The following is a 72,089-nucleotide window of genomic DNA, read 5'->3' as shown; positions in this document are numbered from 1 at the left end:
AGAATTAATCGTTACAAAATTTCGTTTGATTTAGTTTTATCGTTAATTAGTTTATATTAATGATAAAACTAAATCATGATCGATAATTAACTAATCAACTAATAACGATAAAACTAAACTGGCCGATAACTAGTTAATTAACGGCAAAATCCGTTGGATTTCGTTTTATCGTTAATTAGTTAATCAACTTAATTAGTTAATTAACGAATTAACGCTAAAATGAAATCCAACGGTATTTTGATTAATTAACGATATCGTTTTTATTACGTCAACTAATTAACGATTAGTATTAACAATAATTAGGCGTCATAAAAACTCCGTTGGATTTAGTATGATCATTAATGATTCTTAATTAATTAACGATTTCGCTTATTATGTCATAACTAATTAATGATTAGTATTAGCAACAATTATCCGTCACAAAAACTCCGTTGGATTCAGTATAATCGTTAATTAACCTTAATTAATGATTAATCACCGATATCACTTTTAGTGTCATATCTAGTTAACGATTAGTATTAACAATAATTATTCGTCATAAAAACTCCGTTAGATTCAGTATTACCATTGATGATCCTTAATTAATAACCGATTTCGCTTATATTATGCCATAACTAGTTAACGATTGGTATTGACAATAATTAATTCTCACAATAGGATTCACTATAATTGTTAATTTTCCTTAATTACTTGATGATTAACGATTTTGCTTTTATTATGTCATAATTAATCAACGATTAGTCAATCAACTCCGTCGATTTACTATTCCACTATAAAACGAACACTTACAGGAAAGTATCCGTTTTAAAGTGCAAGCGGTGAGCCGGTCAAGCGAGAAAAAGAAATAACAATTCATTCCGGTTAAAGCAGGTAAAAGCAGTTTCAGCCGGTAAAAGCAGGTAGGCGGGCGCACTATGGCCGCCCCAATGAGTGTTCACGATCTTTTTTCAGCCGCGATGAAGCGAGTAGCGAGAAGCGGTTCACTATGGACGTACCCTTACGTTGGTTAGAGGATACCCTTCCCTATATTTTTTTAGTTCGCGGTCTCTAACCCCGCAACGTTTGCGTAAAGATTCGATAGACATCCTCCGATGACGACGCAGCGTTTGCACGCACATCCAATAGAGTCGCGTTAGCGCTCGAGTCCCGCAGGTCATTTTTTCCCACATTTTTTTGCCCGCGTTCGCCTGCCCTCTCGTATTCGCATTGGCTCGTGTCGTCTCTCATCCGTTCGTGTTCGCACGTCGTCTCCGCCGTCCTCGCCTTTTGCCCGCGGGGTCGATGTCGCCCCGCTCGTATTCGCATACCCTCGCTCTGACGAAAAGAAATTCAGTGGTGAAAATTCTCGGTCCGACGAAAGAAATTCAATGACGACGCTGTGACATTCAGTGGTGACGCGCTAACGAAAAGAAATTCGGTGATGAAAATTCTCAGTTGTCACCAGTCATTCTTCCTCTTTTTTCGAGGCTTAGTTCATCCTGGACTGGAGGAGAGCATACATACTTGTGGGGGGGGGGGGGGTGAGCTACGAATGTCCTTATTGGCACACGGGTTATGTAAACATGCCCCGCTCTTTGGGATATAAGCAGGTTAGGCCATGCTGGGGAAAGCCCCCCCACGCAAAGTACTAACACCAGCTGGGTGGAAGAAATTCTCTCGATGTCCCCCCCCCCCCGGGATCATCACTGTCCCCTGTTTCATAGGGGCGTCTGTGGTGGCCATAGTGACGGACTCGCATCGCAAGGATCCAGGTTTGAACCCCACCACAGTGGTAGTCGGCTGAAGTTGAATTTCTGTGGTTCCTAACTTCAAGGCGCGAATCCGAGCCAATCTTCCCGAGTCTCGCCATAGAGAGCAACAGGCCTACAACGTTACAAATATTCAATCATTACACTTCACTCACAATTTGAAATATAGATGGCAGCACTGAAAAAATATCAGACACGACACCAGCTACACACTCAGAGGTGCACCACTCACTGTGTTCCAGACTCTGCCACGAAGCTGGGCTGGAAGAGATCTGGACAACGGGATAAGTCCGGAGACCCTGACGTTCATTCATTCATTCACGTTTCTTCTTTTTGGTTGTAAGACCAAGTTTCGTAGATGCTTGCAGCCCGATCACGATTTTTTAATATCCGTATTTTGTTATGGGCATCTCGGCCACCTCGTTGTATGGCTTTTTTGTTTTTTTTCTTTTTGTGATGTCAAAGTATCTGCGAGGCAAGATTGTGCAGCGGAGCGCTTTGACATCTCCCATCGTCGTGCATGTTGTCCCTATACGCAATAAAAATGATGGCGTGGTCCTATGGAATCTGGAGGTTGGTTTCCGAGTTGCTTGGAGTCGTTTCCAACATCACCGCATGCTATCGCTCTGTGGGTGCGGCCGGGCCATGCTGGAAAATTCTCTCGATGCCCCGTGCGCGAATATGACTTCAATTTTTTTTGTGAATGGACATCGCCAATGCGAGTGAATTTTTCTCTAATAGGGTTATCGATAAATGGAATAGCTTACCTTCCCCCCCCCCGGAGGTTGTAACACGTTTAAAAAAAAAAAAGAAATATGATGGGGGGGGGGGGGTTAAATTGAGAAGCTGTCCATTCTTAGGATAATATTCTTTACGGGCATTTTTATCATGCGTTTATAATTTTTTTTCTTTTGAATTGGGTTTTTGACATTGTTATGGGGCATCATCTTTTCGGTTGTCTTGTGATACCACAAAGTATCTGCGAAGCGAGCGCTTTCAGCAGATGACGTGTGCGTCGCTCCAGACTCCACCAAACATGGCCCCTTTGCGAGATATAAGCGGTTCGGCTGAGGCCATGCTGGAAAAAAAAATCCTACCGGCATCCCGCCCACGCCATCCCGTACAAACGCCGCCATCCGCCGCTTCACACGCAAAGGAAGCCACAGACGGAAATGAATGGAGCATGACGTTGATAAGTCGCTCATTTTAGTTCAAACATTCTCTTACGAGTGTTCCCCTCGAGTGATCTGGAAATGTCCTTCGGCACGGGCCAAAATATTCATGCCCGAAGATGTAATGGTGTGATGGGGGGGGGGGCCTACAGGTATAACTGAGTGCAAAATCGGCCATCGGAATAGGAGGGAGTGATCGTGTGACGACCCACACGCATACAGACGCATTTCCTCTTCCCGGCAGTGAGGAATATAGTCCAAGAGTTGTGTATTAAAAAATTAAAGACATATTACTCATCGAGAGTCCCCAAAGGGCTTTTACTAAACGTCTTCCAGGTATTTTTGGAAGATTGTACCAAGAGAGACTCGGAATACTTGGCTTGTAGTGGAGGAGGGCTCGATCTGACGTAATTATGAAATAATAATGCCACATTTTAATGAAATATATTATATTATTATAAAAAAAATTTAATATAAAACTCTTGGAATAAATCACATTGATCCGTTTACGGCGTACGACAGTTCTGGAACTTTGGCAAGATCGTGCAGCGGAGCGCTTTGACATCTCCTATCGTCGCGTCGTGGATATATTAATTGAGTATTCTTCAGGGAAATGTGGCATCGCGTAAAATATATCAATCGAATGAGTACTCTGCACCACGAGTGTAAATATACTTCAGGGATACTTGAATGACGCGTCGTGGATTCTGCGCAGCGAGTGTGATCTGTAAATATCACTTACTTCGGGAAAACGTGGTACCACCGCGTCGTGGATTATGCGCTGCGAGTGTGATCTGTAAATGTACTTCGGGGAAATGTGGCACCGCGTCGTTAGATATATCTATCAATTGAGTACTTCCTCCCGCCGGTAGAATTATTATGCACATATCGATCGATGGGATTACTAGCAGATGACGTGTGGGAGTAATTAAAGCGTCGCTACACCAAACATGGCCCCCTCGCGAGATATGAGCGGTTCGGCTGAGGCCATGCTGGAAAAAATCCTACCGGCCCAAACGCGCCGCCGCTTCGCACGCAAAGGAAGCCACAGACAGAAAAACGAATGGAGCATGACGTCACCTTGAACTGCCACAGTCCTTGTCTGGTCGTAAAGGCCGTCTTTTCTCGATCGTCCGGGTGTATTTCCACTTGTCAATATCCACTCTTCAGGTCCAGGGTAGAGAACCAATGATGTCCGGAAAGCGTGTCAAGAGTGTCGTCTATCCTTGGCAGCGGATAAATGTCTTTCTTGGTGACTTCGTTCAGTCTTCTATAGGCGACGAAAAATCAAGTGGAACCGTCCTTCTTTCTCACCAGCACGATCGGCCCATGGACTCGTTGATGTTGTTGACTTGCATTTCCTGTAGTAGTTTACCAACTTCTTCTTGCTTGACAAACGGAAGTCTTCTAAGATGTTGTTTAATTGGTGAATGTTCCCCGGTGTCGATGTGATGCTGCGTTAAGCTGGTTCGGCCAACATCGGCTGATGACGAGGAGAAGACATTTTGGAATTTTTCGATAGCAGACTTTGCGCGTCTTCTCTGATCCGGATCCAGACGTGCATCTCCAATCAGACTCTCGAACTGACATCCGGAATCTTCTGGTTGGCTTACGGCCGAGTCCCGAACCACACACGTGACGGGGACACACTTAGCGATCTCTTCGCCCTTCCGAATCTCCTTCGGCTTGTCGCTAATATTGACTAGTCTGACAGGGACGACGTCCTTCGATGAATCCACCAGAGCAGCGGCAATCAGCAGGCCATTCTTGCTTTCGCTAGGGAAGTCCACTAGTCCGAGCTGAAAGTCCCTGGCTGTCCCGGCTGTGCCATGGATGATGCTCTCCATTCTTGGTAGAATCGTGAAATCTCGAACAGCCAATATTTTTCGGGGACGTATCTCTTCGCTGCCGTACCCGAAGATGGCGAAATGCTCTTTTGGCGTGTGCAGCTGATTATTCTTCAAGTCAAGGGAGATCCCATATTTTCTGAGAAAGTCCAATCCGATAATGCATGGGTTTTGAATGCCAGCCACGAAGACGGTGTGATGATAGGGGACCGCAGTGAATTTCACCGAGACTTGCATCTTCCCGAGTACGACCATCTTGTCTCCGGTAACAGTTTGTAGCGTTAGTGAAGGTGCCACGTACAGAAGTCGCTGTCGGAGTTTCTAAGCCAAATCGGTCCGGATGATGCTCACGTTGGCTCCGGTATCGATGACCATCCGGCAAGAAAATACGCCAATTTCACCTTCGACGTACATTCCGTGGTCTCCTCCTCGCAGCTGTGAGATATGGTAGATACTTGGTGGGGCGTCTTCTACTTGCAGCGACCTCCGCCCCGCGAAATGGCCACTTTTTAGTTTAACGGCTTGGAGCTTCGACAGGTGCCCCCCCCCCCTTCTTGGGAACTGTCATCGGACATGATCTTCGTAGGTGTCCCCCCTTTCTTGGGAACTGTCATCGGACATGATCTTCATAGGTGGCCCTCCTCATGGCACCTCCAGCAGACCAAGGGCTTGTCTCTCCGATTTTCCCGGTCGTTCCTTGCACTCTTCAGAAGTTCTTTCAACTCTGCCGTAGCGTCCTTCGCAACAGCGCCACGGACTACTCATCGCTCTCGTCTCGAAGCTTGATGGGCTGCTTCAAACTTCATGGCATAGACGAGGGCACTTTTTACATCTTGTGAAAAGTCCAGGCGCAGCGCCAACTGGATGTCGGGGTCATTGACGGAATCGACGAAGGCTTGTAGTTTCAATTCGTCCCTGACGTCCGGCGGGCAATCGGGATATGCCAGCCGCGAGAGTCTTTCGATGTCCATGGCCAGTTCTTGTAATGTCTCTACCGCTTTCTGCTGCCGGGTCTTCAGTCTTCAGCCTGTGGACGTCCTTAAGGTAATTTTCTCCGAACCTCAGGTCGAGTGCGTTCGTCAGAGCTTCATAGCTGGATCAGTCCTCGGCAGCGAGCGTCTGAAGAACTTCGGCAGCTTCACCTCGGAGAGCGGCAGCTAGGTGGAAGGCTTTGAGTACACAGTCCCATGCGTTCGCTGAGGCGATCAACTCGAACTGGGTCCTGAAGATCGACCAGGATGTCCTGCCGTCATACGTCGAGGGCTTGATGTTCGGCCGATTGACGTCATCTATGGCTGGCAGGACCTGGTGACCATACGGGAAAAACGTAGCTGGCTCCTGAATTTTTTTCATTCATTCATTCATTGCATTCATTTCTTGGGAGAGTTCCTTCTTCACGGCGTCGACCATTCCGTCTACTCTAATTTCAACGGCGGCGATGTCTCTCTCCACTCAGGCGATGGCTTTTTTCACCTCTGTGACGGCAGCGTTTATGTCTTTCTTCACCCCAGATATGGCAGTGGCGACGTTGTCCGTCACACCGGCGATGGAGGTGTTTACGGCGGTAACATCCTCTCTGACGGCAGCGATGGACGTGTTGACATCTTCTTTCACGTCAGTGATGGAGAGATTGACAGCGGCAATGGAGTTGGTGGCATCGTCTTTGACGGCAGCAATGGAAATGGAGACATTATCTTTCATGGCTGAGCTCGTTGACTGAATCTTCTCTTCGATGCCTGATTTCATCTGGACCATAACAGACATCAGTTGATTCAGCTGTTCTCGCATTTCATTCATGTCCATTCTCCTCGTTTTCATGCAAGTCTTGAATTATCCCATCTCTGACACCAAATTGTTCCGGATAATTTCCCACAAGACTTCGAGTTTGCAAAACAAGAAGCGGTTCGACGGACAAAACACAGATTTATTTACAGAACAGCAATTTACACATATTCACAAGCTAATCAGAGAGCTAACAACTTTCTCTCAACGTTCAATCACAAATGACTTTTCATCGAGTCTCTCTCTATTCTGGCATCTCTCCTACTATTTATATATCCGGTCCAAACTTCGAGAAAAAGAACATTCCACAAATTTCTATTTCATAGTACCAGGTTTGTGGCGCTACTGTCTGGATGGGCGTAACTAACTGTCTGCAGGGGCGGGACCTTCCAGAATGTTCCCACCAATAGCATCTCCTTGAGCTTAGCCGAAACCGGTATCAACTCTCGTTGCCAACAGAAGATTGCGATAAAGACTTGCGCCATCTATCGTTTATAGTTCGTAATAGTATGATGAATAGGGATTGAGATGACTATATATCACGTAGTTCCCAAGGATAGTTCCAGTTTTTTATTTCTCTGGCCATCCAGACCTTTTCCGCAAAAATTTCCCGGTTTTCCCATATTTCCCGGAACAGTAATCAAAAATCCTCAATGTGTGTGTGTGAGACTTTTTGAATAGATGTCATAATCAGCATCACTTTCAGGGACAGGCACAGGATGACCCTCATAGAAATCAATGTTAAAATTGCCGATTTTACTGTAGCAATGCGAAAATTTATTGGGGATTTAAGCCGCATCAATAATTTTAAAAATCGAATACTCGATTTTTGAAATATTCAGTTCGCTTAGAGATACGAAGCTCAGAAAATTAAACAATTAGCCGGACCTACTTTTGAGTTGGATGTCCATGCAATAACATTGATTTCAACATTTTATTTATATCTTCTCAAGCACGAAAATGAAAATTAATGAATCAGTATTGTCTTATAATATCCAACTACATCAATCCATATAGTTTAGAATTTTTTTAAAAATTTGCCAATGTAATTATGGGCTCATATAAATTATACAAATACAACGCCACAACAGGCAAAATGCCCAACGAGGTGGCTGAGAAAAAGATGCCCATAAAAATATGGATGTCATATATTTCAAAAATACAGCAACCCAATTAAAAATGCAATTACAAACAATATATATACATGATGAAATATTATACAATGCCCATAAAGAATACTTACGGTTGTCTTATTCTAAATATGGACAGAGCTGCTCGATTTACCCCAACATGTTTATCGTATTTCTTTTTAAACGTGTCAATTGTGTTACAATTTATTACCTCCGGGGGTAAGCTATTCCATTTATTAACAACCCTATTAGAGAAAAATTCCCTGCGACACCATAGCCTTGCATTGTCCCTCACCAATCGATACTGGTGTCCCCTTGTAAAAGCAGTCGATTGGCGGTGTACTGAAAGTTCATGGTCCATCCTATCCATCCCATTGAAAATTTTGAACACTTCGATCATATCTCCTCGACACCTGCGTTCATCCAATGAAAACATATTCAAAAAATGAAGTCTCTCTTAATAACTCAAGCCCCGTGTGCCAATAAGGACAGGCGTAGCTCTTCTCTGCACCCCTTCAACCAAGTCTATGTCCCTCTGTAGGTATAGTCTCCAAAACCTTGCAGCATACTCCAGTCCAGGACGAACTAAGCCTCGAAAAAGCGGAAGAATGACTTTAGGAGAACGTGAAGAGACCTTTTTGAAAATGGGACCGAGCATTTTACTCGATTTTTTGACCACCGCTGAACAATGTTCGGAAAACCTAAGCCGCTCGTCAAAGAGAATTCTCAAATCGGTCACCGTAGTTGCATCCGGGATAGTGACATCATTCAACTCGTAAGAGATCGGAGAATTGTTCGAACCAAAATGAGCGACCATGCACTTATCAACGCTAAACGTCATGCTCCATTCATTTCCCCATGCTTCAATCCTTTTTAAGTTGGTCTGGAGCAACTCCCTATCACTTTGATTCCCGATTACCCCCATTAGCTTCACATCATCTGCGAATTTGCTAGTAATCCCATCGATACCCTGATCGAGTTTATCGATAAAAAGTGAAAAAAGATTTGGGGTCAAGGACACTTCCCTGAGGAACTCCACTTGTGACGTCTGTCCAACCAGAGAATTCCCCGTTCACCATAACTCGTTGCGACATATCTCTTAACCACGATTCTATCCAATTCAGCAAGTTGCCCCCAATTCCAATCTTGTGTAAACGATTCAAGAGTTTACAATGTTGGACTCGATCGCATGCCTTCTGGAAATCAAGGTGAACAACGTCGACATTTACATTACATACCCAAAGCCTTAGTCACGTGATCATAGACGCAAAGGAGGTTAGAGGTTAGTTACACATGACTTCCCCTTCCTGAACCCATGCTGATTATCCGACGATACATTATTCTCGCCTATCCACTTCACAAACTGCCTTTTGATGATCATTTCCAAAACTTTCGAGAGGGAGCTCGTCAAACTCACTGGACGATAATTTGACACCGCTTCTCTACTACCCTTGTTAAATATCGGAACAACGTTAGCAAGTTTCCAAACTCTTGGGACGATCCCCTCAGCAACACTACTCCTGTATATCTGTGCGACTGGCCCCAACAATTGATTAGCACATTCCCTGAGGACCCTGGGATAGATATCATCTGGTCCTGGTGCTTTGCTTGCACATACATTTCTTAGAAGATTTCCGACCTCCACGTCTTCCACTTGAATATCGTTGAGGATTTTATTACCGCATGCAACACCTGTATATTGAATATCATTATCTCCCATAAAAACCGACGCGAAAAAGTCATTGAAAGCACTACACATGTCTACATTGCTCTCTAACGTAGACCCTCCTATCGAGAGGGGGACAACTGTCCTCTTACATCCATTATTGACGTATCGAAAAAATGATTTTGGGTCAGAGCCAATGTTATCTGCCAACCTAGATTCAACTTGCTTTTTACTATCCCTTATCGCTTTCTTCAACAGTCTTCTTTTATCAGTAAACAATGAAAGGTCACCTCGTCCACTTTTATACTCTCTGAATGCTCTTTCTTTTCAAGATAAAGGTTACGCAAGCTATCCGTGAACCATAGAGGGTGCGATGTACAAACAAACTTTTTTCCTAACAAAGAGTATGACGTCGTGAAAAACAGAGGACAGCTTCGTACTAAATTTTTCCCATTGACTTACCACCCCTACTGATTCCAACCGGTCTTTGAAAACTTCCGCTAAGCTTCCTCTCAAAACATCAAAGTCAGTTCTCCGAAAACAAAGAACCAGTCTTTTGTTATCAACCTTACCCGAGGAAAAGTTACAGTGAAATCTAACGATACGATGATCACTGGAAGAAAACTCTTCTCCCACCGAAACATGTTCAACAAGATCCTCAGAACTAGTAAGAACTAAATCCAAAATAGCATTACCCCTAGTGGCTTCTGATACATGCCGATACAAAAAATGTTTGAGCACCAACTTAAGAAAGTCTCTTTCATACTGATTTTCAGATGAAAGGTTCTCCCAATGATTAAATACCTGGGTAATTGAAATCCCCTAGTATGAGAACCCTCTTTCGCTTACTCATGTAGGAAATTTCATCATGCAATTTGGCGGTAAAGTTTTCATCCCTATTCGGTGGATTGTAACAAACCCCAACAATAAGTTTATGACGTCTTTTGTTCTCAAGATCAACCCATATGGTTTCAATATCACTTCTCTGCACGTTACACTCTCTAGCCTTCAAACAGGATTTCACGTATATCAACACTCCACCCCCTTTCCTATCAGATCTATTTCTCAAAAAAATATCGTATCCTGAGATGTGTAAGAAAGATTCATCCCCATCGTTTGCCCAAGATTCTGTAATGGCTATAAGATCCAAGCCCTCCACAACTATAATAGTTTCTAAAAAAATCTTTCTTATTACCCAAGCTCCTGTCATTTATTAACACACATTTTAATTTGCCCATTAAATGATTCCAATATTATAATTCCAAATAAATAATTTAATCTTTTTTCGTCTTTAGATGAGTTCACCATCTTTTTTTCAATCTTCAAAACGCAGTATTTAGAGGCCGAACTGCACATTTCTATGGCAAACGAACTTTGTTTCCACCGAGTCACGTGGTTTCCTTGCATTTGATGTCTACGCCGTCGAGGCGGCTGGATGCTCCCTCCAGTAATATAAGCTCGATGGGATTTCTCCCTCTACTTATATTTTTCCTCGATGAGATCATCCTATGCTTGTTCCTCAAAATGATGCTGGTGATGTCGGGTTCGTTTTCAATGACTGATTGCCACAATCATAAGCACTACCACTTTTATATATATATCTTGGTTTAATCATAATTTTCAACAATAAACATTATACTATTAACACGTCCTCCTCGCTTACAACGAGCCTTTGAAACTACCTCCTGAGCCCACAGGAGCCATTCTCTAACTAACCCAAAACACACCAAACTTCTTTCCTCTTCGTTGAGGGTCTTTCTCCCCCACCCACGCTTTCTAATCCCGTCACGCTCCTTCCCGATGGGGGAAACCCATGGCCCCCACAAGGGGTGGGCTGACAAGGCTCCAGCCATGGGGCCCGGAATGATTTTCACAATTTTTTTTCTTTTTCACGCTATCAATTCATCATAAAAGGGCTCGTGAAAGTCTGGACGGGGGCCCGCAAAAGATCCCAGCCTAGGGGCCCTGCTCCAGGATGTGGGGGGCCATGGGGAAACCTTACAGATTATGACCGTCTATTCGAAAAGTCTCATAAGGAAAGTGGAGTGAAGACTTCGCGAGCCGTCTCTACGTGACCGTATCACACCCTTTTGGAGCGAAGCGGGCAGAACATTCCCTGAACGTGTTAAGGCAATGGGGCAATGCCAAATACGAGACATGTGCATTACGTTTTTTTCACTTTTCGGCCAATAATTATGCATTATTCATCTGAAATTTTTTTAAATAAAAATAAATACTTACTTCGGTACAAGAAAAATACCCTTTTTTAAAAGCTAAAGAAGATCTATTTTTTTTATAAAAAAAAAACAACAACAACATACATTTCTAATAGTATGTTTTTCATTTTGGTGAAGGCTTCCAGTTCGAAAGTTCGTAGCAGTGAATATTTTCGCGAATTAACTGCTCAAAAGAACTTTCAATGCAAGAAATGAAACAAAAATTAGAGAGAAAAAAAAAGTTTTTAATATTTTTCTCCAACATTATATATACAACAATGTACATGTAGTGAATATTTCCAACTGAAAAAGTGACTGACAGATGGCAGCACGGGCTTCATCTCCAGGAGGAATATTTGTGTATTACAAGATAGTCAGTCGATATCGGAAAAACGTTCTTGTACTTACGGTACACTGCCACATGAATTAATGAAAACGGTGCTCCCGACTCGACGTCCATGGTGATTTCTTTCCCTTCGATATAGCAACACACCCGTAACGGTGGTGGAGCCTGTCTCACAGGATCGAGATGAAGCAAACTGTAATTTCTGATGACCTCAGTAGGAGAACACAGTCCCTCTCTCGATGACTCCGCTTGCAACTTGTTAACTTCCGGGGCATTATTTTTTGATTCCGATCGACATACCCGTGCGAGATGCCCGATTTTCTTGCAACCAAAGCAAGTTGAACTTTTGAACCGGCAGACGTTAGACAAATGGCGTGGATTCTCACAACGCTCTCCGGTGAAACACGTTTCGATGCGGAAACTCAGGATACTTCGCTCGTTGGATTCTTTACACGAGTCGAGGCGATGACGAAACCTCGGATCCATAGTCCGGTTTCTTCCAGGGAGGTCTTCGCGTCTGAATTTTGTGAACATTTTACATTGTTTGTTTACGCAAGTCCACCGCATCCCTCTCCCCACAGATTCCATCGAAACTGCTATTTCCGTTGCGCGAGCGTTAAATTAACCTCGGATAGCAACCTCTGCTGTATAGACCAGGGTTTTCCAACTGGTGTTCAGCGGAACTCTAGGGTTCAAAAGTGACGTAACCCCAAAACTCCCGGAACCCTGATAGCTTCGAAAATTTTCTTATGATTGAGAGCCAGATGATATCTATCCCAGGGTCCCCAAGGAATGTGCTAATGAATTGTTGGGGCCAGTCGCACAGATGTATAGGAGTAGTGTTGCTGAGGGTATCGTCCCAAGGGATTGCAAACTTGCTAATGTTGTTCTGATATTTAAGAAGGGTAGTAGAGAAGCTGTGTCCAATTATCGTGCAGTGAGTTTGACGAGCTCCCTCTCTAAAATTTTGGAAGTTATCATCAAAAGGCAGTTTGTGAAGTGGATAGACGAGACTAATGTATTTTCGGAAAATCAGCATGGGTTCAGGAAGGGGAAGTCATGTGTAACTGAATTCCTTTGCTTCTATGATCACGTGACTAAGGCTTTGGGAAAGGGCAAAATGTAGATGTTGTTTACCTTGATTTTCAGAAGGCATGCGATCGAGTCCAACATGGTGAACTCTTGAAGCGTTTACATAAGATTGGTACTGGTGGCAACTTGCTGAATTTGATAGAATCGTGGTTAAGAGATAGGTCTCAACGAGTAATGGTGAACGGGGAATTCTCTGGTTAAGACAGGCGTCCCTAGTGGAGTTCCTCAAGGAAGTGTACTTGCCCCATACTTTTTTGATCGATACCCTGAACTCGATCAGGGTATCGATGGGATTACTAGCAAATTCGCAGATGACGTGAAACAAATGGGGGTAATCGGGAATCAAAGTGATAGGGAGTTGCTCCAGAGCAACTTAAACAGGATTGAAGCATGGGGAAATGAATGGAGCATGACGTTTAGCGTTGATAAGTGCATGGTCGCTCATTTTGGTTCGAACAATTCTCCGATCTCTTACGAGTTGAATGATGTCACTATCCCGGATGCAACTACGGTGACCGATTTGAGAATTCTCTTTGACGAGCGGCTTAGGTTTTCCGAACATTGTTCAGTGGTGGTCACAAAAAGGGAATAGAATGCTCGGTCTAATTTTCAAAAAGGTCTCTCCGCGTTCTCCTAAAGTCATTCTTCCGCTTTTTCGAGGCTTAGTTCGTCCTGGACTGGAGTATGCTGCAAGGTTTTGGAGACTATACCTACAGAGGGACATAGACTTGGTTGAAGGGGTGCAGAGAAGAGCTACGCGTGTCCTTATTGGCACACGGGACTTGAGTTATGAAGACTTCATTTCTTGAATATGTTTACATTGGATGAACGCAGGTGTAGAGGAGATATGATCGAAGTGTTCAAAATTTTCAACGGGAAGATGGACCATGAACTTTTAGTACACCGCCAATCAACTGCTTTTACAAGGGGACACCAGTATCGATTGGTAAGGGACAATGCGAGGTTATAGTGTCGCAAGGAATTTTTCTCTAATAGGCTTGTTAATAAATGGAATAGCTTACCCCCGGAGGTAGTTAATTGTATCACAATTGACACGTTTAAAAAGAAATACGATAAACATGTTGGGGTAAATCGAGAAGCTATCTATACTTAGAATAAGACAACCATGAATACATTATGGGCATTGTATAATATTTTATCATGTGTATATATTATTTATAATTTTAGTTTTTAATTGGGTTGCTGTTTTTTTTAAATATATAACATTCATATTTGTTATGGGCATCTTTTCCTCAGCCACCACGTTGGGCATTTTGCCTGTTGTGGCGTTGTATTTGCTAATAATTTATATCAAAGAAGCGGAGAAAACACAAACCTGGCTAAAGTACAATGAAAATGAAATGAGAGCGAGAAAAGAAAAATTAAGTCGATCGAAAATACACAACGAAAATTGAAAGCAATAAAAAAAAACTTATTTTGCAAATCCAACGATGTGCAGTCCCAAAAATACGGTGAGAAAATCAAGCTAGAGAGTAAATTAAACACACAATCTAGAAAAATAAAGAAAACACAGCAAAATATGACCCACAAATAAAAAACACGCTAAGTAAAACTCACGAGAAGGAAGAAGAAAAACAAACTCGCAGCTTTGATGAGCTTGTAGTGATTAACGATGATAAAATCTATTCAATTTATTTATTAAACTAAAACAAATCACAAAAATCACTACATACGCATGGAACGGACATACACATACGCGACAACATGTGACACCTCAACCAAAACACCGAGTGTCATCTCCAGACGGCTTTAACCGATTCCCCACAGGTAGTCCCCCACCAGCGATAGCGAGAGAACTACCTGCAAGGCAACCTGAATCTGACCCGTCTACCTGAGCGGGTGGTCATGAAAGTTTGGTCCTCGTCACTGGAAGTCTGTTGATCTTTTGAAGTTATTGTTGCTTGCTGATGCTTTGAAGTTATTGTTGCTTGCTGATGCTTTGAACTTGTTGTTGCTTGCCGTGAAGTTGTTGCTTGCCGTGAAGTTGTTGCTTGCCGTGAAGTTGTTGCTTGCTGTGAAGTTGTTGTTGCTTGCCGTGAAGTTGTTGCTTGCTGTGAAGTTGTTGTTACTTGCCGTGAAGTTGTTGCTTGCTGTGAAGTTGTTGTTGCTTGCTGATCGTTAGAAGTTGTCTGCTGATGCTTTGAAGTTGTTGTTTCTTGTTGATCGTTGGAAGGCTTGTGGGCATTGAGGGGCAGGTCATCACCGCAGATGTAAGCCGGTTTGACTCTGTCTATGCTTACAGATACTGGTCGACCTTTTATTAGTATTTGGAACACCTTTTCTGATCTTGACAGTACTTGGTAAGGTCCCTCGTACGGAGGTTCTAGGCCTTTCTTCACTCTGTCCGTGCGGAGGAAAACATATGAGCAAGACAGCAGGTCCTTGCTGACAAAAACAGAATGTTTTCCGTGGCGAACAGTCTGTCTTGGGCTTAAATTTTCCATGGTGGTCTTCAACTGATCAACGAAGCTTGATGGATCTGGGTGATGACGACTAGGTACGAAAAACTCTCCTGGCAGCCGTATAGGTGCACCATACACCATTTCCGCAGTTGTAGCTTGCAAGTCCTCCTTCCAGGCGGCTCGAAAACCCAACAGAATCGTAGGAAGTACTGTTACCCAGCGGTTAGTTGCGTGAGCCTTGATAGCAGACTTAAGGTCTCGATGGAAGCGTTCTACTTGACCATTTGCTTGTGGATGGTATGATGTGGTCCTCTGGCGATTGGTTCCCAAGAACTTGGTTAGAGCCTTGAACAAAAAGGACTCAAACTGGACACCTTGATCTGAGGTGATTCTGTTAGGTGAACCGAACCGAGCAACCCATCCAGAATAGAAAACCTTGGCCACGGTGTCAGCAGAGCTATCCGGCATAGGGAAGGCTTCAGGCCATTTAGAGAAGCGATCCACACAGGTGAGGCAATATGTGTAGCCTTCTGATGGAGGCAAAGGGCCTACAATATCAATGTGGACATGTTCAAACCTGGCATCAGGTGGTGAAAATTCCCCATGTGGGCTCTTCGTATGCCGACTCACTTTAGACTTCTGACAGTTAATGCATGTACGTGACCAAGTGGCCACGTCAGCCTTCAGTGCGGGCCACACGAAACGCTCTTGAACTAGTTTCACAGAGGCCTTCACGCCAGGATGTGACAGTCCATGCAAGGCAGTGAAGATGTCCCTACGCATCGAGGATGGAACCAGTGGTCGAATGCGTCCTGTAGAGACGTCACAGTACAGCTGAAGCTTTGATTCATCAACAGGAAGAGAGTGGATTTTCAAGGAAGTAGATAAAGGATTGGTGAGTAGTTGCTGAATACCCTCATCTTTGAGTTGTTCCTCTGCCATTCGTTTGAAGTCGGTGGGAGACGGTGTGTCTATGGAAGATATGGATATCCGAGACAATGCATCTGCCACAACATTTTCTGCACCCTTGATGTGTCGGATGTCTGTGGTAAACTGGCCAATGAAATCCAAGTGTCGAAGCTGACGAGGTGAGCATTTGTCAGTAGTCTGTCTGAAGGCATATGTGAGAGGCTTCTGATCCGTATACAGGACGAATGAATGGCCTTCAACCATGTGCCTGAAATATTTGATAGCAGAGTAAGCTGCCAACAACTCTCGATCATAGGCACTGTAATTCTTTTGTGCAGGAGATAACTTCTTGGAGTAGAACCCAAGTGGCTGCCAAGATCCTGACACACGTTGTTGCAAAGTTGCGCCCATGGCAATATCGGAAGCATCTACCACAATAGCCAAAGATGCTGCTGCCACTGGAAATGCCAAAGCTGTTGCATCTGCCAGATCCCGCTTAGACTTCAGGAATGCTTCATCGGCTTCTTTGGTCCAAACGATCTTCCTCTTATCGTTTCGCTTGGAACCCGCTAGAAATTTATGCAGGAGTACCTGCGTCTCTGCTGCTTTTTGGAACGAAGCGACGATAAAAATTGAGGAGGGCCAAAAATCGTCGGAGCTCTTTGACTGTGTCTGGCTTTGGGTATTGAGCGATGACCGACACTTTCTCAGGAAGAGGTGCAACGCCAGTTGCAGAGATCATATGACCCAAAAATCGAACTGATGGTTGCCCCAGAACACATTTAGCAGCGTTGAGGCGAACTCCGAATTCGGAAAAACGTTTGAATACTTGTCGCAAATGTTCCTTGTGCTCTTCAGCGTTTGTAGATGCCACGAGAACATCGTCGAAATACGGTACACAAAAGGTGAAACCCTGCAACACCATATGTATGAACCTCTGGAATGTTGCAGCTGCATTCGATAGTCCGAAAGGCATGAAGAGAAATTCGAACAGCCCGAATGGTGTTGTTACGGCTGTTTTCGGAATATCCTCTTGTCTCACAGGGATTTGATGAAAAGCTTTTGCGAGATCTAGGGTGGAGAATATTTGTTTCCCCTCTAGCACCTGGAGACAGTCCTGGATGTGCGGAACGGGATATCTGTCAGGGATAGTTGCAGCATTCAGTTTCCTGTAGTCGCCGCATGGTCTCCAATCGCCGTTGCACTGGGGTACCATGTGCAGTGGGCTTGCCCAGCAACTTTGAGATGGTCGGCAAACGCCTTGGGCAACTAGATGATCGAATTCCCACTTGGCTGCACGCAGCTTGTCCGGTGGTAGCCTGCGAGGTTTTGATGCAACTGGCGGGCCTTTGGTCTCAATGCAGTGTTGGACGTCATGTTTAACAGCATTAAACGTTGCTACAGTCTCTGTCAGTTCAGGGAACTCGGTGAGAATTCGATGAAATTCACTATTGTCCCGGATGCATTTCACTGCTGGGGATGGTACGTCCACACCAGCAATCTTGCAATGTGAACGAAGCTGAGTGAGTGGATCGATTAATTGACCGCGCCGAACATCTATAAGCAGTCCGAAATGCCGCAGAAAGTCAGATCCGATGACTGGACGTGAAACGGCAGCAACGATGAATGACCAATGAAATGCACGACGAAGTCCTAGGTCTAGTTTTAACAGTCGTTGACCGAAGGTGTGTATGGCAGTTCCGTTTGCAGCAAACAACTGAAGCTTGTCTGGCTGACGTCGGGAATCTTCTTTGCGTAGTGGCAGTACAGATACATCAGCGCCAGTGTCTATGAGGAACTGCACGGAAGATGACTGGTCAGACAGATATAGCCGGAAGCACTCGAGTTTGCCGTCACTCTGAGTATCAAGTGACGGCCCAACTAGTTTCCCTGCTGGTTGAAACTGCAAGGCTGGACACATTTGGTTGCTTTTTCTTTGAAACGCCAGTGGTACCAGCAGTGCTGGTAATTTCTGTCACGACTGCTGGAACGCTGACGAGATCCTTGGCGATTTCTTGATTGGGATCGAGCACGCGTTTCGAGACGCTGCAAACGGGAAGAAATGTCCATTAGAATGGTCTGCATTTGCGAAGCTTCAGCTGAAACCGCATGAATTGCAGTGGAGCTTTCCGCGGCGGCAAGTATGGCATCAGCCATTTCTGCCAATTTATCCAGGCTATCATTGGATATCGCTAGTATTTGCTGAACATTTGTAGGCAGCCGCTGGAGGAAAAGAGACTTCAAAATATCATCATTCACCCGTTGCCCAGCTTTACTTCGCATTTCCAGGAGAAGGCGTGATGGTTTCCGATCACCCAGTTGCAATCCAGAAATTAGGTCGCGCAACCGCTATTCCTCCGAGTCCGCATACTGCGTGCACAAACGGTGTTTTAGCGTAGCGTAAGATGTTGCGGTGGGTGGGCTGGTGATAATGTCCCCGACAACAGACAGCTCCTCTGGTTGCAAGGCAGATACGATGTGATGATACTTGGTCACCTCGGCTGTCACTCCTGCCAGAAGAAACTGACTTTCCATCTGCCTAAACCAGATCTCCGGATTTGCTCGCCAAAACGGTGGAGCTTTTACGGAAATATGGGCGATCTCTGCCGAACCAGTTGCGTTTTCATCTGCCATTTTGTTTTGCTAAAATCCTTTGGTTGCCTGTCCTCTTCACAATATAGGTCACCAGTTGTAGTGATTAACGATGATAAAATCTATTCAATTTATTTATTAAACTAAAACAAATCACAAAAATCACTACATACGCATGGAACGGACATACACATACGCGACAACATGTGACACCTCAACCAAAACACCGAGTGTCATCTCCAGACGGCTTTAACCGATTCCCCACAAGCTTGTTGTATTGGGCTCTCTTGTGACGAAAGGCGGTTCTTGTTGCGGCCTTGTGTTCTCTTTCGCGGAGCCTTTTTCCCACCTTCATTTGAGCGCTCTCAGGTGTTTTCTTGCATAAGAGTGTCGGTCCTTCACCAGGTAGGGGCCTGTGGGAATCAATCTTATCGAAACCGCTGATGTGATGATTTGCATCGAGCGAGCAGCCCTGCTCCATCTCGTCTTTCGTTGTAGTGGCATTTGTGTCCATCGATATATATGTACTTGATATCCGTCTCTCGAGTGTTCTGGTGAAGTTTTTTAGTCGTCTGGTGGTTGTCCGGTATTTAGGCCGCCTCCGTCTGGTCACTCGTTTTTTTATATTAATGTGAATACATGAGTGGCTGCAGTGAGATTCCTCAGTTCCCACTGACCATTCACTGGACTGCAGCATCGCTAGAGTGTTACTCAGTGTGAGGTAGGGCCATCTTCGTCCCCATACGGTGGGTGTATGTCGGCGTTCTGTTGTTCCCATTTAGTAAGTGGAGATTTTTTTTTTTTTGCCCAATACAAATTCCATAATGATGAATTCCCTCTCATTGTCATCTGGGTAACCCCACGCTGTTTCTGCCGTTCCAGTCGATCCGTCCACCATCGATCGCAACGCAATGGCTTAAATTCATGGTCCCCACAAGGGGTGGGCTGACAAGGCTCCAGCCCTGGGGCCCGGAATGATTTTCATCATTTTTTTTGTTTTTCACGCTATAAATTTATCATAAAGGGGCCCGTGAAAGCAGGGCCTACGGGCCCTGCTTCAGGATGTGGGGGTGCCATGCTTAAATTCATTACCAGCGGGAATTCTAAACAAATTCGAATGGATTAATCAGGTAGCTCCATTCCGCAAGAGTCCAATCACGACACAGCATTACTATCACACGCAGGCTCCGTTTCATTCTGACCACGACGTTTGAAGTGAACGAAAGTATACTTTTTTTCCGCTGAGCAACCGGATTTGGTATTCAACCCAAGGGGATACTCGGCCAGCATGTGATTAGTGGTTAAATATTTTTTCTGAAGATGACACCAATTATGTGCCGAAATGCATTGGACTTTTTGTATTTTCCGTGTATTTGCCTTACTTGTTGGTAACTTCTTAGTAGTTAAAATAAAACTTTAAAAAAAAAAGAAATTTACCAAAAATTTGAAGTGTTATTTTTCTGTTCCTCATAAAAAGAAAATACCTGTCTTTTTACCACATTTCTCCCTAAAATTTTGGAGAGAAGTGAAATTACTCTTCAAAATTAACAGGACATCTCTCCATAAATGATGCCAAAGGTGAGAAAAGTTATACATTATTGATAAAATCACCTAAAATTGGCAATAATGGATAATGAACTACTGTAAATGTCAATGGATTAAAATAAATTCTGCAAAACAAAACATTTAATATGGCAAATTTGTGAGAGATGAATATTTATATTCATAATTACAGTATCATAATATAATTTATAAGTTAGGAAACTAATTACATTCCTTCATTTTAATAAAGAACAAAAATTGAAGTTGGTTTTGTTGAAATAATGAAACATTTTTTCACCGAGTCAGGATGACTAAAATTACATGAAAATACGGGACATATGATCACACAACTAATTCATAGATGCATAGCTGTAGTCAATTTATAATTTGGGCGAAAACTGAGGGATAAATGAAATGCAATGACATACAATAATTATAAACCAGAACAATCGTGATTTGAAAATTATGACATCCATTTTATTTTTTTCTTTGAATAACAGAATTATTCTCAATACACAAAGTACAAGACAAGTATGTTACTTCTAGTCACAAAGCTCATTGGCAGTATAGTTCACGAATTTCTGTTGCTTCTCTGTCATTGTTATCGTGCCCTCTTATATGACATGACTGTGATAACTAGAGCCCAAATAATATGCACTTAAAAAACTGAAATATACACTACAAATAAAGATAAACATGCTTTCAAAAATGCCAAGACATGACATGAAATCAAAAATATGTGCAAAAAATTAAAACAAATACATCCAATAATAATGAAGTATGGTACTAAAAATTGAAAATATACACAAAATTGAAAAATTTAACACATTTGAATGTGTTGAAAAAAAAAAACCTTAAAAATTGAGAAAATATGCATTTGAAATCGAAAATATTCCAAAATATGTTTAAATAAAAAATGTGCTTTAAAAATTCTTCGATATGTCCCATGGGAATATTGAAAGATATATGTATAAAATGAGAAAAATATGTATTTAAAAATGCTGATGTTTCCCTAAAAAGAGAAAATATGAGCAAAATATAAAAAAAAGTTCATTTAAAAATGCATATTAAAAGGCAATAGAGTATAGCTTTGCAGAAAAGAAAAATATGCTCAAACAATGAAGAAAGCATGCATTTACAAGAGCGAAAATATGCATTTAAAAAAAAAATTCCTAAAAATATACCTTAATTAGAAACAATACTCAATGGTGAAATATTTTCTAAAAAATTAAAGAAATTTAATTAAATTTGAAGAATGAGAAGGACGAAAATGATTGTTAAGACCGCCAAGCTGCGCCATGCGCCAAAACCCTCCCACTGCGTGGGAGTAGAGGAGAGTTGCTGCCTTAGCACGAGAGAAAGAGCACGGGCCTTCCGTCGCTCTCTTGAGTAATGTTTAAAATAGCATAAGAATAAAGTTGTTTAAGTTTTCAAAGCCTTCTTCAGATACAGTCCACTTGCTTGAGCAGAGTCTAAACATTTTGGTCAACATCTTCGCCGGAGAATCAAAATTAAGATGGACCAGACAACACTCAACCGCACTCGCGGTGCGATCAAAAGGAGGATTACACGAGTCCAGTCGGTATTACAAAACATCGATGAATCGAGTGAAGAAACTGATGTTGTGCTGTTACAACAATTAGTGAAAATTGAGGACATTCGAACGAGCATCGATGAACTCTTAGAGGGATACGCCGCCTTGCCAGCGGACGCACAACTAGATGATGCCTTCGACCAAATCGAGGAGATGGAGGCGAACGTAGACGCCTTAGAGGTACGTTCAAAATGTTTAGTTTCAAAACTAAAAATCAAATCGGAAGATAATCAGGTCGCTCAACCTGCAACCGCAAAATTGCCGGAGATTCCTTTGCCGAGTTTTTCGGGAAATCCGGAAGAGTGGAGCTCATTCAAATCCGAGTTCAAATCTTTAATTATAGACAATGAATCACTGAATGGAGCTCATAAACTTCACTATCTTCGAGCCTCGTTAAGAGGGGAAGCGAAACTTGTCGAAACGGTCGACGATACCTTCGACTCGCTTTTCGGAGAATTAGAGAAGCGATTTGAAAACAAAAGGTTCATCGCTAACACACATATCAACGCTATTCTTAACCTTGAGAAAATACATCATGAATCAGCTAAAGAGCTTCGAAAAATGGTGAATACTATCCTGAGACATCTCAGAGGGCTCAAACTTGTAAACCTTGAGATGAATAAGCTAACTGAGATACTGCTTGTTAATGCTATTTTGCCTAAGCTAGACCGTGAGTCACGCAAGCAATACGAAATGTCGCTGAAAAACACGGAATTTCCCGAATGGGAAGAGTTTGTTGACTTTTTGCAAAGAAGGAGCCAAGTGCTTGAAAATACTCAACGAGTTTCCTACGCGAAATCTAAATTCGATGCATTTTCAAAACCTAAAAGTCTGATAGCCAAAGCGAATGCAAAGCAAAATTCCTGCCCCATTTGCGGAGAGAATCATCCAATTTATAAGTGTAGAATTTTTCATAGCCTTTCTATTGAAGAGAGAATATACGAAGTAAAAAATAAAAAACTGTGTTTTAACTGTCTGGAATCCCATAGAGTAGTCGAGTGCGGCAGCGATAAGAGATGCCGTATGTGTGGGAAGAAGCATCATTCGTTAATCCATAGAGAGAATGCACAACCACAAAAACCAAAACAAAATGAGTCCCCCACTGAAAGAAAAGAAATCGGGGCTTGTGAGACCAAGAAAGAGAAAACGACAGACTCATGTGCCGCATCTTCCAGTGTTGACAATTGCTTACATTCGAGCGAGAAAAGGGGATGCGTTCTGTTGTCAACAGCAATAGTTTACATCCAGAGGCCAGCTGGTGGGATGTTTCCAATACGCGCTTTACTCGACGCCGGCTCTCAAGTCAGTTTTGTCAGCAATGAGGTGGCAGACTCTTTACGACTTCGGAGAGACACTGTAAACGTTCCTATTGCAGGACTGAATGACTCTATTCTGAACATAAAGAAAAAAGTAACAACGCTAATCGCTAACCGCGAAGGGGACTATAGTAAAAAGCTCGATCTTTTAGTTGTTCCCAAGATAACAGATTTAACGCCGTCAAAGCGTTTGGATTTGACCTGCGTTGAACTTCCTAGAAACTTGAGTTACGCGGATCCTAACTTCAATATTCCGCAAAAAATAGACGCATTGCTGGGTGCAGAAATATTTTACGAGTTATTGGAGAACAACCAAATAAAATTGAAAAATGAGCCTATCATACTTCAAGCATCTGTGTTTGGTTGGATAGTAACAGGGACATTCCAGAATGCGGTAACCTACAACAATCTTCATTGCCATTTAACGAGTTATCGGGATGAGGTTGAAAAGGGTTTGGCGAAGTTCTGGGAACTGGAGTCAATCGGGATAATGGACGATCCTAAATTCAAGGAAACCGACGAGGCCAAACAGTTGTTTGACAAAACAGTCTGTTTCAAAGACGGACGATATGAGGTTAGCCTACCATGGAAGAGAGATTGGATAGAGCTAAATGATAACTTTAGTGTCGCAGAGAAACGATTACAGAGCCTTCTCAAGAGAATGCGGTACGATCCGACTATGTTTGCTCAGTATCGTGAAGTACTAGACAATTACTTAGATCAAGGGATTATAGAGAAAGTACCAGACGCGGAAAACACTGATGGAAAACCAGTATATTACTTGCCACATCAAGCAGTATTTCGAGCAGAAAGCGTCACGACAAAAATGAGAATTGTATTCGATGCAAGCTCTCACAAACCAGGTGAACTGTCCTTGAATGACTGCCTTTGGACAGGTGTAAACTTAAACCCGAACATTTTTCATTTGTTGACGTACTTTCGTCTCAACAAAATCGCGTTTCTTGCAGATGTCGAGAAAGCATTTCTACAGATTTCTCTTGCGGAAAAAGAAAGAGATGCAGTGAGGTTTCTATTCACCAATGCAAGGTGCATCAGCGATCATGCCAACGTGCAAGAGTTTAGATTCAAAAGAGTATTATTCGGCGTCAATGCCAGCCCATTCTTACTTGCTGCTACGATCAAAACACACATAGAAAAACAACGCGACAATTATCCAGTTGCAACTCAAGTGCTCGACACCTGTGTTTACGTCGATGATCTAGTGGCTGGAGAAGACAGCGTGACAGAAGCATTGCGAGTCTCTCGTGAAACTAGAGAGATCATGAGAGGTGCCAACATGAATCTTTGTAAATGGATATCTAACGATCCTAGGCTGATTCATCTATGGGAGAAAGAGGGATTTGACGTCCATCCTCAGCATACGGACGGCATCAACATGCACAAGGTTTTGGGATTGTCATGGGATGCTTCTCATGATTATCTAGCCATGGATATCATGGACCTTGTGGAATTCCTGAAACAAAACAAAAATACGAAACGCTTCTTATTGCGAACAGCAGGTAGAATCTTCGACCCCATTGGACTTCTTAGCCCATACACGATTAGGCTGAAGTGTTTATTCCAAGAACTGTGGCTTCGAAAATTGCTATGGGACGATGAGCTTCCAGCGGATGTCAAGGAGAAATGGATTCAGTGGTGTTCGGAACTTCCCCGCCTATCCGAACTACAAGTGCCGAGGGTCATTCTCGACCTTTCTGAAGATGACTCGAATGAAATAGAGATTCATTGTTTTTCAGATGCCAGTCAAAGAGCCTACGGAGCAGCGGCGTACCTCAGAGTCCGGTTCAGGGACCATATTTCCGTGAACCTGATTGCTTCCAAAAGCAGAGTTGCGCCACTGAAGAACCTTTCTCTACCGAGGTTGGAGTTACTCGGAGCACTACTCGCGGCAAGATTGACCTGCGAGATTGAGAAAGTCGTGAGAAGGAAAAGACCATGTAAGACCTACTTCTATTCCGATTCACAGATCGTGTTGCTGTGGATAAAGGGTTCAGTAAAAAGATGGAAACCATTCGTCGCAAACCGTGTGAACGAAATCCAAACTTTGACAGAAAAAAACTGTTGGTTCCACTGCCCTGGGAAAGACAACCCAGCCGATTTGGTTACCAGAGGCATCAGTGCTGACGCTCTTTTGCACAGTGACAGATGGTGGACCGGGCCGAGATTCTTGATGAGAGAAGAGCTTGCTTATGAGGACTCACCACCTGTGGTTACCGAACTGTTTGAAAGTGAGTACTCCAAAGAACTCAAAAAAAATTCGAACAGTAATTTTGAGGACACTAACTTGTATTTGACTCTAACTACCAAGAGTTCTCTCATTGAATATATCTTAAAAATTAACAGTAGTTACGTCACAATATTACGTATATTGAGTTTTGTATTAAGATTTGCCTATAATTTGAGATCTTGTGAAAAACGAGCAGGTAACTTAATGAGACAGGAAATACAATTTTCTGAAAATCTCCTGATAAAAATCATTCAAGGGTTGGAGTTTAAGGAAGAAATTGAAAGGCTTAAGAGGGGAAAGGCTCTAAAGGGTAACTCCAAGTTAGCTTCCTTGAACTGTTTCTTGGATGATGATGGTATTTTGAGAGTTGGTGGAAGACTTCAGAATTCCGATCTAAATACCAACAGTAAATTTCCCATGTTATTGCCATCTAACCATCCTCTCACCATGATCATATTGAGATACTACCATTTAAAGTATTTGCATATTGGTGCACAGTCGTTATTATATCATGTGAGACAAAAGTTTTGGCCAATCAATGGTAGAAATCTTTGTAGGAAGTTAGTACATGAGTGTCTTATTTGTTTCAAAAACAAACCTGTCCTGCAAAGTCAACTTATGGGTAGTTTGCCAAGAGAACGTGTGGTTCAAAACTATCCCTTCAATACCACGGGCATTGATTTTTGTGGGCCGTTCTATGTGAAATTCAAAAACCAAAGAAAGGGGGTGCTGAACAAAGTGTACGTTTCAGTATTCGTATGTTTTTGCACCAAAGCCATCCATTTAGATTTTGTAACTGATTTAATATCCCAATCATTCATAGCCAGCTTGAAACGTTTTTTCAGTAGGAGAGGAAAATGCTCCACAATTTTCACTGATAACGCCAAAAACTTTGTGGGCGCAAATGCTGAACTGAAACATCTCATGAAAAATCCCGATGAGGCATTATCCACTTACCTAACAAACGAGAAAATTGACTGGAGGTTCATTCCCCCCAGATCACCCAATTTCGGGGGCCTTTGGGAGGCAGGTGTGAAGTCATTCAAATATCACCTGAAGAGAATTGTTGGCAAGGCAAACCTTACCCTCGAAGAATTTCTTACTATCATCTCAGAAATTGAAGGGGTTCTCAACTCAAGGCCACTAACACCTTTGTCCTCAGAATTTGACAACTTTGAGACCTTAACTCCAGGTCATTTTCTGATTGGTCGACCCATAACTTCAATTCCTGAGCCTCAACTTATCAATATCAATGAGAATAGACTCAGCAGATGGCAGAGGGTAACAAAATTTTCCCAACAAATTTGGAAACTTTGGAAACGAGATTACCTTAATAGCCTACAAGAACGGAACAAGTGGAGGTTCGCAAAGGACAATGTAAAGATCGGTTCACTTGTACTGTTAAAAGATGACAATTTACCAAGCACTCAATGGAGTACTGCCAGGATCACCGACGTGTTCCATGGCAACGATGGAAAGATAAGAGTTGTAAATATACGTTTGCCCAGTGGCAAAATTTTGAAAAGAAGTGTGCGAAATATTTGTGTTTTACCTATTGAGTAAGAATTATTTTTGCATTTGTGTATAACATGTTCTAATGTATTTGTATTGTATATTCATTTCATTCACTTATTCAGGGCATTAATTTTTATTGCGTTATTCATTCTATTTTGAAAATTTTTGTATTGTATGTATTGTATAATTGAAATTATGTAATTTCAATCGGCGGGAGTGTTAAGACCGCCAAGCTGCGCCATGCGCCAAAACCCTCCCACTGCGTGGGAGTAGAGGAGAGTTGCTGCCTTAGCACGAGAGAAAGAGCACGGGCCTTCCGTCGCTCTCTTGAGTAATGTTTAAAATAGCATAAGAATAAAGTTGTTTAAGTTTTCAAAGCCTTCTTCAGATACAGTCCACTTGCTTGAGCAGAGTCTAAACAATGATCTTTCAAGAACATTATTACAATGTGATTAATAAAAAAAAAAAGGTAAAAATATGCGCTTAATCTAAAATTTCTGTGACTATGCATTTATACGCAGCAAATTAAAAAAAAAAGTATTAAAATATGCAATTGCACAGGCACTTATGCATTTGCATATTATCCGGGCTCTAGTGATAACTTTCCCATAAATTTTTTGGTCTCCATTGGTCGATACATTAGCATTCACAAATTCGGAGGCAATATTATCTAGGCATTCGTGTTCCTTCTTTATAGTCGTATTTGGTGTGTGTCTCTCTGGATGAGACTGCTCCCACTATCTTCCCACTGGTATGTCTTTTTGGGTTGCATAACTTCAGTTCAGTGTCAGCATGCATTTGTGTTGGATCTCTGGAGGATCAATGTTATCTTACCTTCTTAAGCATTTTACACGTTTCTTTCAAAAAATTATAACATCCCAGAAATTTAAGAGTGTATTTCATGACATGCTCAAGCCAGAGAGTCGAAATCTACAGTGTGGCTGTATAATTTGTAATCGTTGTTAAAAAAAATTAAAACACTCCGAAAGTTGTTTGAAAAAATTAGCACATTCGAACTATAATGGGATTATTACATGAATACCTCACACAAATTTGCATCAACTTGATTCAATAAGTGCATGTCTTCTCTAGTTATGTATGTAGTAAGCCTGGGTTATATCTGATCTTTGTATTAAAGGTAGGAAAAAACTGTTGATTGGCTGAAGTTGGTTTTCTGCAGTTCCCAACTTTGAGGCAAGAATGCAAGCCGATCTCCCCGTTAAAAAGTCTCACTGCAACAGTAACAGGCCTACGTTGTTACAATTATTCATTCATTACACTTAACTCACTACGAGTTGAGAAAAACTCGTACAACTCATCACTCATAGTTTAAAAAATTGATTGCAGATGACAGCACTACACATAACAAGCATTACACAGAAACAAACTTCACGGAAGGTTCACTATACATACATACATATTTCAACATGTACCAATTCGTTAAAAGTTCCGCAGAGGAATATGGACAAGGTGCGTGACTAGTTTAGTAGTAGGAGGTAGAAAAACCAGGCATTTCTCACAAATGCAAAACGTCTGCTGATATTATATAAATACATTGTACTGTGGCCATCTTTTGCCTTGACTATGGATTTTATGCATCAAAACACTGAATTGATACATATTTAACACAGATCTGGATTGGACTTCAACCCTGAATGCCATCATTGTTATTGTAAATCTGACAGCAGCTGATTTGCAATCTATCAGCTTTTTTTTTAGTATAACTCCACAATTTCTTGATAGGATCAGCATCAGGTATAATCATCAGATATCACAGAATCACCAAAGTATCAATGATTTCTGATGGACATTGCTCTGAGTTTTCGATCTGATATGCGGTTTCCATCTTCAAACAAATTCTTCAGCTGCTGGAACCAAAAGATAGGGACCATTGAGTCAGAACACTTCTCTGGATGTAAGTGTACATTAGGCTCTCTACCTTTTTATTCCAGAAGTGGAAAACTTGTATGCAGATGGCGATTTCATTTGTCATCAAGATTTTTCCTATGTGAATTGCTGAAGCATCGATACAGCTTCTTGGATATGGTTGAAATCTTGATGGTGAATAAAATTGCAATCTCTCTTCAACTTTTGGAATAAAAATATAGAGAGTACACTTCAACCCAGAGAAGTCTTCAGATTCATCAGTCCCTATTTCTTGGTTCCAGCAGCTGAAGATGGGAAAACACAAATCTTGGATCAAGAACTAAGCAATGCCTATCAAACATCATCGATACTTTGGTGCTTTTTTGATATCTGATGTTTAAACCTGATGCTGATCCTATCAAGAGATTGTGGAGTCGTGCTAAAAGACAGCTGATCAATTGCAAACCAGCTGTTATCAGTTTTACAATAATGATGACGACATATATGGTTGAAGTCCAATCCAGATCCTGTAATGTGAAGATTAGATATTGTTCCATGTTTACATACATAACTAGAGAAGACACACACTTATTCGATCGAGTTCATTTAAAATAATTTGTTCTAATTTTTTCAAATAACTTTCGGGATAGATGATTTTTTTGCTCGTCTAAAGATACATGAAATCAAAGCTTTCTGGATACTACGTAGAGGTGAACTTAGAAAAAACCATAGTTTCTCTCCACCAGGAATCGAACCCAGGACCTCTAGCATACCGGGCAAGCACACTGACCATTATTTCAACTTTTGGGATGTTTTAATTTCTTGAAACAAAGAAGAAAAAGTAATTTGGCATTTCAGAATACATTCAATTTGCTTTATGCAATTTTTTTTTGCCACCTATATGCTCAGGAACAATCTATTAGAAGATGGCAATACAAATTACAGCCACACTGTAAATTTCGTTTTTTTAAACTTAAGTATTTCATGAATTGGGCTTGTAAATTTTTGGGACATTTAAATTTTTTGAAACAAACATTTATATGGTGATTTTCCAAAGATTGATTATTATTCTGTCTTCCAGTCACTTTAGTTATTTTTAGAGCCCTGTTGCTTTTGAATTGCTTTTTTGTGCACCTTAATGTGATGGACTAATTTAGAATTCATAGAAAACTTTTCAACACAGATATTGCTACTATATGGCTTTTCGCCGGTGGGTCATTCCATTTCAAATCACTCGGCAAAATGCCAAAATGACACCCACGGTCACAGATTTTGATAATTTTTTTTTTCATTTGTTGCTTTCACCATCCTTACTAACAATGTGAAATATTATTTGCATATCTCTAAAACTTTTTGAGGAAAAAAATGTTGAAATGTATCAAAAAATGATGCAGATGACTTTTCCGAGGCTCAATTTTTAAGTGGCATTGTTTGAGAAAATAAATCAAAACTTTTTCAATTTTCAATATATTAAAGTGAAATTTTCACTAAAGTGTTCACAAAAACATACAAAATATGAATAAAAATAATTCATACACTTACATTTAAAATTTACATTCAAAAATGTTATGTAAACTTTGTTTTTGTGGAATTTTTTGTTTGAAAAAATACAACTTTTCTAGCGTATTTTTAGACCAGAGGCACAGCAGTTACCAAAACAAATTTTATTTTAAATTTCTCCTAAGTATATGAAGTGAAAGACTGGAGAAAAAAATAATGGTTTTTTGACCGTTAATATATTTATTCTGGCTCTCAACACAAAATTCATCGAAATAAGACTGGATCGCTCCGATTTCAAATCATTCATCTAGGTACTGAAATGCAACTCATTATTATTATTTTTTGTTTATTGCTTCTACCATCCTTGTTGACCATGCAAAATTTCATGAACATATCTCCAAAACTTTTTGAGAAAATTTTTTTTTCTAATCCTACGAATAACGTCTCTAAGGCTAACCCCATTCATGCAATATTACTTATGAAAATATATCATAACTTTGCAGATTTTCAATATATACAAATGAAATTTTCACTAAAATGCTCACAAAAAAATTCAAATTATGACTAGAAAAAAACCTTTGCATTAAAAAATTAGATTGCAAAAAAATCGTTGAAATTTAATTTCTGATTTTTTTTTAATAATAAAAACAATAGCTCACCTTTGCTTTTTTATTTATAAAAGCTCTCCTGCTTTTCACAACGCATATTCAATGACATTGAAGTCTTCCCAGATTTTTTTTTTTGTTCTATGAAGCAGGGACAAGTTATAATTTGCAGTTTTTCCCTTGTGTGATGGTTAAATTGAGTCTTATTTCTAGTTAACTCTATCAAAATAATCATATCATTTGCTCTCTGTTTAATATCTTCATCAAGTGTTCTTTGAGATTCATTTTCTGGTAATTCTTCAAAACCTTTACAAACCTTTGATTTTAAAGTGTTGCAGGCAGATTCAGGAGCTACCCTATGAAGTTTTAACTGATGACTCTACTATGTTCTGTAGAGATGAATTTATTTGTTCAAGTGTTTCTTGTTTAGAAATTGACATTTCCAAGTTACTTATCTCTACATCAATATCACTGTTCATCTCTTCACAGTATTCAGTTTCTTCACCTAATTTATTGATGTGTTTATTCACTTTGTCCCTACAAGCATGGCATATTTTTTTGCCCTGGAATTGATTTTGTATAATCATCTATTTCATTTATACGTGAAAAATACAAGTTTACTATCCTTAAACCTTTTGTTATTTTTTCTTATGGCATTTAAAAGGATTAAAGCATGAGGTATATTTCATAATTTGGGTATTCTTCTTTAAGAAAAAAGCTCTATGATGCTTACACCCGGTAGATAAATGTTCAGAACTTGCTCCACTCTTCAATATTGATGTCCGATGGGTCCAATGATGTAATGGGTAACAGATTTTACACTTTTGCACAACACTTTTTATGACAGTCAGATCCAGTTTCTTTTCCAACACTATAAATTTCAAGTGTATTTTCTGACATTTTATTTTGAATTCCAAAATGATATAAAATATTTAGCTCAAATGGAAATTGTGTTATCATAAGAAAAATTTGCTAGCCCTGGAGTAGGCTACTCTATGGAGCACATTCTGTCTTCAGCAAGATCATAATTGAGACTTGCATCATTTGTATGTGTGGGCCATATAGTTCTAACTCTTTAGTTTTAGTTTTGATTTGAAATTGGAGCAATCCAGTCTTATTTCGATGAATTTTGAGTTGAGAGCCAGAATAAATATATTCACGGTCAAAAAAACATTATTTTTTTCTCCAGTCTTTCACTTCATATACTTAGGAGAAATTTAAAATAAGAGTTGTTTTGGTAACTGCTGTGCCTCTGGTCTAAAAATACATTAGAAAAATTTAATTTTTCCAAACGAAAAATTCCACAAAAACAAAGTATACATAATTTTTTTGAACATAAATTTCAAATGTAAGTGTATGAATTACTTTTATTCATATTTTGTATGTTTTTGTAAGCACTTTAGAGAAACTTTTAGTTGAATATATTGAAAAAGTTATGATTTATTTTGTCAAACAATGCCACTTAAAAATTGAGCCTCGGAAAAGTCATCTGCATCATTTTTTGATACATTTCAACATTTTTTTTCTCAAAAAATTTTAAAGATATGCAAATACTATTTCACATTGTTAGTAAGGAGGGTGAAAGCAACAAATAAGAAAAACATTATTAAAATCTGTGACCATGGGTGTCATGGCTGGGTGATTTGATATGGAATGACTCCAGTGTGGATCATCATGTGACGATCTAATTGAGTTTTAGTGGTGAATTTTTCCTCACAGATATCACAATTATATGGCTTTTTGCCAGTGTGAATCCTTGTATGACGGACTAAGCAGTGCTTATAATCAAACTTTTTAACGCAAAAATGGCAACTGTATGGCTTTTTGCCTGTGTGCATCTTTGTATGACTGACTAAATGGCAATTTTGAGAGAATTTTTCAGCACAAAAACGGCAACTGTACGGCTTTTCACCAGTGTGATCCATAACGTGATAGGCTAATTGAGTTTTTTTAATGAATTTCTTTTTGCAGATATCACACCTATATGGTTTTTCATCGGTGTGAATCCTCCTCGTGTGGATGACCATGTTATATTTTTTGAAAAAACATTTCCCGCAAAACTCACATCGGTTCGGCTTTTTTTGAGTGTGAATCTTTTGGTGATGGTAAGCATCAAATTTGTCAGGAATTTTCAAAATGTGCATGTGTGGTTTAGTAATAGTAGTAGATGCACCAGAGAACTTTTTACTGCAAATGTCGGATTGGCATGGCTTTTCACTGGCATGGATCTTTCCATCACAATCTGCATCAGAGTTTTTAGAAGACTTCTGGGCAAAAAAATCATATTGATATAGGTTTTTATTAGGATTCAACAATTTGGTGCCAGTATCTTCTATGCTATGTTGGCTCTGTGGAATGCTATTGTCATTTTGCTTTTCTAAGTGAGACAGCTTCTCAATATGAGTAGTGCATAGTTTTAAATTCCCCCTGGTGGATGCATTACGACTTGCCAATCCAGTAGCAGTATCTCCTATACACTCATATTCATTATTTACAGGATCATAGTTCTCTTGTCTTAGAGAGCTGTGATTTTGAGACAATTGCAACATTTTTTTAAAGCCTGTAGTACTTGCTTCTTTGGAACCTTTATTGATCGACAGATCAATGCTTGCCAATCCATTACCAGTATTTTCTAAGCATTCGGTTTGATTGTTTGTACAGATGAATCGCTGTCGCATTGCTTTTTTGTGGGTCTTCCTGCGACTGAATGAATAGCCCTTTTCAAAGGAATTTTCCACACAAAAAAGGTAACGGTATGGCTTTTCACCAGTGAGGATCCTTACGTGATGGTACATATCAGACTTCATAGAAAAAGATTTACTGCAAAACTGGCATTGATATGGCTCTTTTTTGGTATTGATCTTTCTATGGGGGTCTGTAGTAGATATGTCAAAATCACATTTATCTAAATTTTTGTTAGGACTCTCAAATTCTGTGACAGTGTCTTTAATGAATTCATTTTGGCTCTCTGTGGTTTTATTATCACCTCGTCTTTCCAAATGAGACAGTTGTGATAAACTTTCAATGCATAGATTTTGAATTTTTGGTTCTTCATCGGTTGACACATCATGATACACAAGTGCAGCACCGGTATCTTCTACACATTCATGTTGATTCTGTGGGCAGTCAATGTGATCTGGCTTTTGTGAGTGAGAAAACTGTGAGAGCTTTTCAGTATGAATACTATGTAGTTTTGAATTCTCATCGGTTGATCCATCAGGCTTCGTCAGTTCAGCGGCAGTATCTCCAATGCAGTCATAATGATTGCCATAATCTGTTACTGAATGAGACAGCTCTGACGTCATTCCAATGTATGTAATGTGTTCTTTTGAGTTCTTATCTGCCGATTCATTATGACTCGCCTGTTTAGAAGCAGTCTCTCCTATGTATTCGCCTTCATTCTTCCCAGACTTATACTTATTGTGACTCTTAAATCTGTGACTTTGAGACAACTGCAATATATTTTTGAAGCGAGTAGTAATTGCTTCTTTTAAACTCTTGCTGTTTGATGAATTGAAACAGGCTAATCCGATTTCAGCATTTTCCAAGCATTCATGTTTTCTGTCTTCATACCCGCATGGCTGTAGCATTTCCATAGTGTGAATCTTTCCTTTGGTGTAATTTCTGGGAAGAACTAAATTAGATTGCTGCGAGTATCTCTGGATGCAAACATCTTTTCCATGAAGATTCTTTGGATTGTGGATCTTGTAATGGGCAAGCAATTGTACTCTGCGTGAGAATGTTATGTGACAAGCAGAGCATTTGAAGCACTTATCTTCAAAGTGAATCTTCCTATGCACATACAATGTGGATCTCGATGAAAGTCTATGGTTGCAGACATCACATTCAAATTGGTTCTCTGAAGATTGGTTGTTGTTATGCCCCTCTAAATCAGACAGCTGAGGCAACTTTTCAAAGTTAGTAGTGCAAACAATTGACTTCTCATCAGCCAATACATTAGGACTCAGTAAAGTAATGTCTGTATTTTCTATGCATTCTTGAGAGCTCCCTATAGATTTACCACTATCCTGCATTCTTCTTAAGCGAGACACCCGAGACAAACCTTCAGAGCGTAAATTTACAATTTTATGTTTGACATTGGTTGTTACATCAGGATACACTAATACAGCACCAGTATCTTCTATGCATTCATGTTGGTTCTGCCTTTGTAAGTGAGAAGGCTGTGAGAGCTTTTCAACATGAATACTATGTCGTTTTGAATTCTCATTGGTCAAAACATCAGGTTTCGTCAGTTCAGTGGCAGTATCTTCAATACATTCATAATGACCACTATCATCTGTTACTGAATGAGACAGCTCTGACGTCATTCCAATGTATGTAATGTGTTCTTTTGTGTTCTCATCTGCCGATTCATTATGACTCTCACGTTTAGAAGCAGTCTCTCCTATGCATTCATGTTCATTCTTCCCAGACTTATACTTATTGTGACTCTTAAAGTTGTGATTTTGAGACAATTGCAATATATTTTTGAAGCGAATAGTAATTGCTTTTTTTAAACTCTTTGCATAATCATCGTTGTTGTAGTGTGTTTCTGAATGAGACAGCTGTGATGTATTTTTATTGCAATTATGTCTTTTTGGATTGTTATCATGTGATATGTCAGGGCTCACCAATCCAGTGCCATTATCTTCCATACATTCATCTTGCTTCTCCGTAGAGTCGTTGATGTCTCGTCTTTCTAAATGAGAAGACTGCGATAACTTCTCAACATTGGGGATGCATACTTTTGACTTCTCGGCGGTCGATACATTAGGATTCACAGATTCAGAAGCAATATCATTTATGAATTGGTGGAACCATTCATATTCATCAGTAGAGAACCGTTCATATTGGCTCGCTAAACATTGGTTATCATGTCGTCCTGGACGGGACAGCCTTGATATCTCTCCAATGTATGTATGTTTCTCCTGGTTCTTATCCGTCAATACATTGGGACTCAACAAATTAGTAGCCACATCCTCTTTGCATTTATCTTCATTCTTCACAGAATTATTAATGTCACTTATTTCTGAATGAGGCAGCAGTGATAAATTTCTGTTGTCAGAAATTTGTATTTTCTGCTTCTTGTGGAATGATTCATCAGGATTCACCAGTGTAGCCCTGGCATGTTCTATGCATTCATGTTGGCACTCTGGAGGATCAATAATATCTTGCCTTTCAGAGGAAGACAACTTTTTAGTATTCGCAGCAGTGTCTCCTATGTATTCCCGTTCATACTGCACAGAGACATTGTTATCTTGTCCCCAGCAGCATAGACTTTGAGGCAATTGTGACAAATTTTCAAAGTTGGTAATACTTGCTTTTAAGTTCTTATTGGTCAATAAATCGAGGCTTGCTAATTCATTGCCAGTATTTTCTATGTGTTCATTTTGGACATCTTCAGAGCTGCGCTTATGTTGCATTTCTCTGGTGTGCATTGTTTTCATATGATGGAGTAAGTCTTTCTTTTGAAAGAACTTTTTAACACAGAAATGGCAACTGTATGGCTTTTCATAGAAGTGGATCCTTATGTGGCAGTACATATCAGACTTCCTGCAAAAACATTTACTGCAAAACTTGCATTGATATGGCTGTTTTTGAGTGTTGATCTTTTTATGATCATCTTCAGCAGATATGTCAGGAATGTTTAAGAGGTGATTTTGCGGTTCAGTGATATTATGTAAGTCAGTAAACCTTTCACTGCAAAAATCTGATTTTTCTCTCACATCAGTCATTCTATTGTAATCTGCGTCAGAGTTCTCAGAAGACTTCTGAGCATGGAAACGATATAGGTTTTTATTAGGACTCACCAATTCACTGTCAGTATCCTCTATGAATTCATTTTGGCTCTCTGAGGGGTCAGTATCATCTCTCCTTTCTGAATGAGATGGTTTTGACGAACTTTCAATGCATACATTTCGTATTTTATGTTCTTTATCAATTGATACATCAGGATACACCAGTGCAGCACCAGTATGTTCTACACATTCATGTTCATTGTTTGCATAATCATCATTGTTATAGTCTGTTTCTGAATGGGACAGCTGTGATGTATTTTTATTGCAATTATGTCTTTTTGGGTTGTTATCATGTGATATGTCAGGGCTCACCAATCCAGTGCCATTATCTTCTATACATTCATCTTGCTTCTCTGTAGAGTCGTTGATGTCTCGTCTTTCTAAATGAGAAGACTGCGATAACTTCTCAACATTGGGGATGCATACTTTTGACTTCTCCACGGTCGATACATTAGGATTCACCGATTCAGAAGCAATGTCATTTATGAATTGGTGGAACCATTCATATTCATCAGTAGAGAACTGTTCATATTGGCTCGCTAAACATTGGTTATCACGTCGTCCTGGAAGGGACAGCCTTGATATTTCTCCAATGTATGTATGTTTCTCCTGGTTCTTATCCGTCAATACATTGGGATTCACCAACTTATTGGCAGCATATTCTATGCATTCATCTTTATTCTTTGCTGAATCTTTAATGTCTAAATGAGATTCAAATGAGGTTCTATGAGAACAAACATCTTTTCCATGAAATTTATTTCCACTGTGAATCTTGTAGTGGGCAAGTAAATTCACACGGCATGAGAATGTTAAGTGACAAGCAGTACATTCCAAGCATTTTTCTTTGAAGTGAATCTTCCTATGTGCATACAATGTGGATCTTGATGAAAATCTGTTGTTGCAGATATCACATTTATACTGGTTTTCTAAGTATTGGTTGACATCATGCCAACCAAAATCAGACAGCTGAGACAACTGTTCAATGTGAGTGGTACAAACTTTTGATTTCTCGCCGAATGATACATCAGGACTCACTAAAGCAATGTCAGTCTCTCTTATGCATTCATGTTCATTCTCCACAGACTCGTAGTTGTTGTGGCTCTCGAAGTTGTGGCTTCGTGACAACTGCGACATATTTTTTAGGTTAGTAGAACTTGCTTCTTTTAAACTTTTATTGGTTGATGAATTGAGACCCACTGATCCATCAGCATTTTCCAAGTGTTTAAGTTGGTTGTCTTCATACCTGTGTTGCTGTTGCATTTCCACAGTGTGGATCTTTCCATCTGTGTAGTTCCTGGGAAGGAGATTTGATCCATGTGAAGATCTCTGGGTGCAAACATCTTTTACACAAAGCTTTTTTCTACCATGGGTTTTGTGATGGGCAAGTAAATTCACTCGTCGTGAGAATGTTATGTGACAATCAGTACATTTGAAACATTTTTCTTCGAAATGAATCTTTCTATGTCTATACAAAGTGGATCTTGATGAAAGTCTGTTGTTGCAGATATCACATTCATATTGGTTTTCTAAAGATTGGTTGGTAGCATGCCAACCTAAATCAGACAGCTGAGACAATTCGTCAATGTAAGTGGTACAAACTTTTGACTTCTCATTGGACGATGTATCAGGATTCACCAAACCATCACCAGTATCATCTATGTATTCAAGATCATTCCCCAAAGAGTTGTTATCATGCTCTATCAATTGAGACACATGTGACAATTTCATAATTAAACTGGTGCATGTTTTTGAGTAGTCACAGGTCGATACAGTAGGATTTCTTAATTCAGTACCATTATCTCCTGTACATTCAAGTTCTTTTTCCGTAGAAGTTTCACCATTTTCACCATGATTCTCTCCATCTTCCTCATCTGATGAACACCATGTTGTCATAAACGAAATATCACTAGAGTCACTTTCATGGCCATAATCTGGATTACGCTGTGTAGTGATGGAAGTTATATCATAGAAGTTTGTGGCATGGCATTCCATATGTGTGAGTAAATCAGTGCTAGTCTCATTCTGCCTTTCATTGTATGCAATACATTCTTTTGGGTTCACGTCAGACAATATATTAGATTTCATCAATTCATCACAATTATCTTCTATGCATTCATATTGTTCCTCTATGCGTTCGGTATTATCATGTCCTGATGCTTCTTCTTCTCCTAGCGAAGACCATGTTGTCATAAACGAAATATCACTAGAATCACTTCTGTTGTCACCATCAGAATTACTTGAGGTTGTAGAAGGTAAATTGTAGGAGTTTGAAACATTGTGCTCCATTGCAATCGAGTTCTCAGAGTAGGCCAGGCATATCTATTTGCAGACCATTTGTGAAAGTTATTCAAATGAATTTAGTTTTGTAATTTTCAACAATCACAGATCTTCAAGTCCCTGGAAAAAGTAGAATAACATTATATAATCTAAGATTGATGCACATTTTCTCTATATATGATATTCATTCATTTATGTTTTGTGATTATCAAAATATTTAGTTATGAGATACTCATTTGCTCACACATTTACACGAGAGTCTTGAGACATCAAGTCATCTGTCACAATGCGCATAGTTGAAGAGGTAACTTCTGCATATAAGTGACTTGACAGTAACCTTCATATTGGAAGACAAGCATTTTACCACTGCGCCACTCAAACATTAACCATAGATACCGGCTTCAGTCATAATTAAGTACATGAATTGCTAAACATCTGCTGCCACCAAAAATGTTGGCACCAATCAATAGTTGCCAGATGCCAACCAACATTTAAAGCAACCTCACGTGCATGAACATTCAGTCAGATGATTTACTGCCAGGAGATGCTTCTCACATTTGCAGGCTTCATGTAAAAAAAAAGATTGAAGAACAAACGATGTATGCAAACAGCAAAGAATTTGCAAAATGCAAATCTTTCTTTTGTTGTTGCTTATTGTGTAAATATAGTTGAACCTCATTACAATGAACTCCCTCAACACAAAGTTTTGGTTAATAAAAATTAAATGATTGTCCTTCCAGATCGCATTGAAAAATAATATGAATATAATCATTGGCCCGGGAGCCCATGATACTCCTAAGACAGCCCTGCATTACTAGTCTGTCTGCAATTCCACCATCAGTCTTAAGAGATGAGGGAAAACATTTGAGTCCAGCCTGGTAAGAAATTTCTAGTCCACACTGCAGCTAGTTGCGCTCATAAAAAGTCAGATGACATTATTGTTAAAATATTTTTATGCATGGGTAAAATCTCGATATATGGGTCATTCCCAAAAGAAAAGTGTAAAAACAGTTTCGAAACTTTATAATTTTTTTTATAAAATTTAAGAGCACTCTGGTGATAATTATTTCATTTTTTTTCTAGTTCTTCGTTTGATTCTGTGTCATACGATACTTTTTCATTTGTTTCAGATGGTATTTAGTTTTTTTTTAATCATTGTTTATAGCAAAACATCAAAATCTGGCTGTCCCAGCTTAAAAAAAGTGTTAAACAAAGAGACTTGATGCAAATCTCTCTGGAATTTTTTTTCAAAAAACTTGGAATCACATTTTATATATGTGCCATTAATAAACAAAACTGTCAATAAAAGTTTGAAAAGAAAAGTTGTCAAGAAAATGTTGGAAATTTAGCAAAGATGCCATCTGAAAACATGAACTACTCATCAATTAAATAATGAAATAACTAATTTAATATAAAACAGAGATTAATATGATCACACGGAAAATCCAGCACAATCATCATGTCAGGCAACTAACAAGCAACTCTCTAGACTGGCGGGAAAATATTGTGTCCTACATTTCTCTAGCTGCCACGGTAGCGGCACCCAAACTGAGTTACAGAGGAAGTAAGTGGTGAAGAAAACATTACAGTTAATATCTCAACAATCCCCCTCTTAATGTAAAGTTTTCTTGTGAAACATATGCAAAATAAAATTTACACAATTCAATATATGAAACTCCCTATTAAAATATATAACAATTAATGCAATAAAATTGTGTGTCACAATGCAGTACACATAGGCCTAAACTGAAATGCAATAAACATGAAATGCAATATAAAATTTTCAATAAAATAATATATATTATGCACAATATAATCCTAGCAGCTTACAGCAATTTTGATGCTTGCTTTTACCAAGGTCTTTGGTGAGTATGTCAGCTGGCAAATCCAAAGATGTAGATATTTTACATTGATAACACCATTTCCTTAAATCTCGCGAATCTTGATAATGTATATCAATATGCTTGCTTCTAGCATGAAAAACAGGATTTTGCACAAGCTATGTCACTTATTCATTGTCACAAAACACAGTCACAGGTGCAGTTAATGAGCTTGAAGACAGTTCACGGACGAAATTCTTCAAATACACAGTATCTTTTGCTGATTTGGATATCACCATGTACTCTACTTCAGTTGATAACGCAGTGCAAAAATGCAGATGCTGTTTACCTTGATTTCCAGAAGGCATTTAGTTGGGTCCAACATGGTAAACTCTTGAAGTGTGTGTGTGTGTGTGTGTGTGTGTGTGTGTGTGTGTGTGTGTATATATATATATATATATATATATATATATACATACACACACATGAGATTGGGATTGGAGGCAACTTGCTGAATTTGATAGAATTATGATTGAGAGATAGGTCAAAACAGGTTATAGTGAAAAGGGGAATTCTCTGACTGGACAGGCATCACTATTGGAGTTCCTCAAGGAAGTGTCCTGGGCCCCATACTTCTCTAACTTTTTATCGATACACTCAATCACGGTATCAATGGGATTGTTAGAAAATTCACAGATGACATGAAGCTAATGGGGGCAGTTGGGAATCAAAGTGATAGGGAGTTGCTCCAGACCCACTCGAACAGGATTGGAACATGGGCAAATGAATGTAGCATGAACTTTAGCATTGACAAGTGCACGGTCACTCATTCTGGTCTGACCCACGTTTCTCTTACGAGTTGAATGGTGTCACTATCCTGGATTCAACTAGGGTGACAGATTTGGGAGTTCTCATTGATGAGCGAATTAGGTTTTTTGAACATTGTTCAGCGGTGGTCAAAATATAAAATACAATGCTCTGTTTTATTTTCAAAAGGGTGTCTCCTAAAGTCATTCTTCGGCTTTTCTGAGGCTTAGTTCGTCCTTGACTAGAGTATGCTGTAAGGTTTTGGAGACCATACCTACGGATGGACATAGACTTGGTTGAAAGGGTGGAAAGAAGAGCTACGCGTGTCCTCATTGGAACACGTGGCTTGAGTTATGAAGAGAGACTCATTTTTTGAATACGTTTACATTGGATGAACGCAGGTCTTGGGGAGATAAGATCGAAGTGTTCAAAATTTTCAACAGGATGGACCATGAATTATTGATACGCCGTCAATCGACTGCTTTTACAAGGTGTCACCAGTATTGATTGTTAAGGGACAATGCAAGGTTATGGTGTCGCAGGGAATTTTTCTCTAATAGGGTTGTCAATAAATGAAATAGCTTACCCCCGGAGGTAGTAAATTGTAACACAATTGACACGTTTAAAAAGAAATACGATAAACATGTTGGGGTAAATCGAGAAACTATCCATACTTAAGACAACCATAAATACATTATGGGCATTGTATAATATTTTATCATGTGTATATGCTGTTCATAATTTTTGTAATTGCCTTTTTGTTAGGGTTGCTGTGATTTTGAAGTATACAACATCCATATTTGTTATGGGAAAAATTTTTCTCAGCCACCTCGTCAGGCATTTTGCCTGTTGTGGCGTATTTGTATTTACAAAATGTGATTCAAAGTTTTTTGGAAAAAAATTATGATTTGCACCAAGTGTCTTTGTTTAACACTTTTTAAAGTGGTTTTGAGGTTTTGCTTCAAACAATGATTTAAACAGAAAATTAGATACCATCTGAAACAAATTAAGAAACGCCATATGACAGAGAATGAACTACAAGAGAAAATTAAAATAACTACCAGAGAGCTGAAATTTTGTACAAAAAAAATTATAAAGTCTTGGAAACAGTTTGTGCACTTTTTTAGGGAATGACCAAACACACATATACACTGGATCAGACGACTTCACCTTTGACAGTGGGGCACTCCCACATATCTCCGCCTGGATGGGAGCACAAAAAAAAATAAACCAACAAAACTGGGCTGGAAGAGATCTTGTCCCTCTTTACACTAGATACCCACTCAGACTGTTAGGTACTCACACTTTGTTCCAGACTGCCACAAAACTGGACTGGAAGAGATCACTGCAACAGGATAAGGGGACCATTCAAGTATTACGTCAACATCTGTAGGGGGGGGGGGGGGTGAGGGGGTTCCTGATTTGCTGACTTTTGATGACACGGGGAGGGAGGGGGGTTTGGATAATGCTTACATCATCAACCACACTTTATGCAAATATGAAATATTTTTAATAGCATCTTACTCGATGCGCCAAAAACGAGAAAAACCTTTCGATAGTTTGTGGGCACTTGAAGTGACATCCCTGTATTGATAAGTGCCCTACAGACCCACTTTAGTGATCTTTAAATTTTTCGCGGATCCAAATGATCTGGAAATGTGTCCGGGCCGCTTAAGTGCTCTGGAACTGTGCTACGCATCACTCAAGTGATCCGTAATTATATGCCGTGGATCACTTAAATAATCTGAGAATGTGCCGCAGGTAACATGAGTGATGTAGAACCGCACTAGGGGCCATTTAAGTGTCCTAAAACTATGTCACATGTCACTCAAGGGATCTCTAAATGTGGCATGGGCCGCTTAAATGTTCTGGAATTGTACCACGGGACACTTAAACGATTTGTAGATGTGCCGCTTAGTTCATTTTTTTTACAAAATTAGGTTTGAGGAGGGCAAGCCACATCAGATAATCCCCCGGGGCCATATTTGGTCTGCGGACCAAGGTCCATTATGCGTTTTATCATTGTATGGCTTAGAGGGTGGGTAGCAATGAATTTATCAAAGATAAATTTTGAGTTCATAGTATTCACATAACATTGAAATTAACAGAAATTGATTATAATAACATATAAAGGTATTTTCTTCCGAAATTTCAATTAAAAAAATAAATTTGTGATTGTGGGAGGAGGGGCAGAAGCCCCCTATGTCCCCTTCCCCCTGAGTACGTCTCTGATCACATCAATATGCATTAGGATTCAGAGGGGCAGTGCTGATGACGAAATTTTGCTGACGGGGGGGGTCAGAGTTTTGCTGATAGGGGGACAGTATGAGAAAACGCATATTGATTGAAACATGCGTTTAATTTTTTACGTACATAGGAGGTCGTTCAAGTATTTTGTCATCATCGATGGGGGGGAGGGTTCCAATTTGCTGACTTTTGATGACAAGGGGGAGGGGGGGTTTGGATAATGCTTACGTTATCAACCACCCTTTAAGCAAATATAAAATATTTTTAATAGCATCTTACTCTGTGCACAAAAAACGAGAAAAACCTTTTGATAGTTTGTGGGCACTTGAAGTAGCATCCCCCCGATTGATAAGTGCCCTACAGAATCACTTTAGTGATCTCTAAATGTTTTGTGGATCCAAATGATTTGGAAATGTGTCCGGGCTGCTTAAGTGCTCTGGAATTGTGTTACACATCACTCAAGTGATCCGTAACTATATGGCGCGGATCACTTAAATAATCTGAGAATGTGCCGTGGGTAACTTGAGTGATGTAGAACCGCACTGGAGGCCACTTGAGTGATGTAGAACTGCACTGGGGGCCACTTAAGTGCTCTAAAACTATCACATGTCACTCAAGGGATCTCTAAATGTGTCACGGATCGCTTAAGTGTTCTGGTACCGTGTCCCGGGTCACTTAAGTGATTTGTAAATGTGCCACTTAGTTCATTTTTACAAAATTAGGTTTCAGGAGAGCAGGCAGCATCAGATATCCCCCAGGGCCATATTTGGTCCGCGGGCCAAAGACCTTTATGCGATTTATCATTATATGGTTTAGAGCATAGTTTCCCAAACTTTTCATTCCATCGCCCCCTTCTCCAGAATTTTTTCCTCTCATCGCCCCCGACTCAAATAAACCCATAGGATCCTATGTTAAATCCGTAGCTTCTGTCGCCCCCCCCCCCCGGACCATTCCATAGCCCACCAGGGGGCGATATTGCCCACTTTGGGAAACACTGGTTTAGAGGGTAATTTATTAAAGATGAATTTTGAGTTCTTAGCCTTCGAATAGCATTGAAATTAACAGAAATTGATTATAACAACATATAAAGGTATTTTCAATTAAAAAAGATATTTTTTACATTAAAAAAATAAATTTTTTCATGGGGAGGGGGCACGAGCCCCCTATGACACCCCCCCCCCCCCGTGTACATTTCTGATCCCACCAATATAGGTTAGGATTCAGAGGGGCAGAGCTGATAACGAAATTTTGCTGAGAAGGAGGGAGGGGGTCAAAAATGACTAAAAATTTGCTGACGTAATACTTGAATGGCCCCTAAGTCTGATGGCAGAGTCCTGACATTCATTCATTCAGTCCCAGCTTCATAGCAGTCTGAAACAAAGCGTGTGTACCTAACAGTCTGAGTGCATATCTAGTGTCGTGTCTGATACTTCAGACCTAGTCCTATTTGCTGTGATGCCTGCCATTATAAATTGGGAATCAAACATGTAGCAGCCATAATGCAACGTCAGTTTAGGGGCACACAACGAAACACGTGAAACCTCAATCGCTGGAAGAGAAAGTTCAATCTGACTTCTGGATGCGTCTGAATTTGCTGTAACAACAGAACAGAGATGACATAAATATTCACTTGCCATCTCAAAATGACTCGAAACTTAGCGTAGTCGGTGTTGCAGAAAGGTGCTCATAGTGGAGTGTGGAGCCGAAATGAAACAATTATTTCAGGAGCATCTCATGACAGCAAAACATTTGCCAGAATGCACATAGCCATCAGAAAAGGTTGCTGCTCCCAATTGGTGCTATATCTTTGATGTCATTTCTTGTGGTGAGTAGCAGATGTACGGAAATTGTAGCATAATATTTTTAGGCCTGGAAACGACATGCCCAGGTTGTGGGGTGTGAGATTTGCAAACCAAAGATCATTGGTTCGAACTTAGCTCAGGATTATTAATTTTTGGTGATTAGTGATTTCTTTTTCTTCACCAAAATATTTTTAAAAATTGGTGCACAAGTTAAAAGTGATTCATTCACTAGCACGTAACCAAATTTAGGTTTCCTTGAACTCAAAGCTGATGTGAAGCATCCCATCATTCTCCAGAGGGTCTGCCATCTCGCTGATCTGCCACCCCCACACAGCAAGCACGTAGTAACAGAATAAAGGGATAAATTGCGCTTGCTATGTGGGATCAACAAGCTTGCCGGCCCACGTGATAGCATGAGACATCATGTTAAAATGAAAGCAAAATCACATCTTTCATCAATTATATTTTTCTTGAGAGCATTGCCTCATAGATATTGTTTAATTGCATAGTGGTAAAGTCAGCTGCTGCAACAATTGGAACAGCTGTAGTATAATTCCGAGATTCCCTTGCCCGCGAAGACTAGCAAGTTCTTTTCTCCTGTCCCCTATCAGTGCCGGGTTGCGGTTTCCTCTCTTCCCTTCTAGAACTTTCTTTCCTCACATCTGTAACGGCAGTTTGAATACTCCTTTCATAAGCGTGGAGTTTTTACCTTGTCTTTGGTCAAGTAAACTGAAGGGGTCTCTGACCTTGACCCATTTTTGTTTTACCTGCGTCGTTTTTTTCTCTCAAATGGTCTACCATTTCCTTGCTGTTGTTCCTTTTCAGCCGCGGTTTAACCTTCTTTATCGCCCTCAGGTCAGGTTCTAATATTCTTTTTTTACCATTTTTAATCATGCCTACTACGTTTAGTGTAGTTTAAAAATACCAGGATGTGTCCTTGTTTCATTTATATATTATTTACAATCTCGATACCTTATGATGTTTTTCACACCAATCATCACCAGAGTAGCCTATTTATTTTTTACCAAAGGGATTATTCAAAATGCAGTGCTTAAGAGCTTATTCATACATTTATACTTATATATTATTTATACTTTTCTAGTGTTTAGTCAGCACATCCTAGAGATGCTCCACACACTGACATGAAGGCCTCTTCATGACTAAGTGATGTCATGTAAGTACATCCATCCTCACTTTGAATACTCAATGAAAAAAATTTTGCTGCAAGTGCTACTATCATCGCTGTGCAGAAAAATAAACGATCGGGCATGGAGTTGGTGATTTCCATGCCCCCACATCCAATCACTGCGCTGCATTTGAGAGTCAACCTAGAAGATTCTACACCAAAATAAGAAGAAACGAAATAGGATGCTGTGGTTCAAAATGTGACAAACTAGCTGGGTAGTATTTCTTATCAGACTACTCTCACGACATCACGGATGAACTTGGAAACCAGTGCTGAGACCTTCCATCTCTAGCAGGTGCTGGTTTAGTCTAGGGCACAGTTTCCCAAACTCGTTGTTCCATCGTCGCTTCTTATATATTTTTTTTTCGTTTTCATCGTCCCCCCAACTCAAGTCAACCCACAGGATCCTATACTAAAATTCAAAGCTTCTAACACCCCCAGGACTTTTGAATCACCCGCAGAGGGCAATATTGCCCATCTTGGGAAACACTGGCCTAGAGGAACAGCTGCAGTATAATCCAGATTCTGTTGGTGACTTTTCCCACGACGATGAGTCGCCAAGGCTGACATAATGGCACTGGGTTTTATTATCGTTTCTAGATCTTTCTACCCAGGTGGCACTAGTTGCACAGGCTTTTCAAATGGGTTCCTCATTTGGCTAGTATTTGAAATAGCCATTTCCTTCATTTCGTTGTTTGTTTTCCCGAATGACATTAGGTTATATCGTTCTTATATACACTCATTGCCATAAAAATTTGCGCACCAAGAAATAATTGTGGGATCGAAACGAAAGTTGGCCTGAAGGTACATGTCGGGCAGATATGCAAATGATTAGAAATGCAGCGTGATTGCACATTGCGTAATGCCACTAGAGGGCGTTGAACTTTGTTCTCCTTGGAGAATAAAACAGGTAAGCAGAGCTTGCTGGAGTGTATTTAATCGTTTGCAAAGGAAATGCTGAGGTAGACATGCCGTTACGCCGCCATCAAAGACCATATGAGCAGTTGCCAGAGTTAGATAGGGGAAGAATCATCGGGATGATGGAAGCTGGGTGGTCAGCTCGGCGAGTAGCTTGTCAACTAGGCCGCTCTGATTTTACTGTGAGGAGGTGTTGGGACCAGTGGACAGAAGAGACGTCATTTACACTGCGACCAGGTTCAGGACGCCCTCGACAGACCAGTCGTCGAGAAGACCGTCACATCATCTGAAACGCACGCGTAGAGCCAACTGCCTCATTGGCCGCTATCCAGACACAGGCAGCAGCTTCACTACGGGCCCCTGTGTCTTCCCGAACCATCGCAAGGCGCCTGGCTGAAAGACATCTGGTATTGCGGCGCCCATTACGTGTGCAGCCAATGACACCCACCCACCAACGCCTCCGTTTGGAGTGGTGTCGAGGACGACGGGATTGGACTGCAACGGAATGGAACCAGGTCGTGTTCAGCGACGAATCGAGATTCAACTTGAGCAGTGATGACGATCTTGTTCATGTGTGGAGGCCCCGTGGTGAACGCTTCAATCCTGCCTTCACTTTACAGCGACACACCGCTCCCACAGCTGGTGTCATGGTATGGGGTGCCATTGCTTACGATACACGATCACCCCTAATATTGATCCATGGCACAATGACAACCCAGCGGTACGTCCATAACATCCTTCAGCCACATGTGTTGCCACTCATGGCAGGGCTCCCAGGAGCCATTTTTCAACAAGACAATGCTAGGCCACACACAGCAAGGATGTCACAAGACTGCCTCCGCCACATTACCACACTTCCCTCGCCTGCTCTATCCCCAGATTTGTCACCAATCGAGCATATCTGGGATCATTTGGGACGGCAAGTTGGACACCCTACGAGGTTGGTCGAACTAGAGGCACATTTACAGCAACTGTGGAACGAGATGTCTCAGGACATCATACGGAACTTGTATGCCTCAATGCCCGCTCGTATCGCATCGTGCATTCCCGCTAGAGGGGGTCCAACAGAGTACTAAAACTTCTGTTCATCTGTACTTTTTTCTGCAATAAATGATCCTTTTTCTTGGATTTTCTAATCTTTTACTTATATCAACGTAGTACTTACATGTGTAAAATTTCGTTTCATTTTGACGACTTCTTCTGGGTGCGCAAATTTTTATGGCAATGAGTGTATATATGTTTTATCCCTTATTGCTTTATTATTTAAAAGGGAGTCCCACATAACAGGAAGGACCATTGTTTATTTAAAAGAGTCTGGATGCCTTATATTATTTTGATGTTTAGTCTTGAAAGGGATAATTTTATTTGATTATTTTTGTCGCACGAGAGTTAATTATAAAAGGAATTAAGGCTGATTACAAATGGCAGCTTTTTTTAAATACTCATCGAGAGGTTGATACACTGACCCCTCAATGGGGGAATCCCTGCGGTAGAGATCTTTTTCTGCGATCGTGTTGCCATTTCAGTTGTACCCGTGTCAAGAAAGTTTCTGACAAGGATGAACTGGGCATCAAACTCATAACACCTCTTAACATCCTTTGGTACTTTAGGCGAGTATCTTATCAATGTGGGCTACCATGCCCCGATAATTTATCATGTGTGTTGGTTTCCGTGATTGTTATGTTTTCTATGCTGGAGATTTTTTCTTTTCAGCGTCAGTAGCGACAGGTACTGCCTTGACAACTTTTGCCTTGCTGTCGGACATGCTTGGCGCTGAAAAAAATTCGCCAAAATCACCAGACTTGGCAACAGCTGTTAAATATTTTTTTTTCCTCGGCGTCAGTTACGGTCTTGTCACCAAAAAATCGCCAAATCGGAATTTACTATAGCTCAACAATCTTTCATTACGAAGCGTTGGTTTACGAAGAAACGTCGGTTACGAAAGTATTGGATATCTTAAAAGCACAAGCACCAAATTGAAACATGAATTGTTGGCTCAAAACCGCAGTCACCTGCAATAATAGGGATAACAGCATAGCTATTGAAATACTTACCATCGTAAATAATAGTAATAACTCATTATCGAGGAGGTTCCTACGCATTTGCACTCTACCCCCTTCAAGCCATGGAGGGGGTAGGCCCAGGCTCCAGTTTTAAGGGTGGGAGGCGAATATGGATTAGTGAACAATTTGAGAACGTTTTCATCCCCATGATCGAAAGTTCCCAATCGTGTAAAACATGGCCAATTTCTTTAAAATGAATTTGTCGCCCATACGTCCCACTGCCGAGAAAGATTAAACACAGCTTGGACTTACTTATACTTAGCTCAGCATTTGTTAGCCCGATTGCATCCATGAGTTAATAATTACAATTAATAATAATTACATCAATTATGACTAATTGTTATGATGGTTATAATTATTATTATTAGCAGTAGATAACGTTTTATCAGATGAAAAATAACGAACGTGCGAACTACGAATTGGCAACAACCAACGTAAGCAGGTAAACATAATAGGTCGTGACCGAAACAAACACATAAGAAAGAAAAAGTCTCGACCATACGTCCCGTATTTCTTGGCAGTCCAGCTGACTTTTAGTCCAGGCTTCCTTCTTGAATTTGTTATTTTCATCAAAAACCAGACCCGTTATTTCAAAAAGATGGGAAAAACTTCAAGAGCTGATATAGTACACACCAGTTACGAATATTTGTCATCAAAGAATGCATGGTCTAACACGAAACGCTAAAACGGCAAAATGAAATTTATCGGGAGAAAAAGAACACCATGCATGTAAATGTAATCTGGTGAAGAAGAAGAAGCCTTCTGCAAATCTGCGTCGCAGTGAATAAAAGGCGTGGACGCCAGCCCTGTGAAGTTAGTCCAGCGTGCAACCGTTCTAACAGTTGTAACGTACGGGATAATCGTTGGCTGGCATCCGCGACTTTTATTCACTGCGACGCTGATTTACATGTGGTTTCTTCTTCTTCACCAGGATACATTTGCATGCATGGTGTTCTTTTTCTCCCGATAAATTTCAACAGAAATGGCGTTTTAACATTTGTGGAGCGACCGTTTCGAAACGCTCAAGCGCGTTTGCGTTCCACCGTGAATTCTTTAATGACAATTGTGTGTATTGGTGTGTAGTATCACCTCCCAAAGTTTTTCCCATCTTTTCTGAATCGCCCTGTAAATATATTTATATAACATATAGGGTGACCACATTTTCTCGAGAAAAATACCTGAAATTTGTATTTAAAAAAAGATGTACTCTCCACTCGCCAGTACAAGGTATACAGAAAAATTAGCTTATTTTGTAGAGATATACTGCTTTTTGGAAAAATTTCATCGCTGCCCCTACCAGGGCTTAAGCCCGGGTCCCTCGAATGCCGGTCGAGTGCTCTACAAACTAAGCTATAGTGCCAGATGGAATATTTAATAAATGGAGCGCATATATAATGCGCAGTCAACGAGAAGAAATATAGGCCCTATTTCTCTTCTAAGGGCGCATTAGTGTGACGTCACGACCGGCAGCGGTGATTTCAAACAAACATGAGCTGGACGAGATTAAAAAGGAAAACGCCATTGCACGTATTTGAGTTTCTGTTTGAATTATTTTTCTGAAAAAGTATGGTCAAATAAGACTTGTGAACTCTTGAAATGGAAACTTAAAACTCTTGTGCACATGCGATGTTGAAAATATAATAACAATTTGCCTCAAAATAGCTATGAAAGCTTTTTATTTCTCGCATGCCATCATCTGTTTGATCATATTTATACCCACAGCCATGCTTTTGATTCCCGCATTGAATCCATGAATCACTTAATCATTATTCAATGTAATGATTAACTAATTATTTGTAGGTCTTTTTTTTTTCTCTATAAAAAATTGTGATGCGTTTTGTGCCTGATTGTAAACCCTTTCAAACGCCCGAAATAATTTCATCATCTTAATCATGGTGAATGAATCTGAGATGATCCCATTCTACTGTATTTCCCCCTCGTCTTCAACCAGCACCTCCTAGAGATAGAAGGCCTCCGCAGTCTGCTTGTGACGTCAGTAAGTAGTCCCTTTTCCCTCAGAATATTCAGGGAAAAGAAATTCCATGCTCGTGCCAGTATCATCGTTGTGAGGAAAAGAAATGATCGGGCTCAGAATTAGCGATTTCTATGCCCCACATCCAATCACTATGTGGTATTTGTGAGCCAATCAGGAAGATTCTACGCCAAAATAAGAAGAAACGAAATGGGATGCTCTGTTTCAAAATGTGGCAAACTTGCTAGGTAGTCTGAATGACATTTATGGCAAACACTGCAGAGGCCTTCTATCTCTAGGAGGTGCTGCTTCAACCCATGACCCGCGGGCCAAATGTGGCCATCCGAGCTTTTTGCAGTGGCCTGCCGACCATTTTTAGAAAATAGTTACTTTACATAGAAAAACAAAAAAATTCCAAAAAGAAAAATCGTTAAAAGAGCTCTAACCAATGAAATATTTATTTCTGTATTTAGAACTGCGAGACACTTTCCAGAATCAATAGTAATGCTGGGCATTTGATGCATTAAAATGGAACCCTATGATTTTATTTAGAGGCTACATATTTCGAGAGGCCAAATTCGGCATCCAGAACTTATACATAATTACATAATTTACAGAAATGCTAAAAAACACATTAATGAAAGAAATAATTTTAGAATTGATGAAATTATTTAAAGTTGATTGAAAAATTTATTTCAGAATTATCCGAACAAACTTCAAATTTAAAAAAAGAAATAATTGATCAGAAAGAGGTAATTAATTAATGAAAGGAAGTTATTGGAAAATAAATACAAATTCAAATTTAATGGAATAAATATATTCAGAGCAATTAGGGCAAACGCACGTGAACGGATATCACGGAGAAATAAAAAGCTTTCATAGCTAATTAGAGACTAAGTATTATTACAATTTTAACATTGCATGTTCAGAAGAGTTTGGAGTTTTCATTTCAAGAGCTCGCAAGTCTTATTTGGCCATATTTTTTTAAGAAAAATGATTTAAACAGAGACTCAGCTACGTCCTATGGAGTTTTCCTTTATAATCTCACGAAGCTCATGTTTGTTTGGAATCAGCGCTGCCGGCCATGACGTCACCAGTAATGCGTCCTATTGAATGGTACTGTGCATGATTGGTAACAGCAATTAGCTAGTAATGGCTCGTAAATGACATCAGGCCACAAGATGATGACATATATTTAGAGAAAGATGTACTTGTTATTTCCTTTCATTGAGAAGTTAACGCTGCCGCCTCGATCAGAAAGCCACTGTAACAACGACTTAATAGGGAATCCATATGGATTCATAAAAAATAGAATCATTGAAATAGTTGAGCCTAAATTATCGACTTTGGGAGACTCATACGAATGCATTCCTCATAAGAAAGAGACACCACAGCTGTCCCGCTTCCGTAAGCAAGCTAACAACACTACTGCACAATATACAGAGAACCGACATCAATGCATGGTAGATTCCAGCCTTGAATTGGTGTGGTTCCCAACTTCAAGGCGCAAATGCGAGCCGATCTCCCCGTTAAAAAGTCTCGCCACAGAGAGCAACAGTCCTTCAAACAGTAAAAATATTCAGTCACTACATATCACTCACTTCACTTCTGAGATATAGATGGCAGCACTGAAAAATCATACCCAACACTAGATACGCACTCAGACTGTTAGGTACACGCATTTACACTTCCGGCACAACTCACTAGGTAGTAAATTGACTATGGCAATAGACCTGAGTTGTGCTCGGTTTGAAAAAAAAAAAAGCCTTGAATTGGTGGGCCTCAATGCATCGACCGACGAAAATCCATACAAAACTTTTCCTCACAATGAAGAGGTGTCACATCTGTCCCATTTAGGAAGACACGATAATGATAAATGCGTGGAGAAAAAAAATGAATGTATGGGAAATGCAGGTTCTGAAACAACGAGCCCTGAGTTGTTCACCGATGAGAACCCAAGTGAACAGATATCTTACGTTGAACATTTACCTAAGCTGTCCCTCCCGGACAATCTTGATATTTCCACATTTACTCGCAATCCAGATGATGGTGGCTATGAAAGCGACTCGAGTGATATTTTGTTCATGACAACGTGTTGTTCATCAGAGGAAGAAGACGAAGAGGAATCATCACTATCTACAGAAGAGAAAATAATACGACATACACAAGCTGGATCAGTAATTTTTGAAGGATTGATCGAAGAGTACCTATACAAATGCATTCCTCATACTAAAAAGTTGCCACAACTGTTCTATCTAGGGAGGCACTATGACAACGAAACTATAGAGAACCAGTCTGACTGCACAAGAAAGACAAACGATGAATCAATAAATCCTAAGGAATACACGTCAGAGAACTCACGCCAATGCGTTCTTCACAGAGAACAGTCGCCGCAGCTGACTGAAATTCTTGACCACAACGACATTGTTGAGACCCATTTGGAATGCACAAGAAATACAAGCGATAAATCAATAAATTCTGAGGAATCCACCATGGAGAACTTACGCGAATGTACTATTTGCATTGGGTGGGAGTTGCTGCAGAAGTCTGCAAGACTCGACCACAACTACAGTATTGTGAGCCCAGTGGCGGATTACCGCACAGGCGCATGAGGCGCGCGCCTGGGGCCTCGGCAGAGCGGGGGGCCTCCAAATAGTTGTGTGCTTCATCCTACATATGAATTTACATGCGCATCAACAAATCTCTTGAACTAAGTACAGTATCTGCTCTCCCTTTTTTTTTCAACCGCAATTTTTTTTTATTTTTTATTTTTGTTATTTTTTGTATACTGTACGTATGAGTTATGGAAGAAAAACGGGAACTGAAAGAAAAGAACAATTTACAAGACGCAGCTCTCAAGGGCCAGTTCTTCCCCGACAAAGAAAGAAGAGACATTGTAAAGCGATCATTCAGGGAGGGTCATTTTCAAACAGTATTTCCCTAAGGGCACAAGCAGGAGGAGGGATGAGAACAGCAGGTCCTAATGTCTGTCCGAAATGAAAATTGTAGTGAAGGCATAAACAGATGTCTCATTCCACAGTATTAAATGCTTTCATGGGCGCCGATAATACGACAGCTTTGGTGTAAGCTTTTGTATACAGTATAATGGATGGCAAGATGGCTATCGGCAAGCGGCGACATCGACAGGAAGAGACAGTCGTACTAATTAAAATGAATGTAGTAGAGCTCTTATTGTGATTTTGTCTCCCACTTGTTTGAATGAAATACTATAAGCTGGTTCAAACAACATATACATTTGCAATCTATGACTGGAACCATACGACCATATGACAAAAGAAAAGTGGGGTTTGAAATGAATGCTGAATGACATGCATTCTGAATCACGTGATTTTTCTGTTGCTCTTTTAACACTCCCTCCCCGGCTGAAAAAAATCAAGGGGGTTTCTTTTCCTTCTTTCTAAAGAAAAGAGCTACATTTTTGGATTGGTCAAGGAGGCTTGGGTAGACAACATCTTTGTGTCAGACCGAAAAGTGTTTATTGTTAATGTAATTGTAATGTGTGTTATTGTAATGAAAAAAATTTTCATGCCGATCCTCAAGATTTCCTTTAGGATTTAGATTGCAGAATCTCCAAAAATAACGGTAAGCAAAACTAAAAATATATAAATTATCTGATAAATTTTTATTTGAGCATTTCAATTCAACTACAGTAGTCTCTCGAGAATTCGGTCGTGCTCTAATCCAGCACGTCCAGTAGTCCAGGATATTTAGGTGGTGTGGTGTCACTTTTCTCCTGATGCCCTAACCCCCTTAACACGTTCTAATATTTCTTAATTGCTGATCAAGTCCTGACTATGTCTTTGCACGAAATTTCATATATTATTTCAATGGGTTTCTTCAAAGTTAATCCAGCAATTTTGGTAAAATCTGGCACACCGTGGTGTAATACGTACCGGATTAGCGAGAGTCTACTGCAGGGGTCTTCAACCTTTGAGGCATAGCAGGCCATATTGAAACATTTTATAAAGTACGCGGGCCACAATGTTATACAGTGGCATTTTTCGTTATTAAACGAAACGGGGGGGGGGGCATAATATAGAAGATTTTTATTCACTCTGAATACAAATAATGCAAAGGCAAAGGCCACAACAGGCAGAGTGCCCAACGAGGTGGCTGAAAGAGAAAATAATAATAATCAATATAATAATAGTAAAAATAAAATAGAATAAACAAATAAAAATAATAATTTCTAAAAAAATTTTTTTTAATAATTTCTTTCATTGACAATAATTTTAATTCATTCTGAAATAATTTCTTCCATTAAAAATATAATTCTTATATTTACTCCGATATAATTTCTTCCCTCTATTCCCTCTATTGAAGAAATGTTTTTCTATTAAATATTATCAGTATCTTTATATCAAATCAAATATATTATATTTGAGATATTATCAAATCTTTATTAATCAGTAATATTAAATTACTAAAACTATGACGGATCTCCATTTTTGCCGTGTGGCTGAAGGCACCAGGACGGACATCTTAGATTACTAAAAATATGATGCAGAATTTTACTGTGATTTTTTTTTTTTTAATGGGAGTGTGATTATTTTTCATCTAGTACCAGAGAATATCATTATATTTCCTTATCTTATTTTTGTGTTTATGGTTTTGGTGATGCAAAAATAAAAAAAAAGTTATGATTTTTCATAATATTGTTCATTTTAGTGAACCATCTCGTTCTTATTAGGGCCAAAAGGGTGCAGTGGTGGATAAACGCAAATTTGTGGGTGGGGGCGGTGGTTGTGACCATGTGTTCAATTTTTCAGGACGGTTCTGATTTCTTTTGGAAAAAATTCTGAATTTTCCCCCTTTTTTAAGCAAATTTATTTTCTTGGTTTGTTATTCAGTCAAAAACGTAGAAAACATTTTTCTTTCCATTTAATTTTTCTGATCTCGGGGGTGTGGGGGGGGTGACAGCCCCTACCTTTAATCCGTCCCTGATAGGGGGCCTCCAGATCAGGTTGCGCCTGGGGCCTCCCAAAATCATGATCCGCCACTGTGTGAGCCAACTTGAATGCACAGAAAATACGGGTGATGAATCGTTAAATTCGAAAAAATCAACAGCACGGAACTTATACGGAGGCACTATCACCACACAGTGGAGAATCACTATGAATACTGCAAAAAACCAAACGGAGAATCAGCATGTTCTAAGAAATCCGTCGCAGAGAACTCTTCCAAACACACTCTTAACAGTGAAGAATCGTCGCAGCTGTGTGATCTAAGAAGGCACGATAACAGTGATATAGAGAACCGATTTGAATGCACCAGAAATACAGGTGATACGGCTTTTCGTGACAAAAGATCTTCGCACGCTTGTGTTTTTTGCGGTAGAATTTCCACGACATTTAAGTTTAAAATTACACATGAAAATCCATACGGGAGAAAAACCGTATGAGTGTGATTCTTGTGGCAAAAGGTTCTCTTATAAGGGCAATGCAAACATTCATAAAAGGATCCACTCTGGAGAAAAGCCGTATGAGTGTGATCTGTGTGACAAAAGGTTCTCTCAGAAATGCAGCGCAGACATTCATAAAAGGATCCACACCGGAGAAAAGCCGTATAAGTGCGATTTCTGTGGCAAAAGGTTCTCTCATAAGTTCTACGTAGACATTCATAAGAGAGTCCACACCGGAGAAAAGCCGTATGAGTGCAGTTTTTGCGGCAAAAGGTTCTCTGTGAAGGGCAATGCAGACAAACATAAAAGGATCCACACCGGAGAAAATTCAAATGAGTTCGATTTATGCGGTAAAAGATTCGCCCAGAAACTCAATGCTGGCATGCGCAGAACAACTCACGTCAAAACCACATGAAAATGACGTTCACAGCTGCGATTTCTCGCGCTACAATAGCCACTCCAAGATTCGTCCTTCAGAAACGTTAGCGGGCGTTGAAATCGTTTCCACACGTGAAGTAGTCATCGTTCAGGACAGAAGTCGCTTGAGCTCGGCAGTCAGCGTAAAACTTTCAGAGGGGTTCCAATATCACCATTCTGTAGAGAATTCGATAAGAAAAGAATCTATAAGAATGTGTCATTTGCAATGAAAGATTCTTTGGATATTAAGAATTTCGTACTTACCTCTCTCTCAGTCTTTCTTCAGGAGATAAGAAATAGTCATCAGAATTTCTTCTAGTGTGCCAAAGTAGCAAAGATTCATTCATGCTTGGCGTTGATTTCTCTGGGGGTGATGACATATTCGAGAATAGCATATTTAATGTTAATGTACATCAATTTTGGACCGTGGGAAATTAGTACATACAAAGAAGCACCATTTCGCAAACTTATACCGACCACCTCAAATAAAAATTGTTTCGATATTTTGGAATTTTTCTCGCCTTATTATTATTGAACTCTCACTGGAGAGAGTTCAGTGTTTACTCGATTGTACAAATAAACACTGAAGTGCAATTGAATTATAGATAAATACGCAACGGTGTGCAAATCTCGTTGCCTCTGTGCTTGTGGATTCACTGCTTTAGTTTTACACCAGGGTTGAATAAAAAGTGACGGCCGTCCCTGATTTACCAGAGTTTTAGAAATGATTGTTTCGGGTCCGAAGACAGAGGCCTCATTATTTTCACCATTCGATTTATGTCTCTCTGAAAATAAGCCTTAGAGCAATCGATTATTCACCATGTCCATCACCTCACAGTCCGAGCCTGACCTTTGTTCTCTCAGATGCCTGTTGAGGAAGGAGTGGACAAATTTCACAGGCTCGGACCGTAAGACAGATTTCTCAGCGATATTTGGCCAGAAAAGTGACTGTTTGAAGGGACTTTTTGACACTTACATCAAAACAATGCACCTTTTTTGGTACGTGCAGCTACAGCAGGCACAACCTACATCCATTAATGTGATGTACCATAGGAAGAGCTGCTTCTCTAACATGCCCGGTCCCCTACAGCCCGTTCGATGAGCATTCTACCGACTTCTTTGAAACAAATAGGTCACTTGAAAGCAGAGAAATCTTAGCAGCAGGGGCTCTTGGTCTAAGTAATAAACTCAAGCCGCCCCCCCCCCACAACAATATTGAAACAGATCATGTGAATCGCTATGCAAATGCAAGGTCACCGGAGTCCTTTCATGCACCCATAGTGCTATATCCGGGTGAGACATTGCCTGAAGACGGCTCTGTTTGGAAGCGTATGGGACGTGTTTGGGATTATGTGGAGTAAGAAGTACATACGAGCACCACTGTTAATTTTTCCTGAATTATGGACATTTGCTGGGAGCTGATATTTTGAACGAATTTGATTGAATCAATGCCTTGTTTTGTGGCAGCGTTATAAATGCTGAAGGTGGAATTATTCGTTACTAGTTAACCCTTAGAGAGATTTGGTCGTCTCCTGATGATGACCGTAGGGGTGTGGTGTGATAGGTCTCCTCGTGGTGCACCTTGGATAACGTCAAATCTACCGCAAGTCATTGTTTCCGCATATTTGTGCTCATATCCTTCACTTGAAATAGCTGAAATTACATGTTTATATCCACACATCTTTCACGTCTTGGCTTGCGTATTGTTCGGTCCTGTATATGTGATGTGTTTGTCTTGTGTGTATAACCCTTCGTTCTGGGCCCCACTTGTTTACCCAGGTGGGGCATTGCTTCTAGCATATGCCTTATCTGGGATGCTGCCTACCGGCGTGTTTGCCGTGCGTGGAGACCCGTGATGAAGGAGATGCGGATCCTGGTTAGCCTGATGAGCTAGCTGTTTCGGATTCAGCCGAAACCTGAGGCTGGATTAGCTTGCATTAGCTCCGTCCAGGTAAATCAGCGTGTCGCCCTTGTTTATCCAGTGGCTAAAAGGATTACAGTAGGGGGAAATTACCGGTCCGAGGACAATGGATGCTGCCCTTTGCTGCCACGCGATAAGGGGAGGGTGAAGATAAGGCTCTCTAGATGACGCTGTGATCTTTCCCAAATTATATACAACGGATCTTTCTTAAATTATCGTTTGTAATTTTTTTTTCCATTCGCGCTAACATGTGATGTCACAATCCAATGAAGAGGTTATTCCTTTGGAAAACATCTTTACGTCGCATTTTCCTAAAGCTTCCTAAATTAAACTTTTTTTTATGTCACCCTAAAAAATTTTTAACGCCATCTTTTCCCCAAGCTGATGACGAAAATTAAAGCTTCCAACGTTATTAAATTATCGTAAGAGGGGTCGTTCTTAAATTATCATTTTTTCTAACTTACTTTTTCTTTTAGAGGTCAGATTTAAAATAAAAATTATCTTTTTTTCAACCACATTCCCCTAAATTAAACTTTTTCTAAGGTTCACACATTACGTTTTTCAAGTCTCACTAAGATGATTCTCAGCTTAGATATTTTTTTAACACTTGGAAAATTAAATTATGATTCCAAAATTAGCTGTAAAAAATAATAAAACAAAGGAACAAAATGCAGAGTCATTTTACGCGAATCAAGGTTTTCATTTATTTACAGTATGAGAAAATTATGATAAAAAATATATATATGCAACCGTCTGCAGCTTATGGTTTTCGGAGCAGATTTTCATGATTGTGTTTTTCATGGAGGTAAGTTTGCGTAGACAAGTCAGGTAATCTTGATGTTTAAGCTCTTTTTTTACAACGGCGCGAACCACCCCTTTTGCCGTCTTCTTCGCGACTGTCGTAATCAGAATACATTTTCGATCGCAAACCGACGAATTCAACAACGGGTTCACTCCCGTTCTCGTCCTTCATGACACCCACCACTTTTTTGTTTCGCAGGCTGAACAGAGGATGGTCACGGGAGTAATTGGACGTGTCGAATCTGCGGTTTCAATAAAATATAAAAATGAATCAGTGTCTGTGTAAATGAAACTCTAACACCGGATCCATACTTCTTATTCATAAAGTTATAATGAAAGTCTATCATTACGTGTTTTGACAGGTCCAAAATCGAAACTCCGGTATATAATGGCCTGTCCAAGTATACCTTTGTTTTTATCATTCTAATCACTGCTAATTCACCGGTTATGATCCTAAAACACCCAAACGCTGGGGATGCGACTGGCTTCCTCGCTTGTTTTTCATTGTTCGCGAGACGGATGTCGACGTGCTTCCTTTTACATTTTCTAGGGATTTCCCGTACACAGAGCTGTTGAGGAGTTTGTAAAAGTCGTCCTCGAATTCGCACCGGGCTTGCTTCCTTTTTTCTGTGTTGAACGCTATGTACGGACGTATCCGGGGCTCCTGGGTGAACTCAGTGGCACGCCGAGCACCCTTCGGCTTCATCCCCAGCGATATGTATAATTTGAGGAACCGGTAATGAATTACGTAGGCAGATTTATTCATTAGGTTTGGAGAGAGTTTGTGAGTGGTCTTCTTTTCACCGGGATTCTTGATGTATGATGACATCACCTCATCGCTGATCTGGATGTTTTCGGCAGCCAAGGGGAAACAATTGTGATCGTCGCGAAGTTCGACCGGGTATTCCAAATCGACTTCCAATATGTACCCCCTTTCAGCGTCGTCTTTCAACATCCAAGAAATTAATTTCTTATAGTTCACTGGGAGAGAGCCACCTGAAGTCTTTCACCGGAAGGAGCTCCATCATGCATTTGCCGTAAAGATTGTTTACATCATAATACATGATGTGACTGGTTGGATCACTGGGATTAAAACCGGGTATTAACGGGTTGTTTGCCCACGCATACCGCCGGGAGAGGACAGACACGCCGCCCCGATGGCTTCCTCAAGGAAAAGGTGCACGTCTGGGTCAGTGATCAAATCCAGCTTGTACCGGTCATTCTTAAGCAGGCGTTCCAGGCCAATCCTGTGGATGTGAACGTATGCACCGGATCAATGCTATAATTATCCGTGCAAATTTTCCTAAAGTTCTCAAAAACGTCACCGAGAAGAATAGCATCTGTTTTAACGTAAAGGTCATGATAATCACCCATATTTTTTAGCTGAAACTCTTTCCAAACGGTGTGTGCATACTGATAGTCTTCACTGGAAATATGTTGATTCCCCAGAGAGTTGTAAAAGCCCTCTCGTGGGGGCAGCACCAGGTCGTCAAACTTCTCGAAAGAATCCATATATTCATATGGGTAACACCCCTTGCGCAGGAGAAGATGGCTCTTGTTGTCGAAGCATTTCTTCAAGTTAGTAAAAAATCACCGGGTTCCATAGACTTCACGAGGCAATCCAGGGATGCGGCGAGAAACTCATAAAAATCCAGGAATCGCAAGCGACCGAGAGAAAATGATTTTTCTCCATATTCCTCCCGATCACCTGGATCCTGCGATCCGGATAGCTGCTTAGTCCTTGCATCAAGAAATGCGCGTCATAGTTTAAAGGTTGTGAAAAATCACTGGGATATGACGTCTTAACTTGAGCTGGAGGTTGCACTTCTGGCGCAGCGCCGCTCTAAAAACACCGGTTATGTGACAATGGTCTCTCACTCTGCCGTTGCCGAGAGGTTGGTCACAGACCATACAACTCGTTTGCATTTTTAAAATTAGCATCATCTTCTGCAGTCATCTTTATTGGCACCGGGCTGTCAATTTTGTACATGATGACTCTCTCTTAATCCACCATACACTGGAAGAAAACATCCACGCAGTCTTTACTTCTGTAGACCGTGGGGGCTCTTTGACATATTTGCCATTGGGGTCCCACAACCATAAAAAGCGAAGCCGCATGGTCGATGTAATTGTTTCTGTGTCGTGTGGAAAAGTGATGGATCATAAGCACACCCCTCCACCTTCTCTAAAACCACTTCAAAGTCCGCGTGAATGACGTACGGGACACGAAGCTGGTAGTGATGTTTATTGCCGAGCATGAAAGTCTCGCCTTCATTGGGGTATGTCACCCGCTGCGGTCCATACGTCTGACACAGCGGTTCATGTGCATTGAGAAGCTCGGGGGAGGAGAAGCGATGCAAGCAAGAATTGCATAAATTGCATTCATGCAATTGCATTCTTACTGGTGTATGACAGCAAGCGAGACATGTTTTTAACGAGGCAGTAATGGGATGTTGTGTCATCGCTGATAATTAAGATACTGATCTTACAGGAAACACCTTTCCCCCCCCCCCCCCCCAAGCCGAATACGTTGATACGCAATTTGTTCGCTTTTTCAAATTGCGGGATTTGTTTAATGTCACCGGGTATGAAAGTCCACTGGTATCGAACTCGTTCTCGTATTGGGTGTAATTTTTCACCCTTTCGGGATGTATTTCCACCAGGTGTATGGCAGCCAACACAGACCAGAGGAAACATTTGTTGTCTTTGTTCTTAATGTTGATCACGGCTTCCCTACTGGCTACCCCTTTCGGCTGCGGAATATACGTGGCGGCCGCCAGTGGTTGATATTGCGCCGTGTTGAGCTCGAGCGAGAGCACGCGTCGACACCCAACCACTTCCGTTGCTTTCGAAATCCTTTGTCGCCTGCTTAACTTTATTGAAGGCGGTCTGCATTTGATCTTCAATTTGATCAGCGGTTAAAGTGGTGGGCGTTTTGCTGCGAAGGTGACCTCCTCTTCGCCGTCGCTTCCTCTTCTGGAGAAAACAGCAGTTGCTACTATGTTACACTTTAATTACCGATGTGTGGTCATATCCTCCTTCAACAGGCGTAAGAGCTCCTCTCACGTTGTCGAGGAAGACGGTCATGTTCATTTCAACGCCGGATTCTGGGGTCAATTCGCGCGTTATGAAGATATTAAGAGCTTGCCTGACTTGTCTATTAGGTGCTCCATGCTGCTGCTGTGCCCCCGCGTGACGATGTGCTCCTGCGTATGGCCATTGTGGTGCTCCATGCTCCTGCGTATGGCCATTGTGGTGCACCATGCTGCTGTGTCCCTGCGCGATGGTATGCTCTTGCGTATGACCATTGTAGCGCTCCATGCGGTGGTCCTCCTTGGGCTGGTGCTCCTACAAGAAGGGGTGGCCACTGCGGTGCTCTTTGGACGTGGCCCATGGCACGTTGGTGGCGTAGAAGATGACTGTTGCGGTGAAAAGCAGTCCCACAATCCGAGCACTTATGCTGGCGCTCGCCATGCGTCAACCTACGTTGGTTGAGATTCCGACGCAAGGAGAACTTGCCGCACGTCTCGCATAGATGACGCTCCTGAAAAACAAATAAAAAGGGAAAGTAGCACACGTAAGTCTAACAGAAGCAATGGAAGAGAGGTATAGAGACAAATGTCTTCCCGCTAGTTTCGGTGGCGTATCCACGCTCAAACGCTTACTCAAGTCACCAAAAGAAAAATAAATCAGAGATTGGTTGGTTGGCGAGAGAGCGTACACGTTACAGGTTAAAAACCACCTAAAAGTGGGCGAAGGTTAAAAACCTTCAATTAACACCTTCCCCCCGCAACAAAACAATAGTGGTTGGTCTGAACAGTCAATATCAAGTCCACTTGGTGGACATGCGTAATCTGTCATCTCGCAACGACGGCTACAACTATCTTCTCACGTGTATCGACGTCTTTTCCAAGTATGGTTTTGCAGTGCCCCTAAAAGAAAAACCGGCGATAGCGTAGTCAAAGCTTCAGAAAGCATCTTTCAACAACGTCAGCCAGTGGCGCTACAGAGCGACAAGGGCCGAGAGTTTATAGCGTCACCAGTCTAGCGCTACCTCAACCGTCAAGGCGTAAAGTTTTTACCACTGAAAACGAGCAGATCAAAGCCAGCGTGGTGGAGAGGTGGAACAGATCGCTCAGAAACTGGATGTACAAGTACTCTACTGCCAAGAACACGTATCGATACATCGACATGATCGAAGATCTCGTGTGGAGCTACAATCACAGATCTATTAAATGAGACCCGTCGACGTGAACTCCGGAAACGAGTCGGAGGTGTGGAACAATCTCTATGGGAATACACCCAAGAAACAAGAATGTAAGTTTAAAGTGGGTGATCACGTGCGCGTCACAAGATCAAACACACGTTCGAGAGGGGTTACGAATCCAATTTCACCGAAGAGATATTCGAGGTGAGCAAGTGCGTGAGAAGGGAAATTCCCGTTTACAGACTCAAGGATCTGATGGGGGAAGAAATCAAGGGCACCTTCTACGCCGAAGAGATGGTCGGTGTTAAGATGGGAGAGAAATTCCCGATAGAAAAAGTTTTGGAGAAGAAAGGGAATAGTCCAATACCTCGTGAAATTTCGCGGGTATCCGAAAAAATTCAACGCGTGGGTAGTGCTATAAAAACCCGGAAACAGCGCACGCATCTGTCATTTTCGAGATGGCTTCTTTCTATCTCACTTTACCCAGCGATGCTTCCAGAGAACACGCTCTCGAATTTCGCGGTTAAACTCCCAAACACCCTGAAGTTTGAATCCGAGATGGAAGTCGCACTGCCAGAAATAATTTATCCCCATTCATTTTCCACAACATCACTCGAGACAAACACTTTCGAATTCGATGTCGGAAAAAAGATAATGAAGACCTGGCGCATAGCCCGGGTTTCTACGTAACAACCCCTGAACTCATCAAAGCCATATCCACTCAAAATTTTCAAGACAAGATCGGTGTGATGTACAACAGTCACGAAAAAAGTGAAGGTGAACCTCAAGAAAGACACCAAGCTGAGACACGGCATAGCTGAAAACTTGGGTTTCGAGCCCGGCCTGATAAAGGGCCCGACCATCGTCGACGGCCCTTTCACAGCGGATCCTAAATTGGACTTCCATCTCTTATACGTGTAACTGTAACCTGGTTGAATCTCGGGTTGTGGGTAACACCTACGCCCCGCTACTGAGAATTGTGAAAACTAGCGGTCAAGATGTGAATATAGTCAGCGTTGTCTTTCGAACGCGCCCATTACGTGCCGCTAGCCAGAAAGAGTTTCGACACCGTTCACATGTATTTAAGGACGCACATGGGCAAGTTTTTCACATTTAAATGTGGAAAGGTGATGGAGAAACTACACTTTAGACTGCGACATACATTATAAGCCGTACTGGATCTGTGCTCAGCATCAACGATTACTATCTAGCTCAGGCTGGAAACGGACTCGCGCTACAAAGGGGTTATGGCCTAGGATCTATATTCAGCTCTCTCTTCAGATCGGCCGTACCCCTGTTGAAACGTGGTGCCAAGGTTGTGGGATATCAACTGTCACGCTCTTGCGTAGATTTCGAGAATGACATCGTTCAAGGAAAAAAACGTCAAGATCGTGACCGTGCCAAGGAAGCCGGAAGGTCAAATCCATGCTCGGAGGAAAGGATAAAAGGAAGAGACTCGTCAAGAAAACTGTCAGTAAGAAAAGAGCTAGAAAACTGTTTACGTCTGATATATATATTCAGCGATGGTTTTATAATCCACGAAAATTCTCATGAATGTTTGAAAAGCGAAGCTGATCTGTTCACGGTGCCACCCATGGAAACCTCTATAGAATCAGCCTCCAATATCTCAAGTGTGTGATTCGGGGCCCCCTCGAATTTCACGTGGCCGGTAGTGCCGAAGAATACATAGACCTTTCCGCCACTCAGCTGTATGTCAGAGTAAAGGTAACTAAACCAGAATCCGATGAAGCGGTCTCGACGGCGAATAATTTTCTACACTCCCTCTTCCCCCAGATTGACGTCTCGCTGAACGGGTGAACGCTTACAAACTCATCACACACTTATCCGTATCGAGCTTACCTGGAAAAACTGCTTAACTACGGATCGGATGCAAAGAAAGGATCCCTGACAGCCGAGGGCTACTGTGGGCCCCTGTCGCCAGAGGCAAAATATGAAGGGGCCGTACAGTCCGTCTGTCACCCACGGCGAACTATAAAGAGGGCGTAGAATCAGCCGAGTGAGTTCAGCACCATCCGATATCTCAAATGCGTGATTCGGGAGCCCCCTCGAATTTCTTTGGGAACAGACACGTCATCAGAGCCTACAAAACCCTCTTTGTGGGCACCGGAAGGCCCGGAGAAAATAAATGATGTGACGTGAGCAGAGAAGAATATGAAGTCGGCTGTTACTGCCTCTTCGCATTCAACCTGATACCTGACATGAGTGACTGCGGACACGTGCACCTATAAAAGCAGGGCAATCTGCGAGTGGAACTCAAGTTCTCCTCAGCCTTGACCAAGACCGTGTCGGTTATTATACTTGCCGAATTCGAATCGCAGGTGGAAATGAAGTCCAGAAGCGTCTTGTGTGACTTTGCGGGATGTACACTAAACAGATAGAGCGCGCCCTCTCGACACACCCCAACACTCGAAGGGCTTTCTTAGGTGTTTTTGTGAGTGATAATTTACCCGAAAATGTGATCAAGTATCCGGCTGCACTGGTTGTAAACACGGACAGAGAACGAACCTGGAACGCACTGGTTGGCTATACATCGAAAACGAAGCGAGAGCCTATTTTTTCTACTCAAGCTCAAATTGAGCCCACCAAAATGTAGCCTATTAGGCAAAGCGCAAATTGAGCCGCGTGCAGCGTTTGCGACACGAAGCAGGGCAGCACTCTGTTTTGCGAACCAACGAAAATCAGGACCGCGCAAATTGAGACACGAGGCGACACTACGCTGTACGCGCTGCTGTTGAGCCGCAGATTTTCGTGTCCTGCGCGCACGATTCTTCGTATTCGGCAGGGGATTTTTAAAAAGTAAACCGCGTCATTTTGATAGAGTTCGCATTCTCTTATGAAAAATGTTGTTTAATGTCAACGTTCTTTACATAACCACGGTATTATCAATTATTTCTTTAATTAATTCTTGAATTATTTTACTTCTTTCTGAATTTTTATTAAATATTATCCTTCTTTCCAAGGTTTTGACTTTTCATTAACTCTAAATTTTCTTTAATTATGGAGTTATTTTTAATTCCGGAATTCATTATGGGATTCATTAATTTCGGGATTTTCATTGAAACACCGAATTTTCACTAATTTCTTGATTGTTTCCAAATTTTATGACCCGCGAACTCTGCACGCTACTCAATTTGAGCTTAGCCCAAGTGGCGCCCTGTGCAAAACCAGCGGTCGGCTTTCCCCAGGTACTGATCCAAGGTGATGTGTCGGAGGGGACAATTTATAGTTTATTGCTAGTCACTACTGTTCCCTAAAATATGGAACAGATTTATTTTCCAATATTATCGAACTCTTGGGGGAGACGTCTCTCCATTACCCCTTCTCTGGATTTGCGCTTACCCTCCTCCTTCTTTCTGGTTGACTAAATTAGAGAAGTAGTGTGTGTGTGTGTGTATCTCTTTCTGGTTGACTAAATTAGAGAAGTAGTGTGTGTGTGTGTGTATATATATGTATATAATCACTTTCGGGCTGTTGAATAGTCTTTACTTGTTAACTAGGAGAAGACCCATTAATTGCTTCATTATTGAGGACTTGAAGGAATCGACTAGGAGTAGAGGCTTAAAGTCCAATCCGCACCTTCTCCTGGTGCAGTCTGTAAGTAGCCATGTTTAACACGTGGTGAACGGACGCAGATGGGCTTCCTCCAACTCGCACTGGCCAGCGTGGAGGATTACGGCCAAAAACCCTCTAAAAAGAAATATGAACTCTGTTAATAAACTAAAAGGCCTTCAGTCTCCAGCAGTCTGAGTGTCCCTGGTTACGGCAGCAACCAGCAAAACATGAAGACAGAGGGTGCTAAGAATCTCTGGGTTGGACCAGGCTGCCATAAGATGATGACCTTGGCCACGTATAACGGACGATCTCTTTCTTCAGAAAATCGTTTGCAAGAGTTTGAAGAACTGGAAAAAGAATAAATTGGGACATTCTTAGGCATCTGTGAAATAAGAAGAAAAGGAGAGGAGAAAATCGAACTTGCCAGTGGACATGTATTTTACTACAGAGGAACAGACAATGGAAGAACCAGTGGAGTAGGATTTTCCATTCATAAAAAGTGAAAAAATCACATCGATGAGTTAGATAGTACAACTGATAGAGTTGCAAAGCTGGTTATGAAAATATCAAGCAGATACCAGATACAGATTATACAAGTCTATGCACCAACAGCAAGCTATTCTGAAGAAGAATTAGAAGACTTTTATGAAGAACTAGACGAGCTGCATAGTAAAGGAAACCATCGTATCAAAATAGTAATGGGTGACTTCAATGCCAGAATTGGAGAAAGAAGAAATGGTGAAAGCTCAGTTGGAAGTCATGGTTACGGTGTACGAAACGACAAGGGAAACCGACTCGTCGAATTTGCAAAGAATAAACAGTTATGCATCATGAATTAATTTTTAAGAAGACACCTCAAAGAAAGTGGACCTGGAGTAGCCCAACTGGAGCAACTAGTGAGATCGACTACATCGGTGTTCTCAACAAATTCAATACAGGAAGTGATTATCGACTGGTTAGATGTAGAATAAGGCTTAACACTAGAACAGAAAGAGCGAAATTTATCAAAAATAGAAAACTGTCATCGAAATATGGTAAAGCTTCAAGAACATCGATATAAATTCCAGTTAGAGCTGAAGAACCGATTTGATTTGCTGTATAACACCACTGAAGATGAACAAGATGTCACCATGAGGAACAAAACTTTAACCACTACCCTAAAAGAAGTCGCTGGAGAAAAAGAAATCAAACCGGTGAAGAAAATAACAGAAGAAACAAAGAAACTTATGAAAGACCGGAGAGAATTTCAGATTAAGAAGAATGACCCTAAATCAAAAGAGGAATATGCAGAACTTTGCAAGACAGTACGAAAGCGGATTACAGAAGATGTCAGGAAGTTTAATTGCGATATTGTAAAGAAAGCACGAGGCTTTTCGAATAGACGTCATAATCATTATCACTCCTGAGGGACATACACTGAATGATCCCCATAGAGATCAATGTTAAAATTGCCGATTTTAGCGTAGAAATGCGGAAATTTAGTGGGGTTTTTCACCACATCAATAATTTAAAAAATTGAATTGAATCTTTGGTTTTCGAAATATTGAGTTCGCTTAGAGATACGAAGCCTAGAAAATTAAATATAAAATAACGAGCCAGACCGACTTTTAAGGTGGATATTCATGCAATAACATTGATTTCAAATTTTTTTTATATCTTCTCAAGCGGGAAAATAAGAATTAATGTCTCCGTATGGTCTTATACTATCCAATTGTATCAATCCATATAGAGAGAGTTTAGGATGCTTTAAATTAATTATGGGCCCCATATAAATTACATTGAAGAAATTCCGCAAATTTAATCAAGCATTTTTTGAAGGGAAAACAGGCAGATCGGTAAATTGAAATTAAAAAAAAAAAACGACATTTCTAGCTCCCATTAAAAAGAAGAGAAAACGATTCATTTCTATGTTTCTTTAATTAAGATTTGTTTCTTTCGTAAATCGCACAGGAAGTCGCCATATTGGTTACCTTGTATGTCCCTCAAAAAACAGGGAAGTATCACGTGATCCAAAAAGCCTCATTGGAAAATAATAGGAGCTTAAAATCAGCTAAACGAAAACTTTGTGTTGGGACAAAGGAAATTTTTGCACTAAAAAGGGAAGATGGAACCATCACAATAGATGGAAATTAAATCATTAGTATTGTTGAGGAATTTTATAATACTCTATACAAACATGAAGAACAGGATCGGAACAAAGGAAAGGGAACAGGAAGAAAAGAAAATGGAGCCGAATTTGCACAAGTAGCACCTGTGCTGAAAGAGGAAGTCTACGAGACTATAAGATGTATGAAAAAGGAAATGCCCAGAAGAAAATGGGATTTCAATAGACATTATTGAAGAAGCAGGAGAAGAATTTCCAGTATGCTAGCCGCCTTGTTCACAAATTGTCTCAGAAAATTGGATGTGCCTGAAGATTGGAATAATGCAATGATGGTTTTCTTTACAAAAAGGATGAAAAAGAGGATATCAAAAACTATCGACCAATCAGTCTCCTATCAGTAATTCATAAAATCTTCACCAAAGTGCTGACATATAGGCTTGAATCAAAATTGGACGAAGCTCAACCAAAAGAACAGGCAGGATTTCGAAGTGGATTTAGTACAATGGAGTACATCCAAACAATCAGGGAACTTATAGAGAGACATAAGGAATACGAATTACCATTGTGTATGGTCTTCATTGATTTTTAGAAAGCGTTTGACTCTGTCTTCACATCTGCTGTTGTTAAAGCTCTTGATGTAATTGGGGTAGAGAAGACTTACATCAATATCATCAAGGAAATATATGACAAAGCAACTGCAACGATTCGTTTGGATAAAGGAAAAGCAAAGATTAAACTCGGAAAAGGAGTCAGACAGGGTGATACTATTTCACCAAAACTCTTTACCGCTGTTTTAGAAGAAATATTCTGAAAACTGGATTGCTATATAAAAAAGGAATTAAAATAAATGGAAAATTTCTCAACCATTTGCGTTTTGCAGACGACATTGTTGTTATCAGCAGTAATCCAGACGAACTAGAAGAAATTGTGGTGATGCTAGTGCTGGTGGATGTCTCGTTCTTTTGGAAACATACTGAGTCATGACTCCTTTTCTTTTTTAAGTTATTTAATAGAAGAAATAGAAGAGAGAGAGATTTTTACATGTTCGGTCGACAGTTGGAGCCAGACTGAAGTCCAATACAAGAAGACACTAGATAATGCCTGGCTAGTGAGTGGCATAAAAAAGATAATGAAAATATAAAAATTGCGCAAAACAAGCAGCGCCACAAAATGATACAAGAACTGGCAAAGGCAAGTCTTCAGGTGGGCTTGAAAATTAATCTGCAAAAGACTAGAGTTATGTTAAATCCCTTTGCGTTGAAGAGAGCAATCTTGCTCATCAACACAGAGATAGAAGAAGTGGAAAGCTATCGGCCGTATTCACCGTCCAGGTTCAGAACGCGATCCAGGTTCTAAACCGCGTTTCACCTCAAAATTGGTATTCACCACCCCTGAATCGAGATCCACGGACCAGCTTTTCGAGCCTGAAACTGAATCTCCGATATCGGCGATCCAGCAGGGTGGATCGAGTTTCAGCGCATGCGCAGTGAACATTATCATCGCCGCAAACACAAACATCGACATAGTAATGGTGGTCGCGCTGAATTGTTTTTACGATGACCCGAAATGAAATAGGGAATTTAGAATAATTTATTAATTATAAGGTGATGAGTGACCGCGTTTAGGTATTAAATATATGTTAAGT

The 72,089-nt window shown here is 40.7% G+C and overlaps 3 protein-coding genes across 3 annotated transcripts; 1 reads left to right on the top strand and 2 right to left on the bottom strand.

Moving 5' to 3' along the window:
• Positions 1-4,230: 4,230 nt before the first annotated feature.
• LOC149065180 (uncharacterized) lies at positions 4,231-5,022 on the bottom strand. Its single transcript, XM_089254313.1, has one exon. The coding sequence runs from the start codon at positions 5,020-5,022 to the stop codon at positions 4,231-4,233; it is 792 nt and encodes a 263-aa protein (XP_089110439.1).
• A 16,959-nt stretch (positions 5,023-21,981) lies between these two features.
• Positions 21,982-27,186, top strand: LOC149065179 (uncharacterized). The gene is made up of 3 exons (XM_089254312.1): positions 21,982-25,624; positions 25,880-26,029; positions 26,447-27,186. The coding sequence occupies exons 1-3, from the start codon at positions 21,982-21,984 to the stop codon at positions 27,184-27,186; spliced, it is 4,533 nt and encodes a 1,510-aa protein (XP_089110438.1).
• A 5,482-nt stretch (positions 27,187-32,668) lies between these two features.
• Positions 32,669-50,463, bottom strand: LOC149065178 (uncharacterized). The gene is made up of 2 exons (XM_089254334.1): positions 50,280-50,463; positions 32,669-39,304 (listed from the first exon to the last, which is right to left on the bottom strand). Exon 2 carries the CDS (start codon positions 39,191-39,193, stop codon positions 32,738-32,740), a length of 6,456 nt encoding a protein of 2,151 aa, XP_089110460.1. The 5' UTR covers positions 39,194-39,304; positions 50,280-50,463; the 3' UTR covers positions 32,669-32,737.
• Between the last annotated feature and the right edge of the window lie 21,626 nt (positions 50,464-72,089).

The sequence above is a fragment of the Pholcus phalangioides genome, unplaced genomic scaffold (genome assembly GCF_987345545.1).
Source record: "Pholcus phalangioides strain wild (caught in Gottingen) unplaced genomic scaffold, Ppha-v1.0 ptg000041l_1, whole genome shotgun sequence".
In the NCBI taxonomy this organism is placed as follows: Eukaryota; Metazoa; Arthropoda; class Arachnida; order Araneae; family Pholcidae; genus Pholcus; species Pholcus phalangioides.
This window is presented reverse-complemented; position numbering and strand designations above follow the sequence as displayed.

Coding starts and splice junctions, on each gene's coding strand:
- LOC149065180 (XM_089254313.1), bottom strand. CDS start 5,022: ATGGTCGTACTCGGGAAGATGCAAGTCTCGGTGAAATTCACTGCGGTC.
- LOC149065179 (XM_089254312.1), top strand. CDS start 21,982: ATGGACCAGACAACACTCAACCGCACTCGCGGTGCGATCAAAAGGAGG. Junction 25,625..25,879: donor GGTTACCGAACTGTTTGAAA/GTGAGTACTCCA, acceptor AAATCATTCAAG/GGTTGGAGTTTAAGGAAGAA. Junction 26,030..26,446: donor TTCCGATCTAAATACCAACA/GTAAATTTCCCA, acceptor AATCATTCATAG/CCAGCTTGAAACGTTTTTTC.
- LOC149065178 (XM_089254334.1), bottom strand. CDS start 39,193: ATGGAGCACAATGTTTCAAACTCCTACAATTTACCTTCTACAACCTCA.